The sequence below is a fragment of the Camellia sinensis genome, chromosome 4 (assembly GCF_055761805.1).
Source record: "Camellia sinensis isolate YWXY chromosome 4, ASM5576180v1, whole genome shotgun sequence".
Classification (NCBI taxonomy): Eukaryota; Viridiplantae; Streptophyta; class Magnoliopsida; order Ericales; family Theaceae; genus Camellia; species Camellia sinensis.
In genome coordinates, this window is record NC_138964.1 from 196,907,049 (window position 1) to 196,979,137 (window position 72,089).

The following is a 72,089-nucleotide window of genomic DNA, read 5'->3' on the forward strand; positions in this document are numbered from 1 at the left end:
CGGTTGGGAGGCACACACTCTTGGCAAGGTTGAAAGCCATCAGATGGTCTTTTTCAGCGAGAACTGAATCAGTGTCCTGAATATCACGGTTTTGGAAAGTCAGTTTGGGTGCCCATTTGGAAGAGCTGGCTCGGTCGGCGTGCTTCGGTTGCGAGCTCGGTGGAGGGCTTGGTGGCAACGTGGTTTTGTCTTCATCAACTAAGCGTTGTTTGGTCTGGGTAGTACGGGCGCGCTTAGTTCGGCGTGATGAGGAGGGTTGTTGTGATGGTAGGGCCACCACGGTTTCTTGTGTTTGGTTTGGTGGTGGTACCTCAGCCCTGTTTGTCTCGGTCAAGAGAGCCCTGACTCTGTTTCTCTTGGCCATCTCTTCTTCAGCAGTCAGTGGGATTAGGTTAATTTGTGGCAAGGTTGGGTCCGGTTCGGGGGCGTCCTCCAACAAAAAGTCAGTTACTCTGGTTTTTCGGCGGCCGCTGTATCTGTATGTCGGTTCGGAAGTTAGAAGTTTGGCCCAACTTCTTTCTGGAAAACGTAGTGCGGCGCGGATAGTGTTCAGGTTGGGATAACTGTACAAGGATTGAAGATGGGCTGAATCTGCATAAAGAAAATAAACTGGTAATTCGGTTCAGGAGCAGGTAACCGAAATAAAGCAAAGCATGCCAACAAATCGAAGTAATTATACCAGGTTCTCCTTTATTACAGTTTATACTTCGGCCAGGGATCTGGGCTTGCTGGTCTTCAAAATTGCCAAACACCCAGAAAAAGTCATCATCATTCAAGTCTTTGTCCGGTGTCTTTTATTATTTTTTCTTGGCGGCGGCGGCGTATTCTAAGATAGTAAACCCAGCCGTCTTCTTTCGACCCTATGGAGTATTGGTGGAAGATTTCGGCTAAACCGAGGTTAATGCCAGCTCGGCGGTTTAGCTCGGCTATGCCCATTATTATGCGGTATGAGTTGGTGAAAGTTGGGTTGGGCATATTCTCGTTTGCCTAAGGAATTCACAAATTAAAGGTTGGACTGGAAATCTTAGTCCGGTTTCTATTATTGATAAAAGGGTAAAGGGTACAAAGCCCTGGTTTCCCCAAGGTATAACATCTTTTTTGGCTAAGGTTCGGTGGACATCGTCAGGGATGTTATAATCCCTTCGAAATTCGGCCATGCCACTTGGTGTTTCTACTAAAAACCTATATTTACCCATTTACTCCTAAGTTATGTATAAATTATGCTTGGTGCTAGCTCGGTCGGAAAATGTTGCTGTGTAGCTCGGTTGAGCGATCAAAAGGAGTGCCTAGGCAACCTAAGTCTGCAAAGTGAAAAAACAGAAGTGTTAAGCACAAATCTTTAGACCGTGTTACAAAGTAAAAACAAATTAAGTCCTACTTCGGCTTTGTGAAATGTTGCAGGTCTTATCTCGGTTTCAGCAAGGTGCTTGGTAGCTCGGTTGTGGCAAGTGATTTGTTAGACCGGTTGAAATTCTAGGGGTAGCTTTTTTAGTTCGGTCTGAACTAAGAGTGCTGGCTTAGCCCCAAGATAGTTCGGTCGGAATTATGGCCTTCAAAACACCCTAAGTGTAGACTTAGTTCGGTTTGTTATCTCGGCTAAGATAAATCAAAAGATGGTTTTTTGACTTGTTAAAACTACTGGTACAAGTGTTGGTTCGGTTGAATGGTCTGGCTAGACTTACACATAGCATAAACAGTATCCTAGTTCGGTTGCATTATGATTTTGGATCGAAAACCAGTGTTCTACAGGGTATTACATGTATTCGAGTATTCTATTGCTAAGTTTTTCCAGAAACATACAAATCAAGTAGAAAGAAAGAGTGTGTTTTGCAAAAACACACAAAACAAAATACAGTGAATTGAACAAATATGAAAACAAGAAAAATAAAACAGATTTATAATGCTTACCTAATGAAGATCGAACAGCCTAGAGGATGGGAGCACACGGCAGCAGCAAAACACGAGCTTCACAGTTGCAAGGTTGAAGGACAGTGGAGGTTAGGAGAGAGAGAGAAGGAAATGAGTAGTGATTCAAAATAGTAAGGGTTTGTTTTGTGTAGATAAAAGGACGAAAATGCGGGAACTGTTCAAAAAACACGAGGTACGAGGGCGGCGTGACAGCTGCCTTCAGCCAATAAGAGCATGCCACGTGTCCATGAAATAAGAAGCGTTTCAGTTGCTATGATTGAAGAGACGTTTTGACCGGACAGGTACAACCCGGTGTGAATTTAGCTCGGCTGGAAAGGCTAAGATGGTTTTTTAGCCCGGCTGGAAAGGCTAAAAGGGTTTTTTACCCGGCTGGAAAGGCTAAATGATTTTAGCTCGGTTGGAATTCTGAAATTTTTTAGCTCGGCTGGTAACAGGAAATCCCTATCATGCTACGCAGATGGAATTAAGGGGCAATTGAGAGGGTAATTTATACTTATAAATTGGGCCGAGCTGGGTAATGGGCCGTTATGGGCCACGTTGCGAAGGACTGAGAAAAAAGGCCATGAAGTTACTCCGGCCCAAGAGAGGTGTAAAGTTACTCCGGTCCAAGAGAGGTATAAAGTTACTCCGGTCCGAAAGAATCTTGAGGTTACTCCGGTCTAAAGGAAGCTTTGAACATAGCCCGGTTGCCGTACATAAAGTTAGCCCGGTCTTGGCTTATCGAGGTTATCTCGGCCAGAATCTTGCTGTTTGATAGCTCGGTTTGATCACATCATGGTTGGCGCTAGGAGAAACCTGGGTAAGAGCAATGAATGGAAGAGCCGAACTAAAGTTAGCTCTGTCTAATCTGCGGCTTAGCATAAGCCATGCTTACCTCGGTCATAGTGGAATCCGACCATGGTAAAACCATCTCGCTTGGTTTAAGCAGTGAGGAGGGTGTTGAAGGATAAGCATTATCTTTCAGGAGTATGAATCCTAGGAGGACTCTACATGGAAGAGTAAGAGTCCTACTTGGATTGTGCCACACGGAACCTATAAAAGCTCACAAATATCACCTATGGAGAGGTAACACACAACTTTGATACACAGAGCTTTTTGTCTACTTGTCTATTTTGCTGACTTAGGCATCGGAGGGGTTTCCGGCACACACCTGCCGGCTAGCTCACATTTGTGTTTTCAGGGAGTAAAGCGACGACGTTTGGAGGAGCGCAGACTTGATCAACAGGATTATACGAAAAGGTTTATTTCTTCCCTGTACAGTAACGGAAGTAAAGAAAAATAAAACAGACACACATGAAAACAATAAAAAAAAGTAGAGATAATTTCAATTGATAGATAAAAACAACAGACTAATAGTAAAAATTACAAATTATGAGACGAATACACTACTTAGCATTTTTTAATCCAAATTACAAATTATGAGACGAATACACTTCTTATGCTGTGTTTGGTTGGGGGATTTGATGAGAGATTTGGAAATGAAAAAGGAAAAGTTAAGTGAAATATGAATAAAATATACTTACATTTCACCTAGTTTCACACACATTTTCCCTTTCTATTTCTAAATTCCTTCCCAAATCTCCCAACTAAACACAACATTAGTATTTTTTAATCCACTAACATTTATCTATCTAATTTCAAAATTCTACATAACTATCTGGCATCGTGAATCCTCAACTGCGAAAATACTTGGAACGCACATGTATCTGTAACTGTATCCGCACCTGTATCCCCAAAATCATCCACGGTCACACCATCTTCATCAATTGTCATGCTATCAGAAGGTAACCGATGAACACTAGGCACCGGCAACACCCACGATACGTCCGTTGTGCTATCCTCATGAGGTTCTCTGTGTGTTGCAGTCTGTTGAAGTTTCAGTGCATATTCCAAGTCCCACAAAACATCAGCCATGCTCGGCCTGTCAACTCCGTACTCTTTCAAACACTTGTCCACAATTTCCCCAAACGTTCTCAGAGAATTGGGACTAATATTCCCTGCGATCAATGGATCAACGATTTTCCAGAGCAGTCCTTTTTTTTGACAAGACAAGCCCCATGCCGCCAAGTTCACTTGCTCCCATGGAAGCTTCTTGTTAATGGCCGGCCTTGCACATAGCACTTCTAGCAGAACCACGCCAAATGAGTACACATCGGATTTTTGAGTTAATTGGAAGAATTTGAAGTACTCGGGATCAAGATACCCATAACTGCCCTTCACTTCTGTGCTGACATGGGTTTGATCGAGAGCTTCTAACCTCGATAAACCAAAATCAGCAACTTTAGCGACATAATCATCATCGAGCAAGATGTTTGTTGACTTGACATCGCGGTGAATTATGCCTCGGTCTCTGTGAAGATAGTGTAGACCCTTGGCAGTCCCAATGCATATCTCAAGTCTTCGATTCCATGATAATTTTGACTCCGAAGATGATTTATCCAAATCCTCATTTGAATTATACAGATGACTCCTCAGAGTACCCTTTTGCATGAACTCATAAACAAGGATCATCTCGGATTCTTCATCACAGTACCCAATTAAGGAAACAAGATGGCGGTGACGAATTTTTGACAAGACCTTGATCTCTGTCTGGAATTCTGGAAGGCCCTGGCCGTGCCCTGGCTGACTTCTTTTGACAGCAACTTTTTCACCGCTCCGAAGAGTTCCTCTATAAACTTTTCCAAACCCGCCCTCACCTATCATCAACTTGGAGTTGAAATTTTTAGTTGCGTACTGAATTTCAGAAAGAGATAACTTCAACCCGAGATTCAGATTGCAAACCGGAGAGGGAATGGTCTGCCAATCCGAATTCTCAACAGGTTTGGCTTTCCTGAATTTATATCTAACAACAAACACCGCAATAAATAAAAACACAGAAGCCACACCTCCAAGAACTGAACCAACTATGACAAAAACAAGATGTGTCTTCGACAGTTTTTTCAAACCAGGACTCAATCCCCCTATTATCTCCATGATCTCTAGCCCATTTAAAAAAGCAGTTTGGTTATTTGAATCCTGCCGTGGGCCAATGCTGACATTTATAAATCCAAAATCATCGGAATCAACCACAAAATCTTTGTAAAACGGAGCTGCCAATTGGGGAATAACCTCAGACGGATCAATTTTCTGACTGAACGTATCAAACACGTAGAGATTGAACCTGAAAATGTCATTGGACGAGCTTATTATGTCGCAAAAATGTACCCGAACGAGATGTGGAACATTCTTACTCACATTGAAATTCCATGTTATGTTGAAAAAAGTGGATCCCTTTTCAGGATCTATATTCATTTCTTTAGCAGTCTTATAAACAAGATCAGGAGCAATATAATCAGTAGCTCCTCCTTCCTGATAATTGGGCCTATTGCTATAGAAACTGCTGTTCTTCGCAGCGATGACTGAATATAGAAACCCATCATCTGGTACCCAATTCCTCCACAGTGTGTCATTTTCCGGTGAGAGTGCGCCACCTCCAACATTAATCCGATGAACCGGATGAAGAACGCGAGAGAGCAAGCCGTCGTAAGTACTGTTGCTTCCAGAAGAAGAAACACGAATCATGGAATTTACGATGAAATTGTCTGGGACGAGAAAAACTTCGAGTGCGTTTACAAAAGCAAACGATGAGTTTTTAGAAGGTTTGAAATCGATCGTGAATTTTCTTGTTTCGATGGTGAATAAGAATTCCTTGATTTCCGGTGAGTTTTTTAATGATGTGAAATTTGATAGCAGCGAAAACCCAGAAGCCGAAACGTTGAATTGAGCGTCGGAGAGATTGTTGAAAGCGTAGAAATGAAAGCGTACCGTGTAAGTGCCGATTTGGGAAATTTCGAGCTCGTATGAAGATGCGTTTTTGAAGATTCTAGCCGTCCGATATAATTCGATTGTTGTTGATGAATTGGTGGTTGAGACGGCGCTGGTTTGGCCTCCGGCTGCGGAGGAGAAGGTGGAGTTGACGTCGCCGACAAAGTTTCGGCGGTTGAGTGTGGAGTTGGAGTCAGAGCCACAGTTGATGAAGTACTTGTCTGGAAGAGTGTAAGATGATGAGAGAAGTGAAAGAGATGAGAATTGGAGAAGATGGAAGAGGAGGAGATAGAGAGAGGAGAGAGTCTTGCGGGATTGAAGATTTTCCATGGAAATTTGTTTGAGAATCGTTTGTGATTAGAGAGTACTTTCTTTATCGATTGAATGAGGGCTGCTTATCATGTAAGGATGAAGTAAAACGATGAAACCATGAACATTAAAGCCATTTGGGACGATGATTAAAAGTTATCTTTTAATTTTTAATTTATTTTAGATTATATTATTTATTATATTTTTTATAGATTTTTTTAAATATTAAAAAATTAAAAAATTAATTTTTAATCATCTTTTCAAAATAATTCTAAATTATCTCTTTGTTTAGTTTTTTAAAACTATTTTTTTGTTTTTCATATATTTTTTAGATTGTGAATTGCAAAATGCACCCAAAAAAAAAATGTATTGATTTATGAGAAAGACTACAGTACATCTCTCTCAAAGGAGGTGTATTATATATCTTCTGGATTTGGAGAATTTTTTTTTTGGTGGGTGGTTTGGGAAATTCATTACAAAAGAGACAGAAATGAAAAAAAAAATAAAAATTAACTTATAATTTATTTATATCTTCTTCCTTTTTGTTTTTAAATTTTTATTTAAATTCATAATTTAAACACAATTTATATGATCATACATAGCATAAAATAATTTTTAAAATTTTAAAATTGTGGTTAAAATATAAATTTAGGCCAAATTTGGGAAGACTAAATAAGTATATTTTTTGACTTTTTTTATATTATGTGTAAAAAAAATAAAAAGAAAATATTAATTAATATAACTTAAAAAAGATAAAAAAATGAAATAAATACACTTTTTAGATTAGCCAACCTGGACCTTATATAGATGATTCAAACGAACATAAATGTGAAATATGGAAACGGTTGGCACAGCTGGCTTCACGTGGACTTGACTTATAAGTCTCGAACTGGTCCTAGTGAGATAATAATAGATGTAGGTAGTGTGATATTTGATAAGGATAGATATGTCAATGGCAAAGTCTAGAGACTAGAAAATAGTTGGGCAAATTACCTAAATCTTCCCTCAGGTTTTACAAAATTATTGATTTTTTTTTGAGATTTTACAAATTATATCATGTCTTATCGCAATTAACACCATTATCAGATATTATAAATTGACAAAAATACCTTTTTGACAAATAAGGACAAATTATCTACACCCCTTGATGTTTAACTAAATTATAGATTCACTCTGAGATTTAGTTAAATTACAGATTCTCTCTTGAGCTGTAGCTAAATTATCATTTTTAAATAAGTTATGAAATGCAAAATTAAAATGGAAAATACTTATCACACTACAAAAAATTAAGATTTTAGAGATCAAAATTTAGAGACAAAATTATTTTTAGGGGGCCAAATATTTTTGTTGCTAAAAGTATCATTATTATATTTTTAGCAATGAAAATTGAACATTAGTGATTAATTATTATCTTTTTTGTATCAAATTATTTTCTCCCTAAAAATCTATTTATTATTGACATTTTCGAAATTTTATCGCTAAAAGTCTTATTTTTGACTTTTCAAGGCGACCTTTTAGCGACTATCCTTACGACGATAGAAATTAGTTCCTAAATGCCTTTTGCAACAAAAATTTCACTTTTAGAGATCAAAAAAATTGGTTTCTAAAACTTTTATATGTTGTAGTGCCAGATGGTGAAAATATCATAAAATTAAGGTTAAATTACACTTACACCCCCTGAGGTTTGGGTTTAATACATATCACCCCTTGACGTTTGGGAAATTACACTAACCCCTTGTCATTGTAATTATTTAGTCGGAATGAAGAGATTAAACTCATGCACTCTTTTTTTTTTTTTTTTTTGCTTTGCTTTACTTTCTCTTATTTTTCCCATTTTCTTAACTTTTTTTTTTAATGTAATTTTCTCTGTTTTTCTACTAAAAGTTGTTACTTTTTATATAAGCAGGGAGATTTGTGAAATGAGACTATTAACCACAAGAGTGAGAATGTAATTTCTAAAACGTCAGGGAGTGCGTAGTAATTGGACCAAATCTCAAGGGGTGTTAATGTAATTTACCCTAAAATTAATAAATAATTAAATAAGTTGAAAACACAAAAAATGGCTTGTCAAAAAATTCTTAGAATATGTTTGGTTTGATTTTAAAAATTTATTTTTAAATTTATTTTTAAAAAAATTAAAAATTAATTTGGCCAAGAAATAAAAAATAAAAAATTATTATTATTTTTTATATAATTTTATCTTTTGAGTTGTTAGAAATAATTTTTACAAAGTAAATAAATATTTATTTTTATTAAATTAGTTTTTATTTTTTTTAAATTTGAATTTTTTTTTCTAAACAACAAATCAAACATGGTTCCAAAAGCTCTTTTTTTTTTTTTTTTTCTACATCTAATGTAATTCTTTTGTAAATTTTATTGATTTATCAAAGGGATTTTGGCAGGGGTAATATCGTCAATCAATTTATATTTTGGTGATGTAAGCTAACCATTCTTAACGTTTAGATAACGGTAGGAGTTAAATTGTTATGTGAATACAAACCTCGGGGGCGGGATGTAATTTTTGAAATCTCATAAAAGAATCTGTAATTTAGTTAAATCTCAAGGGAGGTATAGATAATTTGTCCAAAATAGTTTTAGATTTGTATTATGAAAATAAATTTATAGTCTGTGTTTAAAGTTTTTGTTGTGAGATCAAATTTAAGTGAATTTTAATTTTAGCAAGTAAAAAAAATATAAAATTTATTAATTAATTGTTATGTAACATTACTCTTAATTTTATTCACTCACCAAGCAGTGAACAATACTACAAGCAACCAACCCATAAATAATAATAATAATAATAATATAATAATAATAAACATATTATGTTCACCAATACTATAAATGGGGAACAAAATCAAACTCCATTCGGGAGGCGTAGGAAGTTCAATTATTTTTTGAACAGTTTATTTTATTTTGTTTTTGTCTTTTTAAAATATTTGTAAAAAAAAATTCACTTTTAAATCCTATTAGACTAGATCAATCGAAAATTGCTCCATCCATGGTGCGCATTGTTTTTTCTCTTCATTCAAATCATTGTTGTGTACTAATAATAATAATGAGAAGAACCAATCATAAATTAAAAAAATATGGTATAATTTATGTAATTGATATATATAAGATTATTCACATTTACAGTTTATATTAATTTTATTATACTCAAAAAAGATAGTAGTATAATGTGTTTGACTTTTAACCTATTTTAAATCAGATCACCTCTTTACTATTTTATATGTTTTTTCAAAAAAGTTAAAAAAATTAAAAAGTCAACTTTTAACTAACTACTCAAATCAACCCTGTGTAGACAACAATGAGTAGAGTTTTGGATTGGATTGTCTAGTTGAGCCTGCTATAAGTCTTAGTTTGATAATCTAACTTGATCATAGATTGTACATGAAATAAGAAAAATAAAGAGATTTGTTTTTTTAATCATTTCGTTTTATCTTTCTTTTTGGTATTAATCCAAATGGATATAATGTTACAAATCAAATTTCACAGAGGCACTATTTTCATTTTAGCCTAATCATACGAAGATAATATGTAATTTACTTCTTATGATTTTATAATGTCTAGCTCGTTATGCTTGAGAGTACAGACATATCAATAATAATGATAGAATATGTAATGTCCTTTTTAATAAACCACCTAAAATGTTGAAGAAGTTAGACACTCAAGTGGACAAAGATTACGTGATCAATCGAACACGGTGTTTTCAAATTACATTACCTTCACACCATTATTTCTGAAACCCTCTAATTATTCTCAAGAAGACTGCTACTTTTAATATCGCACATGTCATCTGATTATTGTACAATTAGGCCATGTTTGTTTGGATGGATATGTGCTTGAGATTGGACTAATAGTAAAATAAAATTATTAATCCGATATTTGGTTAAAAAACTAAAGTACAGACTAACAATCCATCCGGATATGGTATCCCACATATGATGGACTATTCAATCCCACATAGAGGTGGGATATAAATTGAGGGACTAAGTCAAAGTCTGGACTAACTTATCAAATGACCATAATAGAGGTATTATGGTCAATATATTGTATGTCTCATGTCCTATCCATTCCAATCTCTTTAAACAAACATCGGATTGGATACTATTTTATTAATCACTCCTTATAATCCTAATTCAATCCAAACATAGGATATGATAAATAATCTAAAGGATTCATAGTCTTAAGACTATTAGTCATGAGAATACTAATCCAACCTAATCCAATCCACCCAAACAAACATAGCCTTAGAGTATTCAATGTACCTCGCAACACAATCTTATTGGTCAATGCATGGGCCATTCACAGAGAGACCCTCAAGCTTGGGATGGCCTTGCAAGCTTTTAACCCGAGAGATTTGAAGGTTGAGAAGTGGATGGACACACATTGTGGCTGTTTGGGATTGAAAGGAGGGCTTGCCTGGGGCTTGGAATGGCCCAACATGGTGGGTTGGGCTTGGCCTCATTGATTCCATGCTTGAGTGGGAGAGGATGAGTGAGAAGATAATTCATCTTAGAATTATCATAGAGAAGGAAAAAGACTAACCATGTTTAAACGTGAGCAATTAAATGTCATGGTAAAGCACGCGATATCATGAACAAGATTTTTTCTGAAGCTCCAAACGATGGCTGACCAATTTTGTGAAATATTTTTATAAGTTCTCAATTGATTTAGCACCTTAACTATATAGTACATTGTATAATAGATATATATTTGCTTCATCTATTTTTCTTCTGCTATGAATTTTGTGGTATTATTGTAGTCTTTATTATTTTATTTTATAATAGGTATTACAGAAATCTTAATATCTGTATGTATGAGATTTACTTTTGAAAGAAGCTAATAGTAAGAAATTAATAATGATGACCATCCTACACTTTCCTTTGCTACCTTTCATTGTCATACACAAGCATTTGGGTTCCAAAGCATCTTTTTACGACACAAACTAAGCATTTTGGAGTTAATACATATTTAGAGATTTGTTACATGAGAAGCAGTAGAAGAAAAAAAAGACTCAAATTATTAACCTCTTAATAAAATGTAGAAGTTCTAGTTAATTGGACAAGTTGATTGAGTTGATATCTCGTCAAACTAAAATTAATTTTTGTGTTCAAGCATGAGTATGAAGGAATCAACATGAAGGAGTTATTAGGTGCTACTTGACCAACACAAAACTGAAATTTTCAAAGTTTTTGCAAGTAATTATGAAATGTCACAATTACTCAAAGCACAAAAGTTGCAAAATTTTATAGTTCTAGAAAATTAAGAAATTTGCTTATGAAATTAAAAAATTTCACAATTTTTTAACTTGAGTTGATATCTAATATTGATGTCGTTTGATGGATTTTGATACCGGTGGGCCTACAAGAGGGTCCGGCCCACGACTCAGGACCCAGCCCACGAAGCCCAGTAACCTTGAGAAATCAATAATGGATCAAGACTAATAGCATTCAAACACCTATCGGGCAGGGAATCAGCCATATAGGCAGAAAAAGATCGTGCAAAGTTATTGCATCCACACATCAGCCATTAATGAGGCTCTCGTGGCATTAAATGTGACAACCCTTTCATGCAGGAGTCCGGATCCTCTGCCGTGGTCTCCTGCGGTGCCCCAAAACGACGTCGTTTTAGGGCAAATTTTCAAAAAAAAAAAACAAAAACAGAACACACCAACACAGAGAACCAAACCAAGAAAGAGAGATGGGGAAGAAGATACAAGCACAGAGGAAGAGAAAGAGGAAAGAAGAATGGCATCCCACCAAATTTAACTTCTGCCCACCCTCCCCAACATCTCATTCTCTCCATCTCCTTTCTCTCTCTGGGTTTTATGATTTACCCCATTTTCTCATCTGGGTTTTCCTCAAATCCCTCGTAAACCCATTCAATATATATATATATATATATAACAATTATTTAAACAAAAGTTGGAGATTCTTTAATTGATATATATATATATATATATATATATATAACAATTATTTAAACAAAAGTTGGAGATTCTTTAATTTGATATATATATATACACATACATATAAACACTTCGAACATCCAAATGATAAATCAAAATTGACTAAAAAATAGATCAATACAAACAAAAGCAAAGAACAACAGTCAGAAATAATTTCCTCTCCTCATTTTTGATTTTGGATCTCAAATCTTTCATAGAGATTTTGAAACTTTGATTTTCTTCATAAATCCATCTTTCTGCATTTCAGATCTAGGTTGAAACCGGGGGAAAAAAATAAAGAAAGATTAATAATAAATACAAAGAAACACAAAGTGGGTGTTTTGGTAACACCATTTCAAGAAACTTAGATCGTCAACAACTAGAAGAAAAAAAAGATGGAGATTTCGATCTGCTGGGCCAGTCTCTGAAAGAGAGAAAGTTTTAAGAGAGAGAAAAGAAGGGGATTTTCTTTTTTTAAGAGAGAAAAAGAGAGATCCTAGATAAGAAATCTTCACACCAAAAAAAAAACAAACAACCTTCTTTCCTCTTTCTCCTCCTCTGTGCTTGTATCTTCTTCTCCCATCTCTCTTCCTTGGTTTGGTTCTCTGTGTTGGTGTGTTCTGTTTTGTTTTTTTTTTTAGAAAATTTGCCCCAAAACGACGTTGTTTTGGGGCACTGCAGGGACCACCGCAGGAGACCACAGTAGAAGATCCGGACTCTTCACGCAGGAGGATACAAACTCACCATGAACGATGCAAGCTAGAATATAGACTTTCGACAAACAAGACCGTCTGGAATGGAAAAGGAAATGATAAGCAAAGGATTTAAGGAAGTTTCACGACCCAAACCTGCCTCTATAGGTTTAGCACCGTAACTGACCAGTAATCCAAGATTACCGAAGGCCTGCTTAACAGTAATACAGTAAAACAGAGTACAGGGGCATGGCGGAAGCCAAAACAGTAAATAAACAATGTCCAATGAGCTGTGATAGTCTGTATGCCAAAAAGACTTTTCATACATATATACATGAATAGTACAGAACAGTATGTACATATTAACAATCATTCAGTTCAGGGACCTAATCCCTATTAAACAGTACAATAACAGTCTATACAGTTTACAAAACAGTTACAGGGACAAACGGGGGAAATTAAAACACCCCTAAGCCATAGCTTGACAGGCTCGGAACCTCGCAGTGAGGCACAGTGGTTGGCTTGACAAAACTGGAGCTTACCCCGACGCTTCTAACCACGGTCTGGTGCCTGTACACCTACATATATATATAAGTAGTGAGCTAAAGCCCAGTGAATAAGGTAATGCGTAAAGAGGTTAAGAATGAATGTCCTTATAGTAATGAAAACAATTCGTTAATTCGGTATATCAGTCATTCAGTCATATGTGGTACATCCATTAGCATAATAGTACAGTGAACAGTAGGTCTTAAAAGACCGAACAGTAAATGATGGCTATCAATCAGTAAACAGTAGTGGTTCTAACAAGGGAACCGACAGAGATCTCTATAACAGTAACAGTAAGCAGTAGTTGCTAAGGATGCCACAATACAGTTCAGAATATAGGACATACATTCATTCAATTAACAGTATCAGTTCAGAAAGCAGTACAGTTCAATTGTTCAGAAGATAATCATTTTGAATATATCTTTACACAGTTGTTACTCACAGAGTTCTGGGCTACAGTAAAGCTAGAGCGCGTCCCCAGTCGCCAACCCTACACAGTTACAGATTGAACACATACTAAGCTACACAGTCGGGAAAGATAATAACTTAATCCCTAATTTGCCTCGGTGTGTTCTACATCTATATCCTCATTAAGATGTCTTAAACTAGGCCTAAGAATGCCTAGGATGGGATGAGGATGCAAAGATGCATTCAGAAAATATTTTCAGAATTTTCAGAAAACAGGGGTCACGCTCGAGCGTAGGTTACTCCGCTCGAGCGGACATGCAGACAAAGGTTTCCGCTCGAGTGTAGAATTACCCGCTCGAGCGTTCTGCAAAACAGTCAAAAGTGCTGGATAGGTGAAAATCATGCTCGATTGGGCGCTCGACACCCGCTCGAGCATGAGACACAATGTCCCGCTCGAGCGTCAATTATTCTGCTCGAGTGGACATCAAAACAGTGCAAAGTACTGGGAGCATGAATTGCACGCTCGAGCGCCAGTAACCCCGCTCGAGCGTGAGTCCAAATTCTGGAAATTCCAGATTTGAACCTCAAACTCAAAACCAAGTTTTAAAACATAAATTTCGATCCTCTTGGGCCAATTTTCCAGAAAACATCCCAAAACTCATAGTTTAACATGATTCCAAAGCTCAATTGTAAAATCAAAGCCCAAGGGTGTTTCAAACAACTCAATTTCAAACCAAATTTCAAGAATATGAAAAACATGCAAACATGCATGAATTTAAACCATTTCAAAGCTTCAATTTCATGCTCTAATGAGCCAATTCTTTCAAAGACAAGGTGAAAACATGGTTTATGATCAAAACATGGACATGCATGTGGCAAATTCACGAAGAACAAGCTCTAAAATGCAAGAGTATGCCATGCATGCAATAATTAAGCTTCCATTCAACACTATTGAACCAATTCTTGACTTAACTCTTTAAACTACCATGATCCATGCTAGAAGGAACTTAAATACACAATAAGGAGGATGAAATTCATACCTAGGTTCCTCAATTACAAGTCTAGAGGCTCAATATGCAAGAATCCTTCAATCTCTACAAGACTCTAAGCCAAATTGTGAAGAACTCAAGCTTTCTCTACCTCTCACTCTCTCAAGTCGGCAAGAACAAGAAATGGACTGATGAAATGTTTTGTTAAAGTGTTGTGAGGCTCAAATGTAGTCTAGGTAGTGGGCCACTCATGTGGCAAAATGGTAATTAAAGCCAATATATGTAATTTATTAATATTCAACCTAATTTAATCGTACCAAATCACATTTTAACTGAATATGCCATAAATCACATTAATTCTAACGATCATAGAACATCAATCGATTTCGGATTCGGCCGCCGATAAGGCCTTCAATTTGCAATTTAACCATAAAAGCATAAACAGATAATCAAACAGTCAAACAGATAGATAATGCATTTAAACAGATACAGTCAATCAATCAGTTTTAGATTTCAGTCAGTCAGTTCAGTACTTCAATCAATTCAGTTACCAATCATAATCAGTCTCAGTTTAGCAGTAATTAGTGGTTAATCGGTAAACAGTGACGAGGGTTGTTACAAGAAGCTTCCAAGATACGTAAAAGGTTAAATTCTTTGTCTCCTTTTTCTTTTTCTACATAATCAACCTACTCCATTCTAACTTGATCGTCGGAGTGTCCTCCGGGAGATTACCTCCCCCTTAGACCTTTTTACAGGCACGCTCTGTGGACTTCAAAGCCAGCAGACCTGTTAGAAGCGTAGATCAGTCCGACCCATCTTTCATTGGAATTGTAGCATTATCAGATTTCAATGAGTAAATTCTAAAAAATATTTTGTTATTAAAAAATAATAACACAAGGTATTTTGAAACTATTGATTACCTTAAAATTTCTACCCCATTTTTACTCTTTCTTCACCGACCACTTTCTCTTTTCGATTAATACTAATCATTGTTGGGTATATCTCTTTATTGGAGTGTAGGATCCAATTAGTTTATTAAAAGAGTTTAATTTGGTGTGATATTAGTTATAATATATTTTTGTATAATATATCTAATTTGTGGAGTCCTAATTTAATTTGGTAACAACTTAGATTTTGATAAAACAAATCCAAGATTTGTTTTATATATTGGGATTGTTTTCTGTTTTCTAAGAAAAAACAAGAACAAGTAGCCTTTTTCTTTGTGCAGCAGCCGTGATACATCTTCAATGGGTTTTGTGGTTGAATTACAAGCTTAGTGGCTGATTGATTCTTGATTGCATATTCAAGTGCACTATTTTTGTGTGTAATCAAGTTGGTGCTTATTTGGCTGCTTTGGTGAAGTTAATTTGGGTCTATTATTTTGGGTCTTCTATAACTCTGGTTTCGAAGATTTTGGTTCATCTATTTGGTGAGGTCTTTCCTCTTTTTTATTTGTGATTATTTGGAATTCACCTAAGGTGATTTGTGAGACCATTCGTGTCTCGTTTGTAATCGTTTGGAAACTTATTTGGTTGATAGTGGAATCGGATTTCGATCCCGTGGACGTATCTCACATTGAGAGAACCACGTAAAATTCTTTTGTTGCTTTTGATTTAATTTTTCCGCATTAGTTTTATTCCCATTGATTGATTTACTTGTGGGGAATCACATATTTTCCCTAACAACTGGTATCAAAGCTTACGGTTTATTTGGGTTTATTTATTTGTGTAAATCAATGGAGGGGAATGTTGGTCGTATGTCTAGCTTCAATGGAAGCAATTGGGTAACTTGAAAAACTAAAAAGGAGGACCTATTATTTTATAAAGATTTGTATGGACCCATTGAGGGTGATAGTGGCAAACTTGATGATATGAAAGATGATGAATGGAAGGGGCTTAATCGAAAAACCGTTGGTGTTATCCGTCAATGGATTGATGACAGTGTGTTTCATCATGTTGCTACTAAAACTTCAGCACATGATTTATGGAAAAAATTAGAAGGCCTTTATGATAGGAAATCAGCCACAAATAAAGCTTTTCATTTTCGTAAGTTGGTTAATTTAAAATATAAAGAGGGCAGCCCTATTCCAAAATATCTGAATGAAATAAAGAGTATTGTTAACCAACTTGCTTCTGTGAAAATTATTTTTGATGATGAGTTACAGGCTTTGATGCTACTTAGTTCTTTGCCCAAAAGTTGGGAGACTTTGGTTGTAACGGTTAGTAATTCGGCACCTGATGGAGTTGTCACAATGGGCCAAGTCACTAGTAGCTTGTTGAATGAAGAAATTAGAAGAAAATCAGCGGGTTCCTCTCATTCGGAAGCATTTGTTGTGAGAGGCCGAAACAAAACAAGAGGGAGGAGTAAGACTCCTCATGGTCGTGATCAAAGCCGTGACAAATCAAAAGATGGTTCTTTTTCAAAGAAAGACATTGAGTGCTATTATTGCCATGAGAAAGGGCACATGAAGCGAGAATGCCGAAAGCTTAAGAACAAGGAGAAAAGGCGTGACAAAAGTGTAGATAAGAAGCAAGAAGACACAACAGCAGTTACTACCAATGATCTCATGGTCGTTTGTGAAGATGATTGTATCAATTTTGTAGGCTAAGAGAGCAATTGGGTGATTGATTCTGGTGCTTCTTTTCATGTGACTTCTCGAGTTGATTTCTTCACTACCTACACCAAAGGAGATTATGGTTCTGTTCGAATGGGTAATGAAGGTTTGTCCAAGATTATTGGCATGCGTGATGTTTGCTTGGAAACAAATTTGGGCTGCAAGTTGTTGCTTAAAGACGTGAGGCGTGTTCCCGACATTCGCCTTAATTTGATCTCTACTGGGAAGCTAGATGATGAAGGCTTCAACAACAAATTTGGTGATGGAATATGGAAGCTCACAAAGGGTTCTTTGGTGGTGGCTAAGTGCAAGAAGACTCATACACTTTATTCGATGTAAGGAAAAATTTGTAAAGGTGTTGTCAATGCACTTGAAGATGATACTTCTACCGAATTGTGGCACAAGCGGCTTGGCCATATGAGAGAAAAGGGGCTACAAGTTTTGTTCAAGAAACAGCTTCTACCCAGTTTGAAAGGTACACATCTTAAAATTTGTGTTCATTGTTTGGCGGGTAAACAACATAGAGTTTCTTTTCATAAAAATGTTGCTTCTAGAAAAGAAAATGTTTTGGAGTTGATTCATTCGGACGTTTGTGGTCCTTTGAAAGTTAGAACACATAATGGTGCACTTAATTTGTTACTTTTATTGATGATTTTTCAAGGAAAGTTTGGGCTTTTCTACTAAAAACTAAAGATCAAGTTCTAAAAGTATTTAAGCATTTTCAGGCCATGGTTGAAAGAGAAATATGGCAGAAATTGAAGTGCATCCGATCAGACAATGGTGGTGAATACATTAGGCCATTTGATGAGTATTGTCGCAGTTAAGGTATTCGGCACCAAAAGACAGTTAAGAAGACTCCTCAACAAAATGGCGTTGCCAAGAGGATGAACCGCACCATTATGAAAAGAACAAGGTGTTTGGTTTCACAAGTTAAATTGCCAAGATCCTTTTGGGGGTGAGGCAATGAAGACAACGGTTGACGTAATCAATTTATCTCCTTCTTATCCTTTGAATGGTGATGTTCCAGAAAGAGTTTGGACCGGTAAAGATGTGTCTTATGCGCACTTGAGAGTATTTGGTTGCCGAACTTTTGTTCACATTCCAAAGGATGAGAGGTCTAAGCTTGATAGTAAGTCAAGACAATGTATTTTTCTTGGATTTAGGCGTGATGAATTTGGGTATAGATTGTAGGATCCGGTCGACAAGAAAGTTATTCGAAGTCGTGATGTTGTTTTTCTTGAAGACCAAACAATTGAAGACTTTGGCAAAGGTGATCAACCGGAGCCAAAAACTAGTGATCTCATTGACATGGATCCATCTCCTTCATCTTCAGTTGATGATGAAAATGGGGGAGATATGCAGCCACCTATTGAAGATGTAGAGGCTGATGCTAATCCTAATGAAGTTGAGCCAGAAATTGAGGAAAAGCATCCAACTCAAGAACCGCCACCATAACTTGAGTTGAGGAAATCTACAAGGGACCAACAACTTTCAAGAAAGTATCCTCCCAATGAATTTGTGTTGATTTCTGATGAAGGGGAGTCTGAGAGCTACCAAGAAACAATTGAGCATGCAAAGAAAGGTGATTGGAAAAAGGTCATGGAAGAGGAGATGAATTCTTTACTTGAAAATCACACATATGATTTTGTGAAGTTGCCTAAGGGGAGAAAAATTCTGAAAAATAAGTGGGTCTTCAAATTGAAGAATGATAGTAAGAATCTGAGATACAAAGGATGTCTTGTTGTGAAAGGCTTTGGGAAAAATAAAGGTATTGACTTTGATGAGATTTTCTCGCCGGTTGTGAAGATGTCTTCTATTCGGGTTGTACTTGGCATGGTTGCAAGTATGAACCTTGAAGTTGAACAACTTGATATGAAGACCGCATTTCTTCATGGTGATTTTGAAGAAGAAATTTACATGGAGCAACCAGAAGGTTTTGTGGAAAAAGGGAAAGAGAAATTTGTTTGCAAATCGAAGAAAAGTTTGTATGGCCTCAAACAAGCAACGCGACAATGGTACAAAAAATTTGACTCTTTCATGATGAATAATGATTTTTCTAAAACCACTTCGGATCATTGTGTGTTTGTGAAAAATTTTTCGGATGGCAAATTTATTATTCTTTTGCTTTATGTTGATGACATGTTAATTGTGGGTCAAGATTCTACCATGATAAACAGGTTGAAATTGGAGTTGAGCAAGTTTTTTGCTATGAAAGATTTGGGGCCGGCAAAGCAAATACTTGGTATGAAAATTGTTCGTGATCGCAAAAAGGGGCTAATTTGGTTGTCTTAAGAAAGCTACATTGAGAAAGCTCTTGAGAGGTTCAACATGGATAAAGCAAAGCTGGTTGGTTGTCCACTTGCGGATCACTTCAAACTTAGTTCGAATCAATGTCCTACAAGTGAGAAAGACAAGGAAGAGATGCAGAAAATTCCTTATGCTTCAGCAGTTAGTTCTTTGATGTACGCCATGGTTTGTACAAGGCCGGATATTGCTCACGCCATTGGTGTGGTGAGTTGTTTTCTCTCTAATCCTGGTAAAGAACATTGGGTAGCGGTAAAATGGATTCTAAGGTATTTTCGAGGGACTTCGAAGGTGTGTTTGTGTTTTGGGAATGGTAAGCCGATGCTTGATGGGTTCACGGATTCTGACATGGCTGGTGATGCTGATTCTTGAAAATCTACTTCGAGGTATTTGATGACTTTTGTAGGGGGAGCTGTGGCATGGCAATCTAAATTACAAAAATGTATTGTTCTCTCAACTACCGAAGCTGAACTTATTGCTATTACAGAAGCTTACAAAAAAGAGTTATGGTTGAAGAAATTTTTGCAAGAGTTGGGTTTGAAACAAGAAAAGTATGTGCTTTATTGTGATAGTCAAAGTGCTATTCATTTGAGTAAAAATTCTACTTTTCATTCGAAATCGAAATACATTGATGTGAGAAACCATTGGATTCGTGATGTGTTAGATTCGAAATTGTTACAACTTGAAAAAGTTCACACAGATGATAATATTTCAGATATGTTGACTAAGACTTTGTCGAGGGACAAACATTTGAAGTGTCGAATTTTGGCGGGTATGGTTGATCTCTCCACCTAAGTCGGTAAGGGGAGAATTGTTGGGTATACCTCCTTATTGGAGTGTGGGACCCAATTGGTTTATTAAAATAGTTTAATTTGGTGTGATATTAGTTATAATATATTTTTATATATTATATCTAATTTGTGGAGTCCTAATTTAATTTGGTAACAACTAGGATTTTGATAAAACAAATCCAAGATTTGTTTTATAGATTGGGATTGTTTTCTGTTTTTTAAAAAAAACAAGAACAAGTAGCCTTTTTCTTTGTGCAGCAGCCGTGATACATCTTCAATGGGTTTTGTGGTTAAATTACAAGCTTAGTGGCTGATTGATTCTTGATTGCATATTCAAGTGCTCTATTTTTGTGTGTAATCAAGTTGGTGCTTATTCGGCTGCTTTGGTGAAATTAATTTGGGTCTATTATTTTGGATTTTCTACAACTCTGGTTTCGAAGATTTTTGTTTATCTATTTGGTGAGATCTTTCCTCTTGTTTATTTGTGATTATTTGGAATTCACCTAAGGTGATTTGTGAGACCATTCGTGTCTCGTTTGTAATCGTTTGGAAACTTATTTGGTTGATAGTGGAATCGGATTTCGATCCCGTGGACGTATCTCACATTGAGAGAACCACGTAAAATTCTTTTGTTGCTTTTGATTTAATTTTTCCGCATTAGTTTTATTCCCATTGATTGATTTACTTGTGGGGAATCACATATTTTCCCTAACACTCGTAGCCCCCGTATTTGAGATTAGGTTTGATTTTGACAAAGAAAAGCTTCTCCCATTAATCCCTCACTAATCATTATGTTTTCTTCTCTGGGAAAGGGAGTACTAAACGTTAATATATTGCCATTTTCATGTCACCAACCAATCAACCACCGTTGATCCACTATCAGCAACCAATCTTCCACCCATTGGAACCGCGGTACTGGAGGCCACCTCCTCCCAATTAGGGCTCTACAAACACTTTGCGGTAGGTGGTAAAGGGGTTGCAAGTGGTAGTGTTGGACGATAATGGGTTATTGGTGGGTGATAGTCATGGGAGGCAGTGGTGTAATCAGTAATTCAGTGTAGAGAGGCATGAATTAATGATAATTTGATTTTATTTTGTTGGAAATGGTGGAAAAATTCTGGGTAAAACCAGAATTTTTCCTCAAGTTTGGTCTATTTTTTAGGTGGGCCCCGAGTGTCGATTTACTCGGGACAAAGTGGTAACGCGTTCTATGCCGCGTTGTGATTCACGTGGCATATTTGGTTGCTCAAAACCATTACCGAGTGAATGGGAAATTGAAGCCAAAGTGTGCTCCATGGAAATAGAGTTTTGGTGGAAATTCCTTAAGGTTGTAAATTGGCTTGTCTCACATTGATTTGGTGGGAAGTTTTGAAAGGGTTTATAAGGCTTAGGGTGAGATACTTGGGGTGTGCCCCAAGGGGTACCCAAGTGTTTTAGAGGGAGAGGTTATGGACAAAATGGGCTAGACCCATTGGACCCAAAAATCACCACACACGCGCGCGCCGCCGTCCGTCCGGTCGGGCTGGGCCTGTGGTTGGGCTTCTAATCTTTTTGGGCCAAAAACATTTGAATTTAATTTTATTTTTATTAAAAATAAAATCCAGAATTCAAATTAAACTGGTTTGGATTTTTTGTTCATCCAAACAGGGCCCTTCCCGTTTTCAAACAGAATTAAACTGGTTTCATCCAAACAGAGCCCTTCCCGTTTTCAAACAGAATTAAACTGGTTTCATCCAAACAGAGCCCTTCCCGTTTTTATCTGTTTGAATAATTAACCCAACAGATTCAAATCTGTTTAAATTTGAAACTAACAGGTTTTATACCTGTTCAATTCAAAACCAAGAGCCACCTTTACATCTATAAATAGACTAGCCTCCCATTTGGATTTTACTCCAATTTTCGTACTCCATCCTCTGCAAATTATATTCTTTATCTTGCTGCATTTTATTTCCGAAAGAAAGAGTGTAAACACTTAGTGTGTTCGTAAGGCAAACAATTTGTAGTGCTGCTATTGTTTGTGGTAAGATCATTTCATCCTGGGAGATAGACGTCCAAATTCTGAAAGCACCGTGGAGAGGACGAATCTGTCTTAAGGACACAGTGTTAAACACTGGACTTGATCAGAAAAGTTATTCAAATAAATTAACCAAGTAAGTTGTTTAATTTTATTCTGTTTTTATTTGTTTATTTAATCAGATTTTAATTTTGTTTTTGTAACAAAATAAAATCTGTGGTTTTATTTATTTATTTTTATTTCGAGTTTGATTTTTGTAATCAAACAAATTCTCTCATTTTCTCTATTTCTTTTATTCTTGTTGTTGTTTTGTACACAACAGAATTGAATCTTTTTAAATACAGTGAAGATTGTCCTACAATCTTAAGACAGATTCCTTTTTGGGTATCTTCATTGTATTTAATTTTCTGTGTTTTCAAATTAATATTCTGGTTGGAAAAACAAATAGTGATTTATGCTATTTGACAGATAGTAGTAATATACTGTCTCTTTTCTTTGACAACAACTAGTAGTACAATACTGGTGTCATTAACAATTCAGAATATTATTTGGTATTACAGAAAATTCTTGTGATATTTTATTTTTCTAGTTTTAGTAACAAGGAAAATAAAATTATTTTGTTGTTATAATTTATTTTCTGGTTTTAGTAACTAGAAAATTAATTTGTGTTTTAATTTTTTCTGATTTTTGTAATCAGAGATTATGGCTACTACAACTGAAACTGCATCTGGCAGTGGTACTCCTATTGTTACACCTACATCGGTCCCTATCCAGAACCATGTTCATGTACCAATCAATCATGGAGAAAAATCGGAAAAATTTAACGGTACCGAGTTTAAGAGGTAGCAGAAGATGCTGTTCTATCTTACAACTCTTAATTTGGCCCGGTTTCTCCATGAAGAGGCTCCAGCACTTAAAGAGGGTGAAAGTGATCGGCAAGTTGTTGCCGCTGTAGATGCTTGGAAACATTCAGATTTCCTGTGCAGAAACTACATCCTAAATGGCCTTGACAATATGCTGTATAATGTATACAGTCCTCTGAAAACAGCAAAAGAATTGTGGGATTCTTTGGAGAAGAAATACAAGACAGATGATGCCGGCACGAAGAAATTTGTCATCGGTAAATTTCTGGACTTTGTTATGGTAGACTCCCAAACGGTAATATCTCAAGTTCAAAGTTTTCAAATAATTTTGCATGATATTCATTCAGAAGGTATGTCTCTTAGCGAGTCATTCCAAGTCGCTGCTTTAGTGGAAAAGTTACCACCGGCTTGGAAAGATTTCAAAAATTATTTAAAACATAAACGCAAAGAGATGACTATGGATGAATTGATTGTAAGATTAAGAATTAAAGAAGATAACCGAAAGGCTGAAAAGAGGAATGGGAAAAATCCCATTGAGTCCAAGGCTAATGTGGTTGAACAAGTTCATAAACCACATAACAAAAAGATGAAGTTTACTGGAGATGGTCCTAAACAAGGCGATAGTAGCAAGAAGTTCAAAGGAAAATGCTATAACTGTGGCAAAACTGGACATCGAACTTCTGACTGCCGCCGTCCTAAAAAGAATCATGGAAGTACAAGTAAGAAGACCACCAATCAGGCCAATGTAACAGAATTAGATTACATCTCTGACGGAGTGAATGACATCAACCTTTCTGCTGTAGTGTCTGAGGCTAACTTGGTTGGAAATCCCAAAGAGTGGTGGGTTGACACTGGAGCAACTCGTCACACATGTGCGGACAAGTAGATGTTCACTACCTACAATGAGGCTGCAAATGGTGAACAACTTTTCATGGAAAATTCTTCTACTTCTACTGTGGCTGGACAAGGAAAAGTTATCTTGAAGATGACATCAGGGAAAGAACTGACCCTCAACAACGTACTACATGTACCTGACATTCGGAAGAATTTAGTTTCTGGGTCTTTGTTAAGTAAAAATGGTTTTAGGCTTGTATTTGAGTCTGATAAATTTGTATTAACAAAGAGTGGTATGTATGTTGGTAAGGGATACATGAGTGATGGTCTCTTTAAAGTTGAATGTAATGACAGTTGTACCGAAAGTTGCTATGAATAAGAATAACACATCTTTTGTTTATATTCTTGAGTCAAATTTATGGCATGGTAGATTAGGACATGTGAATTTTGATGCTTTGCGTAGATTAATTGGTTTAGATTATATACCAAAGTTTGAAATTAATCCTAATCATAAATGTGAAATTTGTGTAGAAGCAAAACTAACTAAGGCTCCATTTAAATCGGTTGAAAGGAAAACCAAACCTCTAGAATTAATTCATACTGATGTATGTGATCTAAAATTTATTCAAACTAGAGGAGGCAAAAAGTATTTCATAACTTTTATCGATGATTGCACAAGATATTGTTATGTTTATTTACTTAGAAGTAAAGATGAAGCCTTAGAAATGTTTAAACTCTACAAAACAGAAGTTGAAAATCAACTTGGTAAAACTATTAAAATGGTTAGAAGTGATAGGGGTGGTGAATATGATGCACCATTAAATGAATTTTGTACACAACATGGCATTATTCACCAAACTACAGCCCCTTATTCTCCACAGCAAAATGGAATTGCTGAAAGGAAGAATAGAACCCTAAAAGAAATGATGAATGTCATGTTACTTAGTTCAGGCTTACCACAGAACTTGTGAGGCGAAGCAATATTGTCTGCTAATTATGTTCTTAATAGAATACCCCACAAGAAAACCAAAAGCATTCCTTATGAATTGTGGAAAGGTCGACCACCTTCCTACAAATACTTAAAAGTGTGAGGGTGTTTGGCAAAAGTTGAAGTACCTGTTCCTAAAAAGACTAAGATTGGACCAAAAACAGTAGATTGTGTGTTTATTGGTTATGCTCAGAATAGTAGTGCATATCGGTTTCTGACTTATAAATCAAAAATACCTGATATAAATGTGAACACAATTATAGAGTCAAGGAATGCTGTGTTTTTTGAACATGTCTTACCTTACAAGAAAGGACAGGAATTAAGTTCACAGAAAAGAACTTATGATTGTACACAAAGTCAAGAGACTAATGACAATCAAACACAAGAGACTAGTAATAGTCTCGACCAACAGGATTTAACTAATGATGAACCAAGACGAAGTAAAAGAGCGAGAACATCAAAATCCTTTGGTCCAGATTTTCTGACATACTTGTTAGAAAATGAACCTCAAAGCTTTAAGGCAGCAATGACAGGTCCTGAAGCACCTTTGTGGAAAGAGGCTGTTAATAATGAAATTGAATCCATTATGCAAAATCATACTTGGGAATTGGTGGATCTTCCACCAGGTTCTAAACCTCTTGGATATAAATGGATATTCAAGAGAAAAATGAAAGCAGATGGTTCAATTGACAAGTATAAAGCAAGACTTGTTGTTAAAGGTTACAAACAAAAGGAAGGTCTGGACTATTTTGACACATATTCCCCTGTGACAAGAATAACATCCATTCGCATGCTTATTGCTATAGCAGCGTTGTTTACTTTAGAAATACATCAAATGGATGTTAAGACAACTTTCTTAAACGGTGATCTAAATGAAGAGATCTATATGGAACAACCCGAAGGGTTTGTAGTATCAGGACAAGAAAAGAAAGTATGTCGACTTGTAAAATCCCTTTATGGATTAAAACAAGTACCTAAGCAATGGCATGAAAAATTTGATCATGCAATGCTTACTAATGGGTTTAAGATAAACGAATGTGACAAATGCGTCTATGTTAAAAACACTGACCAAGGATATGTCATAGTTTGTCTTTATGTGGATGACATGCTTATCATTGGAAGCAGTCAAAACATGATCAAATCAACAAAGCAAATGCTTAACAAAAGATTTGATATGAAAGATATGGGGGTCGCAGATGTTATATTAGGAATGAAAATTACTAAAACATCTGACGGATATGCATTATCTCAATCTCATTATATTGAGAAAATTCTTGATAAATTTATCAAAGATGATTTGAATTTAGCTAGAACACCTGTAGACATCAGTCTTTATTTATCGAAAAATAAAGGTGATGCAGTGTCTCAGTTAAAATACTCCCAAATCATTGGAAGCCTAATGTACCTAATGAATTGTACTCGTCCTGATATAGCTTATGCTATTAGTAAATTGAGTAGGTACACTAGTAACCCTGGAGAAGACCATTGGAAAGCGATCGTTCGAGTTCTTAGATATCTAAGATTTACTCGTGATCATGGTTTGAACTTTACTCGACATCCAGCAGTACTCGAAGGTTATTGTGATGCCAATTGGATATCGGATACTAAAGATTCAAAATCCACTAGTGGATATGTCTTTACTCTAGGAGGCGCTGCTGTTTCTTGGAAGTCCACGAAACAAACTTGCATCGCACGATCCACAATGGAATCCGAGTTCATTGCTTTAGACAAAGCATATGAAGAAGCAGAATGGCTTCGTCATTTCTTAGAAGACATTCCAATGTGGCCAAAACCTGTGCCAGCTATTTGCATTCATTGTGATAGTCAATCTGCAATAGGCAGGGCACAGAATCATATGTATAATGGTAAGTCACGACATATTCGTCGTCGACATAATACCGTAAGGCAATTATTGTCAAACGGAATAATCTCAATAGATTATATAAAATCTAAAGAGAATATTGCGGATCTGTTAACAAAAGGTTTGACAAAAGAGCTAGTATATAGTTCATCGAAGGGGATGGGATTAAAGCCTATTACATAAGAGTCGTTATAATGGTAACCCTACTTATATGACTGGAGATCCCAAGAACTAAGTTCAAAGGGACAACTAAGTTATGTATGGCTCACCAGAAATCACCAAAGGATTCAAATTCCTACCCATTCCTATGGTGAGAGTGATATCTGCAACATATGTTGTCTGCAGGGGTATAAGGATAAGATTTGCTTTTAATGATTACTTATATCTTGATTAAGGCATAAAATCAAGATGAGTATAAGGAGATACTCACAATAAGAATCATCTATATGAGTGTTGAACTGGGGTCGGTTCTATGAGAATGAAGAGGCTAAATTCTCTAGAAACACTTATGAAAACCAGGCACGTTCAAGGCCAAAATGAACACAACAGTGAGAACTACGATGTGTTAGAAGATATTTTGTGTGAAATCTATTGTCTTGGCTTACACAAACGGCTGAACAATTCAAGGCATCGCGTCCATTGGTTAGCCAGTAAGTCCGATAGGTTATCACTAGGGAAGGTTCAAGGCCGAAAACTACCTATCCTGATGCAAGATATTTTCGACTTATACTCTTTCGTTAAGTCTGCATATTGTTGCATTTCCGTTGTCATCAAATTCCATTCATGTGGGGGATTGTTGGAAATGGTGGAAAAAATTCTGGGTAAAACCAGAATTTTTCCTCAAGTTTGGTCTATTTTTTAGGTGGGCCCCGAGTGTCGATTTACTCGGGTTAAAGTGGTAACGCGTTCTATGCCGCGTTGTGATTCACGTGGCATATTTGGTTGCTCAAAACCATTACTGAGTGAATGGGAAATTGAAGCCAAAGTGTGCTCCATGGAAATGGAGTTTTGGTGGAAATTCCTTAAGGTTGTAAATTGGCTTGTCCCACATTGATTTGGTGGGAAGTTTTGAAAGGATTTATAAGGCTTAGGGTGAGATACTTGGGGTGTGCCCCAAGGGGTACCCAAGTGTTTTAGAGGGAGAGGTTATGGACAAAATGGGCTAGACCCATTGGACCCAAAAATCACCACACACGCGCACCGCCGTCCGTCCGTCCGGTCGGGCGGGTTGGGCTTCTAATCTTTTTGGGCAAAAAACATTTGAATTTTATTTTATTTTTATTAAAAATAAAATCCAGAATTCAAATTAAACTGGTTTGGATTTTTTGTTCATCCAAACAGGGCCCTTCCCGTTTTCAAACAGAATTAAACTGGTTTGGATTTATTGCTCATCCAAACAAAGCCCTTCCCATTTTTATCTGTTTGAATAATTAGCCCAACAAATTCAAATCTGTTTAAATTTGAAACTAACAGGTTTCATACCTGTTCAATTCAAAACCAAGAGCCACCTTTACATCTATAAATAGACTAATCTCCCATTTGGATTTTACTCCAATTTTCGTACTCCATCCTCTGCAAATTATATTCTTCATCTTGCTGCATTTTATTTCCGAAAGAAAGAGTGTAAACACTTAGTGTGTTCGTAAGGCAAACAATTTGTAGTGCTGCTATTGTTTGTGGTAAGATCATTTTATCCTGGGAGATAGACGTCCAAATTCTGAAAGCACCGTGGAGATGACGAATCTGTCTTAAGGACACAGTGTTAAACATTAGACTTGATCATAAAAGTTATTCAAATAAATTAACCAAGTAAGTTGTTTAATTTTATTCTGTTTTTATTTGTTTATTTAATCAGATTTTAATTTTGTTTTTGTAACAAAATAAAATCTGTGGTTTTATTTATTTATTTTTATTTCGAGTTTGATTTTTGTAATCAAACAAATTCTCTCATTTTCTCTATTTCTTTTATTCTTGTTGTTGTTTTGTACACAACAGAATTTAATCTTTTTAAATACAGTGAAGATTGTCCTACATATTTTTCTAAAAGCACTTTTCAAAAAAATTTATTGTTTTGTTTTCCGTATTTTTTTGTTTTTACTGATTTTTTTTTAATATTTTAAGTAATTTTTTTTTTTTTACTTTTTAGACATATCTACATAAATATACGTAAAAAGTAAAAAAATTGTGAAAAAACTTTTTAAAAATTTACTAAATATCAAAAATATAAAAAAAATACAAGAATTCAATACATTTTTTTTGTATTTTTTTGTATTTATTAATTTTTTAAAATATTTTTTCACAAATTTTTTACTTTTTAGATACATCTAAGCAAAGTGCATATAAAAAAGTAAAAAAAAATTTTAAAATTTTAAAAATATTCACTAAAAACAAAAAAATACGAAAATTAAAAACTCAATTTTCAAAAAATTTAATTCAAAAAACTCAAATAAAAAACACTGATTAATTTTTTTTTTCCATAATAAACAACAATGATATATTACTAAACTTAAATGTTAAGAGTTCATTTGGATAAATGTGAATTTTAAATTAAAGGGTTTGAGATTAAATTTTATACAAATTTTGGGGAGTAACTATTTTATAGGTGGATTGGAAAATTAAAAAAGAAGATACGTTGAGACAGAAATGATATATTTTGGTAGATAAATTCTATAAAACATACTGCAAAAAAAGTGTCTATCATATCTCGCAATTATGATATTCATGGTCTTTAGTTATAACACATTATAGTGTTAGATATAATTTAGTTATAACTTCTTGTGGTTGTTATTTTAGTTATAACTATATATTAAGTAACAGTTAGTTATGACTCATTCTGATATTAGTTATGACCTATTGTAATTTTTTTTTTTTTTTTTATAATTGAAGATGTGTTGCTTAATTATAATTTATATAGTGATCATTTTAGTTATGAATGGAAAGAAACACATGAAGGATAAACTCCATATGTCAAATGTAACTAACAATCCAATAAATTCTATATCTTCATTGAAATTTATTATGTTTGTATGCCAATAATGATAGACATCACCATTATATTGAAATTTTTATAGATAATAATATGACTTATTATAGTCTCTTTATTTTTAATCAAAATAACCATTATTGTTCTTATAATTTTAAAAATGTCATTGACATTTTATTTTAAATAATTTTTTTATAATTTTTTTATTTAATATATTTTCTTTATGTTTTAAAAAAAAAAAAAAAATTCTCAAAACGCAAAGGGGCATGTGACCCCCTAGCCTAACACGGCTCCGCCCCTGATGGTAGGTAAAGATAGATCTAGAAGTGTTGATGAGTTGACCGCACTCTTAAAAAATTAAAAAATATTATATATTATATTAAATTTTTTAAAATAATTTAAAATTATAAAAATTTGCACCTTCAAATATATTTTGGCATAATGCTGAATCATCTGTAGTGGTAGGGTTGGGTAAGAAAATGAGAAACGGAGGGAGAGTGTGGAAAGTGGAAATGGCCGTGGGTATTGTGTTTGGTTGGTGGTGCGTATAATTTTGCAAGACCAAATATGGAATGAATGGTTTTTTATTTTAAAGTTAATTTCGATATCTATAATATATATAAAATATAAAGATGAAAAACTAATATTATTCATTCAGTTAATTAGATTTTAAAAAATTTACCTATAAATCTCATCTTGAAGAATGACGATTTGATTAGTCTTAAGAGTTTTTATAGACCAATTAGTTCCATCCGGTTACTGAAGTCAGTAAACAAACATAAACCCAAAAATATCAACCGCATATCCTCCATACATTTTTGTATAAATTTTCTATAAGAATAGACCTTCCCTTGTGTCGTATTTGAATGTTTTTTAGAAGGCTTTTTAAAAATAATTTTTGCATCATTTTTTCTGCTTTAAATTTTAAAATTCAAAAACATCCTTTAAAAAAAGAAAAAGACAAAAAAAGGTTAGAAGTAAATTCTGACCACACCTTTAAGGGATATTTTGTAAGACTGGTGGCGAAATTTCTAGTGTGCTCATAAAGAGTTAAAGAGAGATGGCCCGCTCGGAAATTTCCACTCTGCTTATAGAGGTTTAAAGGTGGGATAAGGGGTACCGTTGTGTCTTAAGGCACAATAGTTACTATTACTTCTTTTGGGAGACTTTTTTGAATATTTTTCGGTAATCTGAACCGTATATAATGTAAGGTTCGTTAAGAATATTATTTCCGTAAAAAATCAAATTAATCGGATATTCATAACTCCATGATTAAATCTCAATTGTTTTGAAAAATTTATGAAAGTTATGTTAACCGTTAATTTTTATAGAAACAAATGTGCTTTGGTTATAGGGTTACAGATATCTAATCAGCTTGATTTTTTGTATGAATGATCTACTTGACGAATCCTACAATCTGATCAGTTCAGATTATCGAAAAATACTCAAAAAAATCTCTCTTAAAGGGCACACAGTAACTGTTGCGTTTTAAGCCCAGCAGCACCCCCTTTCCGTTAAAGTGATGATCCTCCCCCAAAAGGAAGCTTCTTACCAAATATTTTCTTCTGAACCAACTATCTTCCTCCCTGCAGTCCATTCTGTCTAAAAAAAAAAAAAATGGGAACTCATGTTCTTTTGTTTGTCATCATATTCATTCTGGTTCATTTTCAGAATTTACTTTTTAAAGGTTTTTATTTTTTTATTTTTACTGATTTTTTTTAATATTTTAAGTAATTTTTTTTAATTTTTAGAAACACCTAATATAAATATACTTAAAAGTTGTGAAAAATCCTTTAAAAAATTTACTAAATACCAAAAATATGAAAATTCAGTATATTTTTCTTATTTTTATGTATTTATTAATTTTTAAAATATTTTTTTATAAATATTTTATTATTTAGATACATCTAAATAAGGTGTATCTAAAAAAGTAAAAAAATTACTTAAAATTTAAAAATTATTCATTAAAAATAAAAAAATAAAAAAAAATCAATTTCAAAAAAATTGAAACCAGACATACTGTTTGAAATTTTGCTTTTGGGGAATCCCACTGAGATGCACTATTAACTGCATTCAAGCAACTTGGAAGTCACTTGGAAAGACCGCGGCCTTGGTTTGTTTGTTTATTTGATTGTTTTTTTTTTTTTGCCAAAGAAAGAAGGGTTATATTCACAGAGATAATTACAATGGGTCTAGTGGCTCAATATCAGATTGATGGGAGTGTAAATACCAGGATGGAAAACAAACGTCCTACACTCGAGCCTCATCAATTGACAGAGCATGGTGCATAATATCATGCGTGACACCATTACAAATACGCGGAACAAAACGAAAACATACTGAATTGAAAGAAAGACTTAATGTTCGACAGTCTTACACAATTACAGCAATGTCTTGAGGAGGTTGCGTAGCACCATTGAGGCTCTGATATACTGCCTTTGCATCACCTTCAACAATGATATTACTATGTTGGCCAAACAATACCTGCTGTAAGGCCTCTCGAACTGCTAGCGCTTCAAGCACTCTAGGGGAAGGACAAGTGAATAAAGGGATATATTTGATAAACAAAATGGCACCCATGGAAGTCCGGCCCACAATACCTATACTAGCACGAAAATCCCTCTCTCTTGTACTAGCATCCAAATTCAGCTTGATGCAACCAGAAGGAGGACACACCCAACGGTTAATAGGAGGAATAACCTGAGAAAGTGCTGTGGTAGCAACACTTGGCAAGGATGATGTCTGTTCGGGAGAATTCAAATCCAAGGCATCAGAAAATTCGATCCATTCTGCCACAGCCAAGCTGGAAATGGACGGTGGCATTTGTCGAATTTGGGAGAAGACCCAAGCATTCCGAGACTTCCAAAGAGCCCAACAAATATAACAAACCAAATGTAAACTCTTATCCCCGTGCTCCAAGCTAGCAAGAAGATGTTCAAGATATTGCCACCACTCAGAGAAACAATCCAGCGTAATATGTGAAGGCCATTCCAATCGAAGCGGAGAGCATTTCCAAACAAGTTGTGAATCAGGACAGCGAAGTAGAAGATGATCCAACGTTTCCAATTCAACACCACAGCGAGGACACCACGGATCAGTCAATACTTTACGCCGATAAGGAGCAAGATTAGTAGGGAGAATAAAAAAGGAAAATTCAGAATTATTTTTGAAAATACAAATTAATTTTGAAAATAGAAATTAATTTGATAAAAATAAATATTAGAAAAATATTTTAAGATTTTTAAAAATTATTTATAGCCTCCAAAAAATAAAATTATATAAAAATAATAAGGGTGTGTTTGGTAACGTTTACGTTTTCAGTTTATATTTACAAAAATTTTATAAACTGGTTTTTGTTTATTTTTTGTTTATTTTTAGGAAAACATAAACTACAAACGCGTTTGGTAATTGACAAAATGTTTAAAAAAATTTAAAAATATAAAAAAGAGTGAGAAATGACAAGTGGCGGCAAGTGACGGCGGAAGACGATGGTGGAAAGTGGTGACGGTGGGTGGTGGGTAGCTGGTGGTGGTGGCGGGTGGGTGATGGTGGTTGGTGGGTGGGTGACGGTGGCGGGTGGTGGGTGGTAGTGAGTGGGAGGTGGTGGTGGCGGGTGGTGTGTGACGGATAGCGGGTGGTGGGTGGTAAGTGGCCGATGGTGGGTGGCGGGTGGTGGTGGTGGGTGGGTGGGTGACGGTGGCGGGTGGTGGGTGGTAGCGAGTGGGTGGTGGTGGTGGGACGGGTGGGTGGCAGATGGCGGGTGGTAGTGGGTGGTGGCGGGTGGGTGGGTGGGTGGGTGGTGGTGGTGGTGGTGGCGGCGAGTGGTGGGTGGCGGGTAGGTGGTAGGTGGTGAGTGACCGATGGCAGGTGGTAGTGGATAGCGGGTAGGTGGCAGGTGGTGGTGGTGGGTGGGTGGGTGACGGTGGCGGGTGGTGGGTGGTAGCGAGTGGATGGCGGTAGTAGGTGGGTGGCGGATGGCGGGTGATGGTGGGTGATGGTGGGTGGGTAGGTGGGTGGGTGACGGTGGCGAGTGATGGGTGGTGGCGGCGGGTGGTGGTAGCAAGTGGGTGGCGGATGGCGGGTAGGTGACGGGTGGTGGTGGTGGTTGGTGGGTGGGTGGGTGGGTGACGGTGGCGGGTGATAGGTGGTAGCGAGTGGGTGGTAGTGGTGGTGGTGGGTGGTGGTGGCAGGTGGGTGGTGGGTGGTGGTCGCAAGTGGGTAGCGGGTGGTAAGTGGTAGCAAGTGGGTGGTGGGTGGTGGTGGCAGGTGGGCAGTGGGTGATGGTGGTGGTGGTGGTGGTGGTGGTGGTGGTGGCGGCAGGTGGCTGGTGGTGGTGGGGGGTGGCTGGTGGTGGCAGGTGGTGAATGGTGGTGGCAGGTGGGTAGTGAGTGGTGGTGGCGGCAAGTAAGTGGCGGATGGTGGCGGGTGGATGACAGGTGGGTGGTGGTGGTGGTGGTGGTAGCGAGGGGTGGTTGGTGGTGGCGAGTGGGTGGCGGTGGCGGGTGGTGGCTGGTGGTAGCAGGTGGGTGGTGAGTGGTGGTGGCAGGTGGTGGTGGAGGGTAGGTGGTGGGTGGTGGTGGCGGAAGACGGTGGTGGAAAATGGTGGCGGGTGGGGGCTAATGTTGGGTGATAAAAAAAAAAAAAAACTGAAAACTCAAAATGGAAACACATTTTTTGTGTTTTCGTTTTTTGGCCTAATTTATAAACTGAGACCACTGATTTATAAATCAAAAATTTTACCAAACAGGTTTTTATTTGAGTTTTTTAAATTTTTGTAAATATAAACAGAAAACTGAAAACGTAAGTGTTACCAAACGGCACCTAAGTGTTTTTTATTTTTTATTTCTTTTAGCAAATTATTTTTTAATTATTTTAAAAATAAATTAAAATAAATTTTTGAAAACCAAATCAAATATGACCATCGTTATCATGTTTATGATCTCAGTTAACCCTTTCTGATATCAATAATTTTACATGCACAAAACAAATCAAAAACAAAAAAAAAAAAAAAATCACAGAAGATCACTCCTAGAATAGGGTTATTCGGTGCAGTTTATATGGGTTGCTTTGAAAGTTTGTCTCAAACAACTTCACAACTTTATTAGGCAAAATTGGGCCAAGTTTGGCTACTCAAAATAAGTATGTACTTTTTAGCTTTTTTTCATCACATCACATCACCTCTTACTTTTTTGCACATCTTTTAAAAAAAAAACAAAAAATACACTTATTTAGGTCATCCCAAACAACCCCTTAATATGAATTGAAAAACATCTATTATCCACTTTTAGCTTACCGAAAATGACTGGTAGCTCAAAATTCGTGGCTCGATTTTGGCTTGACAGCCCAAAACGACGTCGTTTTGGGCTTCTTTTTTTTTTTTTTTTTTTTCGTCATGCTGGTCTGAAACAAAGGAGAGGGAGAGGGGGAGAGAGAGAAACAGAGAGAAAGAGAGAGAAGGCAAGTCGTCCGTCGCAGCCCTCCGTCGTCGCCTCTGCTCGATCGTCGCAGCCTCGTATCCGCCGATCGTCGTCACAGCCTCTTCCTCGCAGCCCCTACCCCCCTCCCCCGCCTCTCCGCCCCTGCCTCCGCCTCCACCCCGATATGTTGGCCCCCTCCAGTCCCTCCTCCTCCTCCAGCCTCTCCCTCCTCCTCCTCCTCCTCCTTCTCCTTCTCTCTCACTTTTTCGAGCCAATTTCGAGCCAAAAATCTCGAGCTACCAATCACGATCATTAACTTACAATAAAACACACCAAACAAGACCGTACATTTATTTTTCGGGGCTAATTACCGTTGTGATACCCTCATAATGGAAAAATGTGTGCTCAAAAGCGACCTGCACATTGCTGATAATTATTATTTGGCCAAAATCCAACTAAAGATGCAACTGAGTTTTAAAGGTTGTTTGGGTGTTTTAAATAAGTGTTTTTTTTAAAATTTTTTTAGACTAAAAAGTTAAGAAAAAAAGATAGATGTTTGGGTTAATTTTTTATTTTTTTACGAAAAAATGTGTAATAAAAAATTGTATAAATAAGTGTATAGGAGAAGTAAGTGTAATAGGCTGTACGTCACCTTTTTCTAGGCAAAGTGTAGGAGATAAAGACATGATTGCCTCCTTCGCGGGCAACCATTTGGACTGTGTTGTTCAGCCCGTGGGTCCCACCACGAGTCTCATTTTGATAATTTGAACCGCTCAATATGTAAAACTCGTCGAGTACTATATGTCTGTAAAAAATCACATTGATCGGATTAGTTTTTGTTTACCAGTTAACTATAACACCATCCTTTTTTTTTATATATAAAATTGATTTGATCATATAGTTGGCGATATCCGATCAATGTGATTTTTTACAGGCATGTAGTACTCAACGAGTTCTACATATTGACGGTTCAGATTATCAAAATGTGACCTGTGGTGGCCTCCACGGGTCGAACAACACGGTCTAAATGGTTGCCCGCAAAGAAGGCAATCATTTCTAGACCAGTACAGTAAACCAATCACACGGATAGCCCATCACTTCAGCAAAAAGTTGAGTTGTATTTTTTTATGTGTAAATTTATTTTTTTGTATTTTTTTTTATGAATAATAATAACTTTTTAACTTTTTAAGTAACGTTTTGACTTTTTGTCTTTTTAAAGACATGCCAAACCAGGCCTTACCCAAACAAGATCATCCACCACTCGGGTAATTCATTGGGAATAAACCCACCTGAGTAATGGAAGTAAAGAAAAATAAAACAGACACACATGACATAATTTAAATTGATAGATAAAAACAATTGACTGACAGTAAAAATTACAAATTATGAGACTAATACACTCCTTAGTATTTTTTAATCTACTAACATTTATCTATCTAATTTCAAAATTTTACTTTAAAACTTCAAAATTAACTATCTGGAATCGTCGATCCTCAACTGCGAAAACACTTGGGACACACATGTATCTGTACCTATATCCGCACCTGTATTCCAAAAATCATCCACGGTCACATCATCTTCATCGATTGTCATGCTATCAGAAGGTAACCGATGAGCAATAGGTACCGACAACACCCACGATACGTCCGTTGTGCTATCCTCACGAGGTTCTTTGTGCGTTGCAGTCTGTTGAAGTTTCAGTGCATATTCCAAATCCCACAAAACATCAGCCATGTTCGGCCTCTCAACTCCGTACTCTTTCAAACACTTGTCCACAATTTCCCCAAACGTTCTCAGCGAATTGGGACTAATATTCCCTGCGATCAATGGATCAACAATTTTCCAGAGCTGTCCTTTTTTTTGACAAGACAAGCCCCATGCCGCCAAGTTCACTTGCTCCCATGGAAGCTTGTTGTTAATGGCCGGCCTTGCACATAGCACTTCTAGTAGAACCACGCCAAATGAGTACACATCGGATTTTTGAGTTAATTGGAAGAATTTGAAGTACTCCGGATCAAGATACCCAAAACTGCCCTTCACTTCTGTGCTGATATGGGTTTGATCGAGAGCTTCTAATCTTGATAAACCAAAATCAGCAACTTTAGCGACATAATCATCATCAAGCAAGATGTTTGTTGACTTAACATCGCGGTGAATTATGCCTCGGTCTCTGTGAAGATATTGTAGACTCTTGGCAGCCCCAATGCATATCTCAAGTCTTCGATTCCATGATAATTTTGACTCTGAAAATGCTTTATCCAAATCTGCATTTGAATTGTACAGATGACTCCTCAGAGTACCCTTTTCCATGAACTCATAAACAAGGATCATCTCGGATTCTTCGTCACAGTACCCAATTAAGGAAACAAGATGGCGGTGGCGAATCTTTGACAAGACCATGATCTCTGTCTGGAATTCTGGAAGGCCCTGGCCGTGCCCTGGCTGACTTCTTTTGACAGCAACTTTTTCACCACTCCGAAGAGTTCCTCTGTAAACTTTTCCAAACCCGCCCTCACCTATCATCAACTTGGAGTTGAAATTTTTAGTTGCATACTGAATTTCAGAAAGAGATAACTTTAACCCGAGATTCAGATTGCAAACCGGAGAGGGAATGGTCTGCCAATCCGAATTCTCAACAGGTTTGGCTATTCTGAATTTATATGTCATGACAAACACTGCAATAAATAAAAACACGAAAGCCACACCTCCAAGAACTGAACCAACTATAACAAGAAGAAGATGTGTCTTTGATAGTTTTTTCAAATCAGGACTCAATCCCCCTATTATCTCCATGATCTCTAGCCCATTTAAAAAAGCAGTTTGGTTATTTGAATCTTGCCGTGGGCCAATGCTGACATTTATAAATCCAAAATCATCGGAATCAACCACAAAATCATAGTAAAACGGAGCTGCCAATTGGGGAATAACCTCATACAGATCAATTTTCTGACTGAACGTACTAAACACGTAGAGATTGAACTTGAAATTGCCAGGGGACTTGCTTATTATGTCGCAAAAATGTACCCGAACGAGATTTGGAACATTCTTACTCACAGTGAAATTCGATGTTATGTTGAAAAAAGTGGATCCCTTTCCAGGATCTATATTCATTTCTTTAGCAGTCTTATAAACAAGATCAGGAGCAATATAATCAGTAGCTCCTCCATCCTGATAATTAGGCCTATTGCTATAGAAATTGCTGTTCTTCGCAGCAGCGATGACTGATTATAGAAACCCATCATCTGGTACCCAATTCCTCCAGAGTGTGTCATTTTCCGGTGAGAGTGCGCCACCTCCAACATTAATCCGATGAACCGGATGAAGAACGCGAGAGAGCAAGCCGTCGTAAGTACTGTTACTTCCAGAAGAAGAAACGCGATTCCTGGAATTTACAATGAAGTTGTCTGGGACGAGAAAAACTTCGAGTGCGTTTACAAAAGCAAACGATGAGTTTTTAGAAGGTTTGAAATCGATCGTGAATTTTCTTGTTTTGATGGTGAGTGTAAGAATAAATTGATGTATATTATTGATTTGTGTATATTACAAGATTGATGTCTATCTGTATATTGATTACAACTCCTATATATAGAAGAGAAGGTAGCAGATTGTGGTGGTGCTGGTAGGGGTGAAGTGGAGGTGGTAGGTAGAGTTGAGTGTGTTAGGTGAAGTGGAGGTGGTAGGTGGAGTACAATTTACATTTACAATTTACATTAACAGCCCCCCTCAAACTCAAGGAGGATAGGCACTAGCCAACTTGAGTTTGGAGAGAGTCACAAAACAGAAAAATAAACTGATAAATAAAACAGGATAGGAGACACGGTATGGTCGTGTCAGACCGATGTCGCAGACAGTTTATGGGGTCATGTCGGACCGTTGTGACAGACAGTTTACGGGGTCATGTCGGACCGTTGTAGCAGACACTGTGTGGTCGTGTCAGACCAATGTAGAAGACAGTTTATGGGGTCATGTCGGACCGATGTAGCAGGACAGTTTACGGGGTCATGTCGGACCGTTGTAGCAGACACTGTGTGGTCGTGTCAGACCAATGTAGAAGACAGTTTATGGGGTCATGTCGGACCGATGTAGCAGGACAGTTTACGGGGTCATGTCGGACCGGTGTAGAAGACAGTTTACGGGGTCATGTCGGACCGTTGTAGCAGACAGTTTACGGGGTCATGTCGGACCAATGTAGCAGGACAGTTTACGGGGTCATGTCGGACCGTTGTAGAAGACAGTTTACGGGGTCATGTCGGACCGATGGAGCAGCTGTGGTGGTGCACCGAGGAGGCGACGTAGGGAGTGCGCCATGAGCGACTTATACATGATACTGGTATAACCCCCCCTCAAACTCAAATAGGTGTGAAGATAGAAACCTATTTGAGGTTGAAACAAAGGGATTGAGAAAGCTGACCGGTGTAGAAGACACTGTATGAGTGGGTATATAGGCTGCCCAAAAAATATACATGGATGTAGATATCGAGCCCTCAAAAGTCGTGCCCTCAAAAGGTGTGCCCGCACCCTCAAAAGGCGTGCCATCAAAAGACGTGCCCGAGTCATGAAAAGGCGTGCCATCAAAAGGCGTGCCAGGTTGTCGGTGTCAAAAGGCGCGCGATGCGCGTGGCTGTCTCTATGTCATGGTCGTTATAAACCGAAGCGGAGGAGGCAGAAACTGAGACAGAAAACTGAGAGAAACCTCTGAAAAATTCTTCATTTTGCTGAGAAAGAGAGGTCGTTTTGCTGAGAGAGATAGTCTGTAACACTCTGTTGCTGTTGCCCAGAAAATGGCTTCGTCGTCCCGCGGGCTGCTCACCCTCTTTCCCGACCTCAACGAGTCCACAGGAGAGAGAACTGGGGCGGTGGCCAGTGAACCTCAACCAAACACCGCTGGGTTTGCTCCGCTGAACTTTCCGATGCACTCGGTGGAGCAAAAAATGGCAGTGCAAACGGATGTGGAGGCGAATCAGTATACTTTGAAGGCATGTGTGGAGTCCATGACGGCGGTCACAAATCTGTCGCACCGGCTACAGAGTAGGACAAATGAGGTGCAGCAGTTAAACTCCCAGCTGGCTCTGCTCCAACGCATGTATAAGGATGCGCGAGCAGAGATGAGCGTGCTAAGGGCAGAAAACAAGGAGCTGAAGCGGAAGGCCACTGTGATGTTCCGATTTGGAGGTCCTCCATATGCTGCAGTGGAGGAGTATGGGGGAGTGAACGTGCTCAGTGGACAAGGAAACACGGAGACCGGACTGGCACGGGACACCCAAGATAAAAGTAAGAAGAAGAGACCTGCAGTAGAATAGAGAAGGGAAAAGAAAAATCCCACTGTGGTTGTTTTGTTTGTATTTTTTTTTTTTTTTTTTTTTTTTTTTTTTGTTTTTTTTTTTTTTTTTGTGTAAAATGATGATCGGGGTGAGGCCCGATATGAATAAAATTTTGCAGTTCGTCTTCTTCCTCCGTGTTTTTTTTTTTTTTTTTTTTTTTTTTTTTTTTTTTTAATAAAATAAATAAATAAATAAAAAAAAAATAAAAGAAAAGAGAAAAAGTGGAGCAACGGGGATGATAAGGTTTGGTGAGTGGAGAATAAAGAAAAGAAAAGAAAGGGGTTCTGTTGTGTGATGGCCATGTGAAGCTGGTCATGTGATGGCCATGTGAGAATAATAAAAAATAAGAAGAAAGAGAATGAGAAAGTGTGCAGTGTTCAGCAAAGTGGATGGTAAAATATTAAAATAGGTTGGTGTAGTGCAAAGTGTGTGTGTAAGATTGGGTTAAAAAAAATAAAAAGGATGATGGGTGTGTGGGCAAAAAGGTAGATGGGTTTAAAAAATAAAAAAGAGGATGGATGTGTGTGCAAGATTGGTTTGAAAAAATAAAAAGGAGGATGGGTGTGCAGTTCATCGGCGGCCTTGTTTTGTTTTTTTTTTTTTTTTTTTTTTGTTGTTTTGTTTTTTTTTTTTTTTTTTTTGTTTTTAAGGAGGAGTAAAAGAAATAAAAAAAAAATTAAAAATATACATATATATATATATATGAGTGGGGAACAAGAGTGCGTGTAGACAATGGGGGAATAAAAAAATAAGAAGAATAAAAAAAATGTATGAATGAAGGAAGAAAGGAAGGCAAAAGAGGGAGATGATTAAAGTGGTTCTGGGGAGAGAAAAAGAAACCAGAGAGAGAGGGAGTGGGGTGAGTAAAAAAAATAAAAAAAAAGTTGCATCAGAAAGTGGCAAACCCGTGGGTGTGGGTGGGAGTGTGGGTTGGGAGTGCAAAGCCAGCAGCACAGAGAGCAGACATTGCGCGATCTGAATCGTCAGCGTTGAATGCTTCTCAGGTCCAGATTGTATCGGATCCACAGGACAGGAGAAGGAGGAGAGACTCAAGCAAAGAGTGAGAGCAGCGCGTGAGAGCTACAGATCATGGTCGGCGGTGGTGGTGGATGTGCATCTGCCGCAGTTATGGGCGATGTCGCCGTTGGTGACGCTGGTGTTGGAAGGGTCAGCGAGGTCGATCTCGTCGTTTGTGTCGGCGCCGCAGCCGGTGGGTGGTGGGGTGGAAAGTAGGACCCTGTCGCCGGCGGTGTCGGGAGCGACGTTTGGGACGAAGAAGTCGAGTATGGAGGGACGTGATTGGAGTTACCAATGAGGACTCGCACGTGTCTGGGAAGCGTGTGGCCTTGCACGCTTGGTTGGAAGGGCCTCGGCCGTAGATTGGAGGCGGTACTGGGAATAATGAAGAACCTCCAAACAGTTCTTGGTTGTGGTGGTGCAGTCGGTGGCCGGTGGTGGGAGGGCTGGTCCGGTTCTTGGGAGGACCGGTGGTGATGCTGAGGGAAGAGTATCCGAAGCAGGGGAGTGTGTTCATCTTGAAGTTGTTGAACAAGAACGTCACTTTCTTCATAGGACTTGCGTGTTACAGCGATTAGGCCCTTCCGTAGACGATCGACGCCAGGGAGGGTAACAGTGAGAGGAAGGGCTTAGGTTGAGGTCCGGCGGGCGGTCAAGGCATCGGTCCGACATGACCCCGTAAACTGTCTTCTACAACGGTCCGTATCATGTGGTGGTGCAGTCGGTGGCCGGTGGTGGGAGGGCTGGTCCGGTTCTTGGGAGGACCGGTGGTGATGCTGAGGGAAGAGTATCCGAAGCAGGGGAGTGTGTTCATCTTGAAGTTGTTGAACAAGAACGTCACTTTCTTCATAGGACTTGCGTGTTACAGCGATTAGGCCCTTCCGTAGACGATCGACGCCAGGGAGGGTAACAGTGAGAGGAAGGGCTTAGGTTGAGGTCCGGCGGGCGGTCAAGGCAAGGTTACCGCCCGCCGGAAGGCGAAGAACACCAAGATCTTTAACCTATAGCTCTGATACCATGTAAGAATAAATTGATGTATATTATTGATTTGTGTATATTACAAGATTGATGTCTATCTGTATATTGATTACAACTCCTATATATAGAAGAGAAGGTAGCAGATTGTGGTGGTGCTGGTAGGGGTGAAGTGGAGGTGGTAGGTAGAGTTGAGTGTGTTAGGTGAAGTGGAGGTGGTAGGTGGAGTACAATTTACATTTACAATTTACATTAACAGTGAGTAAGAACTCCTTGATTTCCGGTGAGTTTTTTAATGATGTGAAATTTGATAGCAGCGAAAACCCAGAAGCCGAAACGTTGAATTGAGCGTCGGAGAGATTGTTGAAAGCGTAGAAATGAAAGCGTACCGTGTAAGTGCCGATTTGGGAAATTTCGAGCTCGTATGAAGATGGGTTTTTGAAGATTCTAGCCGTCCGATATAATTCGATTGTTGTTGATGAATTGGTGGCTGAGACGGTGGCGGAGGAGAAGGTGGAGTTGACGTCGCCGACGAAGTTTCGGCGGTTGAGTGTGGAGTTGGAGTCAGAACCACAGTTGATGAAGTACTTGTCTGGAAGAGTGTAAGATGACGAGAGAAGTGAAAGAGATGAGAATTGGAGAAGATGGAAATGGAACAGGAGGAGATAGAGAGAGGAGAGAGTCTTGCGGGATTGAAGATTTTCCATGGAAATTTGTTTGAGAATTGTTTGTGATTAGAGAGTAGTTTCTTTATCGATTGAATGAGGGCGGCTTATCAAGGATGAAGTAAAACGATGAAACCATGAACATTAACGCTATTTTAAAAAGGTGATTAAAAGTTATTTTATAATTTTTAATTTATTTTAGATTATATTATTTTTTATATTTTTAATATATATTTTTTTAAAAATTAAAAAATTAAAAAATTTAATTTTTAATCATTTTTTTCAAAACAATCTTAAATTATCTTTTTTTTTAGTTTTTTAAAATTATTTTTTTGTTTTTCATATATTTTTTAGGTTTAGTGAAGTGCAAAATGTAAAATGCAAAAAAAAAAAAAAGTATTGATTTATGGGAAAGATTACAGTACATCTCTCTCAGAGGATGTGTATCATATGTACTTTATAATCAAATAAAACAATGACATGATTTTATATTTTCTAAGTCATAACTAAAATAATATATATATATATAAAAAAGTTATAACCTTGAGGCATAAACAAAGATCTCACGAGTCCTAACCAAAATAATAGCATAACTAAAAAATAAAAAAATTCATAAGTAAAGAAAAAAAAAATCATATAACTAAAGGTGCATATGATACATCCTTTAAAACGAGGCGTATAGTAGAATTTCCCTTTATTTGTATATATATATATATATATACAAATAAAGAGAAATTTGTGTATTTAGTGAAAATTTTAAGGATAAATTACATTGATACCCCTTGAGGTTTGCATTTAATATAATTTCTCCCATCACATTTTAAAAATTACAGACACCCCCTGTCAGAGTTTGTCTTTTAATAAAATTAATGGAAAATATAAAATTACCATGTTATCCTTACACAATAACATGAAAAGACATTAATAACCCTACCATATCTATCTTCCATATTCTTCATCTGAACCTAAAATGTCTCATTCATCATCACCAAACTCCACTAACTGCCATTAGCAGTTTCTCAGACCTTCTATGTCGCCAAAAAATTTCAGCAACACTAGATGGGAATGATTTTGTGTGATTTGGATCTTATTTTGTACGACTTGGATATAATTTTGTCTGATTTGGGTATTATTTTTGTGTGATTTGGATCTTATTTCGTATGATTTATGGGTTGGTAAGACACGGAAGTCGGAAGTGAGGGTGATGGAGGATAGGGGATGGTGAAAGGGCTGGCAGCTGTGGGATGAAGGCAGAGTGGTTCGAGATAATAGCAATAGGGATTGAAGCAGAGGTGGGTGGGTGATGATGACAGAGGTGGGGTTTTGGTGAATGGGTTGCTCTGTTCAATAATGGTGGAGGTCGTTGGTTGGTTTTCATGCCACTAACCTGCTAGTTTGCCAGTGCTCATAGTGCCATGAAAACGATACTGAAGAACCATAGTTTTCAAGACTATTTGGTGGGTATCAATCAAATTGATGTTTGAACCATCTATTTTATTTATTCATACATGCATATAATAATAATAATAATAGTTAGATATACATGTATGCAAGTGTTCGGTTAATGGATTACCAGAACAATTGTATATTGTGTCTTTTTGTAGTTTTGATGCAATTAACTAGTTATATCTTAGTTGAATTAGGAGTTTGTTTTGCAACTTGAGCTGTTTCTTTCTTTGCTTTTTGTTTACATGATAATTAAACACCATAAAAAAATTGACATCGCATATACTTTGTATTTTCAATGATGTCATGGTTGTGTTAATGGATGAAGCGTTCAGTGTTTCCATGGTGGGACAATGATAGTAGAGGGTGAAGGAGGGAAAATGGAGTAGTGAACTGTATATGGATTGAACCCATTTACAAAGAGATGTGAGAAAGATGGAAAATTTTAGTCTGATAATTTCAAGGGCAAAGTTGGCATTTTATTAAAAAATATTGCTGACATCATCACAAGTTGTTAAGTAGACTAACAGTAGACTAACAGAGGGGGTAATATGTAACTGGATTATTAACCTTGGAGAGGAGATTGTAATTTTCAAAATGTGAGAGGAGAAGTTGTATTAAATGCAAACCTCAAGGGGTGTCAGTGCAATTTACCCAAATTTTAAAAATTACAAATAATTATTTTTTAACAGTACATTTAAAAAGTACAAAACAAATATGAAAACAAACTCATTAAAAAATATGAAAACAAAAACCCAAAAAATTGGTGTGTTTGGTTTGTATTTGTAGAGTAGTTTTTGAGATAAAAAGTACGAAAACATGTTTGGTTTGTTTTTTTTCAGAAATGGTTTGAGAAAATTGTTTTGGGGAGAGAGTTTTAAAAAAAGTGATTGATTTGATGTGTATGAGAGAGAGTGATTTTAGAAAGTAGGTAACCAAACAAAATTTTGAAATTTTTTTTGAAAAAATTTGTTTGGTTTGATTACTCTTAAAAATTTATTTGTAGATAATTTTTCCCAAAATTTTTTCTGAAAAACAAATCAAATTTGAGTTTAGTTTGAAAAATTGTTTAGTTTGAGTTTGAAAATTTGATTTTTTGAGTTTGAATTTTTTTTTTTTTTTTTCTGAAAAACAAACCAAATTTTAGTTTGAGTTTGAAAATTGTTTAGTAGTTTGAAAATTTGATTTTTTCCCAAAACTTTTTCTGAAAAATTTAGTTTGAGTTTCAAAACTAAATTTTATTTTTAAAAAATATATATAGATAGTCTTATGGTCAACACGACTAGCCACGTCACAAATTAATGATAAACACTTTTCCAGTTATTTCTTCAATTATCAACACAAAAATGTGAATTTACTTTTTCATATTAATTACATGGGAAATTCTAGGATATACCCCCTTACAATATATCATAGTTACGACTTTTACAATAGTTGGTTCTAGTTAATTATAATTTATTGGTGTTGATTATAACATATTTTAATAATGATTCAAAAAATATTTAATTATAGCTTATACAGCGTTTGGTCATGATTTTATTTTTATTTTTAGTTATGATTGAAAATGCCATAACTTGGTAACATAATCCTAGGTACTAATTTGAGGCATTAAGACTATATTTGCATTATGGATTTAAAAGATTTTTTTTTTTTTTTGGGTGGGTGGTTTGGGGAATTCATTACAAAAGAGACAGAAATGAAAAAAAAAAAAATTAACTTATATTTTATTTATATTTTCTTTCTTTTTGTTTTTAAATTTTTATTTAAATTCATAATTTAAACACAATTTATATGATCATACCTAGCATAAAATAATTTTTAAAATTTTAAAATTGTGTTTAAAATATAAATTTAGATAGATGATTCAAGAGAGATTGGCCAATAATTCTCATATTTTAGACTTGTAATTCATATAGCCTCATATTTTTTTTTGTGATCCATTTAGTCGTTTTAGATGTGTAATGACTCATTTGTCCACCACATTAGAGTGTCACATTCGGAAAAAATACACTAAAGAGATTTTAGTGTTATATCATACCTGCCAAGTTGGAGTGTCACATGTCATATTTGAAAAAAGTACACTAAAGAGTTTTTATTTTTTTTGGAGTGTCACATCATACCCGCCATGTCACATTTAAAACAAGTGCATTAAGGAGTTTTTATTTTTTTTAAAGTATCACATCATACCCATCACGTTGTCACATTTGAAAAAAGTACATTACGGGATTTTTGTGACATACTCGTTACGTTGTCACATTTTAAAAAAACAAAGTTTATTAAGGAATTTTTAGTTTTTTGGAGTGTCACCTCATATCCGTCACGTTGTCACATTTTAAAATAAATAAATTAAGAAATTTTTAGTTTTTTTGGAGTGTCACCTCATACTCACCATATTGTCACATTTAGAAAAAATGCACTAAGGAGTTTTTAGTTTTTTGAAATAAAAGTTTTGGAGTGTCACATCATACTCACCACATTGTCACATTTGATAAAAGTACAGTAAGTAGTTTTTAATTTTTTTTGGAGTGTCATATCGTTGGAGTGTCACATTAATACCTGTCATATTAGAATATCACATCATACCTGTCATGTTAATAAAAAGATATAATTGTCCACCAAAATATTATTAAAATAAAAAAAAGAACTATATGAAAAGAAATTCTCCACTAATAATAAATAGATTAATAAAAAAAATTTAAATTAAAGTACTTATTTATGAGATGAAAAATGTTTGAGGGCCCAAAATCAGTTGCTCGAATTCAGCTCGAAACCCAAAACAACGTCGTTTTGGGTTTCAAATTTTTTTTTCTTCCTTTTTTTTTTTTTTTTTTTTTTTTTTTTTTTTTTTTTTTTTTTTTTTCGTTTTGAACACAGGAGAAGAGAAACAAAGGCGAGAGAGAGAAACAGAGGCGAGAGGCGAGAGAGAGTCGTCGCAGCTCGTCATCGTCGCAGCTCGTCGCTCGTCGGCCGATCGTCGTATCGCAGCCCCGCCTCTGCGCCTCTGCCTCCGTCCCGTCTCCAGCCCGATTTTGATGGCCCCTCCAGTTCTGCTTCTGCTTCTACTTCTCCTTCTCCTTCTCCTTCCTCCTTCCTCCTTCTCTTCTTCTTCTTCTTCTTCCTCCTTCTTCCTTTTCAAATTTGAGCCAAATTCGAACCGAGACTTTCGGGCTCTGTAACAAGACTGTTAGGAGATATGATTTATTAGTAAATAACACAAAGGAACATAAATGTGAAATACAGAAACGGTTGGGACAGCTGGCTTCGCGTGGACTTGACTTATAAGTCTTGAACTGGTCCTAGTGAGATAATAATAGATGTAGGTAGTGATATTTGATAAGGATGGATATGTCAATGGTAATGTGACATTTGATGTACCAAAAAAAAGGTAATGTGATATTTGATGAGGATGGAAATGTCAATGCCAAAGTCTGGAGACTAGAAAATAGTTGGACAAATTTCCCATACCTCCTTAAAGTTTTAAGGAATTATAGGCCTGGTTTGGTTTGTTTTTTAAAAAAAAATTTTGAAAAAAATTCTTTACAAATAAATTTTTAAGAATAATTAAATCAAACAAAATTTTTAAAAAAAGTCTCAAAATTTTGTTTGATTACTTACTTTTCAAAATCACTCTCTCTCATACACATCAAATCAATTAATTTTTTTAAAACTCTCTCCCCAAAACAATTTTTCAAAACTATTTATGATAAAAGCAAACCAAACAAGTTTTCGTACTTTTTATCTCAAAAACTAGTCTACAAACACAAACCAAACACTAGTTTTTGAGATAAAAAGTACGAAAACTTGTTTGGTTTGCCTTTTTTCATAAATAGTTTTGGAAAATTATTTTGGGAAGAGAGTTTTAAAAAAAGTGATTGATTTGATGTGTATGTGAGAGTGATTTTAGAAAGTAGGTAACCAAACAAAATTTGAGATTTTTTTGGAAAAAATTGTTTGGTTTGATTACTCTTGGAAATTTGTTTGTAGATAATTTTTTCTAAATTTTTTTCTAAAAAACAAACCAAACAAGGCCATAAATTTTTTTTTTTTTGAGATTTCAAAAATTACCTCTTGCCTTATCGGAATTAAGGTCATTAACGGATATCATAAATTAATTAAAATGTCATTTTGACAAATAAGGGCAACTTATCTACCCCTTGAGATTTAACTAAATTACAGATTCTCCCTAAGATTTAGCTAAATAACAGATTCTCTCCTGAGGTTTAGCTAAATTATTATTTTTAAATAAGTTATGAAATACAAAATTAAAATGGAAAAACACTTATCACACTATCAAAAATTAAGGTTTTAGAGACCAAAATTTAGGGACAAAATTATTTTTAGAGGACCAAATTTTTTTTGTTGCTAAAAGTGTTATTTTATTTTTAGCAACGAAAATTGAACATTAGTGATTAATTATTATCTTTTTTGTATCAAATTTTGTCTAAAAAAATAAAAAATTTTGAAACCAAATTATTTTCTCCCTAAAAGTCTATTTATTATTGACATTTTCAAAATTTTATCACTAAAAGCTTTATTTTTGACTTTTCAAATCCACATTTTAGCGATTATTCTCACGATGATAGAAATTAGTCCCTGAATGACTTTTGCAACAAAATTTTTACTTTTAGAGATAAAAAACATTGATCTCTAAAACACTTATATGTTGTAGTGTCAGATAGTGAAAATATCATAAAATTAACAAATAAGAAATGACTTGTCAAAAAATTCTTAGAATATGTTTGGTTTGATTTTTAGAAATTTATTTTTAATTTATTTTTAAAAAAATTAAAAATTAATTTGGTTAAGAAATAAAAAATAAAAAATAAAAAATTATTATTATTTTTATATAATTTTATCTTTTGAGTGGTTAGAAATAATTTTTACAAATTAAATATATTTTTTCATATTTATTTTTATTAAATTAGTTTTTATTTTTTTTAAAATTCTGAATTTTTTTTAAACAACAAATCAAAATGGTTTCAAAATTATTATTTTTTCCCCATCTAATGTAATTCTTTTGTAAATTTTGCTGATTTATCAAAGGGATTTCAGTAGGGATAATATCGTCCATCAATTTATATTTTGGTGATGTCAACTAACCATTCTTAACGTTTAATTAACGGTAGGGGTTAAATTGTTATGCGAATATAAACGTCGAGGGGCGAGATGTAATTTTTGAAATCTCAAAGAAGAATATGTAATTTAGCTAAACCTTAAGAGAGGCGTAGGTTATTTGCCCAAAATAGTTTGAGATTTGTATTATGAAAATAAATTTATAGAGTGTGTTTTAAATTTTTGTTGTGAGATCAAATTTTAAGTGAATTTTAATTTTAGCAAGTAAAAAAATATAAAATTTATTAATTAAGGGTTATATAACATTACTCTTAATTTTATTCACTCACCAAGCAGTGAACAATACTAAAAGCAACCAAGCCATAAATAATAATAATAATTAACGTATTATGTTCACCAATAGTATAAATGGGGAACAAAACCAAACTCTATTCGGGAGGTGTAGGAAGTTCAATTAATTTTTGAACAGTTTATTTTATTTTGTTTTTGGCTTTTAAAAATATTTGTAAAAAAAAATTCGTTTTTAAATCCTTTTAGACTAGACCAATCGAAAATTGCACCACTTTTGATGCGCATTATTCTCTCTTCATTCAAATCATTATTGCATACTAATAATAATAGTGAGAAGAATCAATCATAAATTAAAAAAATACGATATAATTTATGTAATTGATATATATAAGATTATTTACATTTACAGTTTATATTAATTTTATTATACTAAAGAAGATAGTAGTATAATGTGACTACTGTTTGACATTTAACATATTTTGAATCAGATCACCTCTTTACTTTTTTATATGTTTTTTTAAAAAAATAAAAAAAAAGGTTAAAAAGTCAATTTTTAACCAATTTTTCAAAACAACCATGTTTAGACAACAATGACTAGAGTTTTGGATTGGACTGTCTAGTTGAGCCTACTATAAGTCTTACTTTGATAAATCTAATGGATAAGCTGTCAATAGATCCTAATAGTTAGATTTAATTCCCATTAATTCCTATTGAAAATAAGTCTTGATAAAATGGTGGCTAAAAATAATTTTTTTGTAATAATTTTTTATATATGTCGCTAAAAATTTACAATTAGTGACTTTTTTTGTCATGATTTTATAAATTGTCGCTAAAATTTACAATTAGAGACTTTTTTATGATAAATTTTTTTCCATAGGTCCTATTAGATAATAAATTCACTTATTAGGACCTACATGTAAGTGCCTCTAATCTAATTTGATCATAGATTGTACATGAAACGAGAAAAATAAATAGGTTTGTTTTTTTAACTATTTCGTTTCATCTTTCTTTTTGGTATTAATCCAAATGGATATAATGTTACAAATTAAATTTCACTAGGCACCATTTTCATTTTAGCTTAATCATACGAAGATAAAATGTAATTTACTTCTTATGATTTTATAATGTCTAGGTCGTTGTATTTTAGAGCATAGACACATCAATAGGGATGATAAAATGTGTAATGTCGCTTTTAATAAACCACCTAAAAATGTTGAGCAACGTTAAAACTGAGTTAGACACTTAAGTAAGCAAAAATTACCTGATCAATCTCCACGATCTTTTCAAATTACATTACCTTCACACTATTATTTCTGAAACCCTCTAATTATTCCCAACAAGACTACTTTTAATATCGCACATGTCATCCAATTATTGTACAATTAGAGGATTCAATGTGCCTCCCAACACAATCTTATTGGTCAATGCATAGGCCATTCACAGAGAGACCCTCAAGCTTGGGATGGCCTTGCAAGCTTTTAAGTCCGAGAGATTTCAAGGTTGAGAAGTGGGTGGACACACATTGTGGCTGTTTGGGATTGAAAGGATGGCTTGCCTGGAGATTGGACTGGCCCAACATGGTGGTTTGGGCTTGGCCTCATTGATTCAATGCTTGAGTGGGAGAGGATGAGTGAGATGATAATTCATCTTAGAATTATCATAGAGAAGGAAAAGGACTAATCATGTTTAAACTTGAGCAATAAAAAGTAATGTGTAAAGTACGCAATATCATGAACAAGATTTTTTCTGAAGCTCTAAACGATGGCTGACCAATTTTGTGAAATATTTTTGTAAGTTCTCAATTAATTTAGCACCTTAACTATATAGTCCATCGTATAATAGATATATATTTGCTTCATCTATTTTTCTTCTGCTATGAATTTTGTGGTATTATTGTAGTCTTTATTATTTTATTTTATAATAGGTATTACAGAAATCTTAATATATGTATGTATGAGATTTACTTTTGAAATAAGCTAATAGTAAGAAATTAATAATGATGACCATCCCACACTTTCCTTTGCTACCTTTCATTGTCATACACAAGCATTTGGGTTCCAAAGCATGTTTTTACGACACAAACTAAGCATTTTGGAGTTAATACATATATAGTGATTTGTTACATGAGAAGCAGTAGAGAAAAAAAGACTCAAATTATTAAACTCTTAATAAAATGTAGAAGTTCTAGTCAATTGGACAAGTTGATTGATTTGATATCTCGTCAAACTAAAATTAATTTTTGTGTTCAAGCATGAGTAAGAAGGAATCAACATGAAGGAGTCATTAGGTGCCACTTGACCAATACCAAACTGAAATTTTCAGAGTTTTTGCAAGTAATTATGAAATGTCACAATTACTCAAAGCACAAAAGTTGCAAAATTTTATAGTTCTAGAAAATTAAGAAATTTGCCAACGAAATTAAAAAATTTCACAATTTTTTAACATGAGTTGATATCTAATATTGATGTTGTTTGATGGATTTCAATGAGTAAATTCTAAAAAATATTTTGTTATTAAAAAATAATAACACAAGGTATTTTTACTCTTTCTTCACCGACCCCTTTCTCTTTCCGATTAATACTACTCATAGCCAACATATTTGAGGTTAGGTTTCATTTTGACAAAGAGAAGCTTCTCCCATTATTCTCTCACTAATCATTATGTTTTCTTCTCTGGGAAAGAGAGTCCTAAACGTTAATATATTGCCATTTTCATGTCACCAACCAATCAACCACCATTGATCCACTATCAGCAACCAATCTTCCACCCATTGGAACCGCAGTACTGGAGGCCACCTCCTCCCAATTAGGGCTCTGCAAACACTTTGCGGTAGGTGGTAAAGGGGTCGCAAGTGGTAGTGTTGGACGATAATGGGTTATTGGTAGGTGACAGTCATGGTAGGTACAGATGGATTTAGGAGTGTGAATGGGTTGACCGCACTTTTAAAAAATTAAAAAATATTATATATTATATTACAAAATTTAAAATAATTTAAAATTATAAAAATTTGCACCTCCAAATATATTTTGGCACATTCATAATAATAATGCTGAATCATCTGTAGTGGTAGGGTTGGGTAAGAAAATGAGAAACAGAGGGAGAGTGTGGAAAGTGGAAATGGCCGTGGGTAGTGTATGTGGTTGGTGGTTAGTATAATTTTGTAAGACCAAATATGAAATGAAGGGTTTTTTATTTTGAAGTTAATTTTGATATCTATAATATATATAAAATATAAAGATGAAAAACTAATATTATTCATTCTGTTAATTCAATTTAAAAAAATTTACCTATAAATCTTATCTTGAAGAATGGTGATTGGATTAGTCTTAAGAGTTTTTTATAGACCAATTAGTCTCACTAATTTTGGAAAAGTAAATTTAATATATTGTTTGAAAATTGAATTTATGGTTATATCCTTATTTCTATTTTTTTTTTGTTTTTTTGTTTTTGTAAGATACACAACTTATAAGAATTAAATTTGGGATGAATTTTTTTATTTTTTATTTGGAATGAATTGAAATATAAGATTTTCAAATATTTCAAAATAAGTACAAAAATGACTTGAAATATGAGATTCTTCAAATATTTCAAAATAATGTGAGATTTTTCAAATATTTCAAAAGGAGTACAAAAATTCCTTAATAAGTTTTGAACAAATGTATAATTTTAATCTGTAGCACTCAAACGTAACATTTCAATGTGACACTAAAAAAAAAAACTCCTTAGTATACTTTTTCTAAACATAACACTCTAATGTAACACTCTAAAGCCACGTTTGTTTGGCAGATTAGGTTGGATGAAATTGTTAGTGAGATGATGGTTCGTGAAGAAATTATTATTGTGAGAATTATTAGTGAGAGAATTAAGTAAAAGTGTGTTTGTTTTGAAGATAGTGTTGGAGATGGTTAGTGATGAGATTGTTAAATTATTTTTATATAAAATAAATAAAAAAATTATTTCTATATTAAAAAAACTAAATTAATATTAAAATAAACATGTACATTTGGTAAAAAAAAATAAAAATAAAAAAATAATATTTTTATATAAAATAGACTCAATCCACTCATTATTGGCTAATACCACCCAAAATCTAGCCAAGCTTATTCCCTTATAGAAGGGGATTAGTAATTGTTAGGTTATTATTATTGGCAATCCCGCTTGACAAAATTCCTTTTTCAGTTGTAATTTTATTCGTTCTTTTATTTCAGTGTGCTTATGAGTTTCAGATGCGAATCCAATTAGAATTGTGCCTTGCAGAGAAGTTTGTGATGTCTGTTCTTTCATGTGTTGCCACATCACTGACTATGTCGGGGATTGAGTTGCCGGTCAGCTCGTGAAGGTCCAGGGGGTAGCGCCCCTTGGGGGGTTCGGGGCAGCTTCTCTAAAGCAAAAAGCAAAATTGCAATTGAAGTTGGTTTTTCCGCTCGAACGGCTATTCCTGTGCTCGAGCGGAGATGCAATCCGTTTAGAAGTTTCACTCGTCTGCAAAAATACTGGGAGTTGTTTTTTCCCACTCGAGCAGCCATACCTTCGCTCGAGCGTAGATTTGCTCGAGTGGCCATTTTTGCGCTCCAGCGGAGATCGCGGATCTGTTTTCTATAAATATGTGTTTCAGTCCGATTTTAGGGTACGACTTCTAGATCTTCTTCTTGGGTATTAGGGTTTTCATCTGGAGATTCTTTGCTAGTTTTTTTGATGTTTGTTTGAGTTTAACTCGTGGTTTGAGAAGTATATATCAAAGGATTGTTTATTTTATTCAATACAAAAGAGAGAGTTGTTCTTCAGTGAGTTCCGAGGAATTTGGGCCTGAAACTGAAGTGGATTCTGGAGTGGCTCATTGACGTTGTGGATTCAACATTGGGCAAGATAATTCCGAGGTAAAGACCGTGGTGGAAGACGTATATAGAAGTCGGTTCAATTCAGGCGTGGATTCGCTAGGTAATTGAAAGTACACTCGTGTAATTCCTTTTGTCTTCTTAATGGATTGTTTTGGGGCTTTGGCCCGTGGTTTTTTTTTAAATTTTTTTTTTATCACAATTGGAGGTACTCCAATTGTGGTTTTTTATTTGTGTCAATTTGTCTTGATTGTTTAATTGGATTTGTTATTTACTGCTTAAAATTGATACATAATCACAAATCAATATCTAAGGGATTTCTAGATTTTTTAGTAATCCACCTAGAGTCTCAATCCTCCAGTGTATTCCCAAACCAAACATGCCATTGGTGGACCCCACCTCATGCACAATCCATTTCCATCCTTCATGTGGCCAAACAAACGAGCCCTAAAAAAAATTCCTTAGTGTAACAGTCCAATGTAACACATAAAAAAATTTCTTAGTATACTTTTCCAAACATAATACTCCAATGTAATACTCCCAAAAAAGGATATCAGATTTTTCAAACCATTTCAATAGGGTGTGGGGGGGGGGGGGGGGTTTCAAATCATTTCAAAAGAAGTACAAAAATTCTTTAGTAAGTTCTGAGTAAATGTATAATTTTAAACTGCGAGTGTTACGTTTGGAAAAAAATACACTAAGTAATTTTTAGTATTTTTATGTGTATTACATTGAAGTGTTACGTTTGAGATTATATTGATTGGAGTGTTACATTTCGAAAAAGTACACTAAAAAATTTCTTTGTGTTACATTAAAGTGTTACGTTTGGTAAAAGTTTAAAGTGTGACATTGTTACGTTTTGGGAAAAAATATACTAAGAAATATTTTTGTGTGTTATATTGGAGTTGTACGGGAAAGAAATAAACCTTCTCGTATAATCCTATTGATCAAGATTGTGCTCCTCCGTACGTCGTCGCTTTATTCCCTGAAAACACAAACGTGAGCTAGCCGACGGGTGTGTGTCGGATACCTCTCCGATGCCTAAGTCAGCAAATAGACAAATAGACAAAAAGCTCTGTGCATTCGAGAATCAAAGTTGTGTTACCTCTCCATAAGTGATGTTATGAGCTTTTATAGGTTTCGCGTGGCACAATCTTAGTAGGATTCTTCCTCCTCCATGTAGAGTCCTCCTAGGAGTTATATTCCTAAAAGATAATGCTTATCCTTCAACACCCCCCTCACTACTTAAACCAAATAAGATGGTTTTACCATGGTCAGATTCCAATATGACCGAGATAAGCATGGCTATGCTGAGCCGTAGAGTAGACCGAACTATAGCTAGTCTGGTTCTTCCTTTTACTGCTCTTACCTCGGTTCCTTCTATACAGGCCATGGCGTGATTAGACCGGGTTGACAATTAGCATGGTTCTGACCGAGCTAGCTGTAGTATTCCATGACCGGGCTAACTCTGAATATGGCAACCTGGCGACCGAGCTATCCGCAGTGCTCTCCTGGACCGAGATAACAATATGCTCTTTGGGACCGGACTAATTAAGGCCTTCTAGGACCGGACTAATTTTAAGGCCTTTTTATTCAACCCTTCGTACTGTGGCCCATAACGGCCCATTACCCAGCTCGGCCTAATTTTCATATAAATTACCCTCTTAATTGCCCCTTAATTCCATCTGTGCAGCATGATAAGGATTACCTGCCTATAAGTCGGGTTAAAAACTTTAGCCTTACGACCGAGCTAAACTCTTAAGCCTTTCCAGCCGAGCTAAATTTACACCGGGCCGTACCTGTCCGATCAAAACGTCTCTTCAGTCACAGCAACTGAATCGCTTCTTATTTTAAGGATACGTGGCATGCTTTCATTGGCTGAAGGCAGCTGTCACGCCGTCTTCGTACCTCATGTTTTTTGAACAGTTCCCATCTTTTTCCCTTCTCTTTTCACAAAACAAACCCTAATGCTGTGAATCATTCACTTTATTATTTACCTTCTCTCTCTTGCCAGCCTCTAAAACTCCTCAACCCTGAGCTTGTTGAGTTCGTGTTCTTCACTGTCTTTGCTTCCATCTTCATTTTCCTCCTCTTGACTTGGTAAGCTACTCAAATCTGTCTTGTTTTTGTTTTTGCATTTGTTTTTACAATCCATGGCATATTGTTTCATGTTTTTGCAAAAAACATTTTCCGCTTGGTCATGCATTTTTCTGGAAAAAAACTTAGTAATAGAACCACTTGTATTTCACTAAGCAATCTGTAGAACACTGTATTTGATCCAAAATCACAATATAACCGAACTAAAAAGTTGTTTGTAGTTGCTGTCAATCTAGCCAGACTATCCAACCGAACTATTATTTCATATACCCGTAGTTTCAACAAATCAAACCATCTTTTGTTTTAACTTAGCCGGGCTAACAAACCGTACTAAGTTTGCACAAGTGTGTTTGAAAGTTTCAACCACGACCGAGCTACAACTTGGGCTAAACCAGTTTTCTTAGTTCAGACCAAACTAAGAATGCTGCCCCTAGAGGCTCAACCGGGCTAACAAATCCCTTGTTCACACCGAGCTAACAGACCCCTTCCTCAAACCGAGCTAAGACACGAAGCAATTCTCATAGCCGAGCTAGGACTTCATTTAACTTGCCTGTGTTTCTTTTAGCACGGTCCAATGATCTATGCTTAACACCTTTATTCTTCACTTTACAGACTTAGGTTGCCCAGGCACTCCTTTGAGCGCTCAACCGAGCTACTCGGCATCATCCTTCGACCGAGCTAACACTCGAGTAGAATTTATTCATAACTTAGACCATAAATGGGAAAGTATAGGTTTTTAGTTAACTCACCTGGTGCAATAGCTGAATTTCGCAAGGACTACCAAATCCCAGATGATGTCCACCTTTCTTTAGCCGAGCTAGACACTGTCCCCTGAGGAAAACAAGGTTTTGTCCCCTTTAACGTTATTTCCATTGTGGAGTGTGGTTTACGCTTCCCTGTACAGCCCTTACTTTGTGAATTCCTTAGACAAACCAACCTTTGTCCTACCCAACTTTCCACAAATTCATACCGTATAATAAATGGCATAGCCGAGCTAAACCGTCAAGCTGGCCTTAACCTCGGCTTAGCCGAGCTCTTCCATCAATACTCCATAGGCTCAAAAGAAGACGACTGGGTTTATTATTTAAGAATACGACGCCGCCGAGAAAAAATAATCAAAGATACCCTAGATAAAGATTTAAACGATAATGATTTCTTCTGGATTTCTGGGAACTTCGAAGACCAAGGAGCCTAGATTCCTGGTGACCGAATAAATTGGAATAAAGGACCCACCGGTATAATTGCCTCGGCTCTATTGCATGTTTTATTTTACCTCGGTTCCACTCCCTGAACCGGACTAACTATTTGCCTTCTTTATGCAGATTCAACCCATCTCAAATCACTGTATAGCTACCCCAACTTAGGCGTACTTTGTGCCGCACTACGATATCTTGAAAGAAGTTGGGCTAAGCTACTGAATTTTGAACCGACGTATAGATACCGCAGCCGACGAAAAGCCAGAGTAACAGACTTCTTGCTGGAAGCCTCTCCTGAACCAGATCCATCCTTGCCTCAAATTAACTTGGTCCGAACTACCGCTGAACAAGAGATGGCAAAGAGGAACAGAGTAAGGGCCCTGCTAACCGAAACACACCAAGCCGGGGTACCGCAAACCGGTCAATCCACTGAGGCCGTGGTAGCTCTTCCATCTCAACAACCCTCCTTTTCTCGTCCAAGCAAGCGTGCCCGGAGTACCCCAACCGAGCAACGCCTTGTCGATGAAGACAAAACCATTCTACCACCAAGCCCTCCGCCGAGCCCGCAACCGGAGCGTTCCGACCGGGCTAGCTCCTCCAAGTGGGCTCCCAAAATCACTTTCCAGAACCGAGCTATTCAGGACACTGACTTAGTGGTTGCTGAAAAAGATCATTTAATGGCATTCAATCTTGCCAAGAGTGTTTGCCTTCCAGCGGATATGGAGCACCATAACCATTTGACCGAGCTAAAGGCCATCCGTTCGGCAACAAAATCCATGGTGCTTGTAAGTAGCTTCCTTTGCTGATTTTTCTAATCTGCACGACTTTCTGCTCGATTTTTATTACAAGTCTCTTCCCATTCTTTTTCAGGCTATGCAAAAGAACCACATTGCACACAAGCGTGTGTTGGAGCTTCGTAAAACAACAAGGCAAGCTATGGCCGAAGTAACTGAGAAAACCGTCGAGCTAGAAGAGGCCAGGAAGCAGATAGCCGAGCTAAAAACCGAGAATGGTCGTCTGACTGCTCTTGTTAGCTCGGCTGAAGCAGACAAACAAAAGGCTGTAGCCGTGATAAAAGACAAATATCTGCGGGAGCTGGCCAAGCTTGAAGGGAAAAAGAACGCCGAGATTGAGAAGCTGAAGAAGAGTGCGGATGATGCCGAGCTCCGGCGTTACAAGGAGGGGGAGGCTACTTACATTAAACAATGTGAAGCTGCCAAGGATCTTTTCTTCAAATGTGGGTGGAGAGCGGTTGTGGCGCAGCTCGGTCACGGTCTAGAGACCGAGGTCTTCAACCCTCCTGCATACTTCATACCAAGCTCCATGGCGGAATATGCTGTTGCCCTTCAGCAACAATTTCTTGAAGATTCAAATGATGAAGAAGAAATCGTGCCCAATGATGTCCCGGTCGTCAATGAGCCTGTCAGTCAGTCAGCTCAGTTGGAGCCAGTAGTGGAAGACCTGACTAATGAGTTGCCTACTGAAACCGTGCTCCCAACCGAGACCGTGCTCCTGAATGAAACCGGGCTCCGAGTTGATCTTGATGCGGATCTAGATGATCTATTTACCTGATTTTGTATTTTCTTCTTTCTATTGGACAAAAAAGTTTGTAACCGGGCTGAAGCCCCACCCTTTGTACTTGCTTGGAATTTTTAATGAAGTCTGCGTTTTTGTTCCAACTCTTATTTTGGTTGATCTCTATGTTTGTACTTTACTTTCTAACTGATGTCTTGGATGAGGTGCAGCATTCTCTTGCCGAGATACTTTATTCCGGTCTTAACATTGCAACTATAAGTATACCTGCCAATCACTCTTTAGCCGAGATCCCTACCTCGGCTGAAGAGTACTAAAAGTTGGTTTAGTCCAGCTAACCACTCTTCAGCCGATATCCTTACTTCGGCTGAAGTGTACCAAGTGTTGGTTTAGTCCAGCCAACCACTCTTCAGCCGAGATCCTTACCTCGGCTGAAGAGTACTAAGAGTTTGGTTTAATCCAGCCAATCACTCTTTAGCCGAGATTCTTACCTCGGCTGAAGAGTACTAAGAGTTGGTTTAATCCAGCCAACCTCTAGATTGGTTTTTCCAGCCAACCCAGAGTAAAGTGTTTGGTTATTCCAACCAAATGTCCTGCAGTCTGGATCCTTATCCTAGGCTTAGGAGGGTGTTGGTTTTTCCAGCCAACCTTTAGATTGGTTTTTCCAGCCAACCTAAAGTAAAGTGTTTGGTTATTCCGACCAAACGTCCTGCAGCCTGGATCCTTATCCTGGGCTTAGGAGGGTGTTGGTTTTTCCAGCCAACCTTTAGATTGGTTTTTCCAGCCAACCTAAAGTAAAGTGTTTGGTTTATTCCGACCAAACGTCCTGCAACCTAGATCCTTATCCTGGGCTTAGGAGGGTGCATAGTTGGTTATTCCGGCCAACTTTGCTTTCAATGCCCCTAACTTACTAAAATAATCTCTTACAGAAGAAAACAACTATACTGAAAAAGAAGCTACTTATTTTATTGAGAAAGGAAAAAATTACATATACTTAAAAGAAAAAGTTAAAAATAAAATAACTTGAGATTGACAGTATTCCATGGCCTGGGAATTGCTTTGCCGTCCTCGTCTTCTAAGTGGTATACCCCTTTGCCTGTTAATCCAACCACTTTGTAAAGTCCTTCTCAATTGGGTTCTAACTTGCCATCTCCCGGTATCATGGTGTTTCCCATTACTTTGCGCAGTACCCAATCTCCGATTTTGAATTGCCGTGGATGTACTGTCTTGTTATATTTCCTGGATAACTCTTGTTGGTATAAGGCAATGTGAACCAGTGCTTTTTCTCTTCTTTCTTCGGCGAGGTCGAGCTACAATGCTATGGCTTCTCCATTTAAGTCTGGATCAAAATTTTCGCTTCTAATTGTGGGGAGGCTAACTTCTAGCGGTATTACTGCTTCCATACCGTAGGCTAAGGAGAATGGTGTTTCTCCTGTTGATTGTCGAGGTGTGGTACGGTAGGCCCATAAAACATGAGGAAGTTCCTCAGCCCATTTGCCTTTTGCTCTTTCTAACCTTTTCTTCAGTCCATCCAAGATGACCTTGTTTGATGCTTCCGCCTGGCCGTTGGCTTGGGGATATGCCGGTGTAGAATTGTAGAACTCTATTTTATATTCTTCACAAAAGCCTCTAAAGATTCTGCCATCAAACTGAGTGCCATTGTCTGATATTAGGGCTTTAGGTACGCCGAATCGAGTAATGATATTCTGCCAGACGAACTTCTTCACATCTTTTTCCTTGATTGATGCCAATGCTTCTGCTTCCACCCACTTTGTGAAGTAGTCTATTGCTGCGAGAAAGAACTTCCTATTACCGGGTGCTGTTGGAAGTGGTCCTACTATGTCCAAGCCCCACATTGCGAAGGGCCATGGGCTGGTCAATGGTAGGAGCTCTCTGGCTGGCTAGTGTATTTGGTGTGTGAATTTCTGACATTTCTCACACTTTTTCACATACTTCTCTGAGTCCGCTTGCATGTATGGCCACCAATATCCTTGCGAAATGGCTCTGTAGGCCAACGATCTTCCTCCTTGGTGGCTTCCGCACACGCCTTCGTGTATCTCGAACAAGAACGCTTCCACTTTGTTGGGGTGGACACACTTTAGGTAAGGTCCTGAGAATGACTTTTTGTATAATGCCATAGATGGGGAGAGCCAAAATCGCTGCGACTTTGCTCTAATTTTGTTGGCTTCTTTCTTTTCTTCCGGTAAGATGCCGTCTTTAAGAATAGTATGATGGGATCCATCCATGAGGGGCCTAATTCGGCGCAACATAGCTCTTCTGCTTCGGGGTCTTCAATGCTTGGTCTTGGTAGGTAGTCAATTAGCAGTGGATGAAGGATGGATGTATCTGCCATTGAAGCAAAGCCTGCTAGTTCGTCTACTCTGCTGTTTTCCTCCCTACCAATCTGTTCTATCCTTACTACTTCAAATTTCTTGATCTCTGTTCTGACCAATTCTTGGTACTTGGCCATCCTGTCATCCTTTGCTTTGTAATTGCCAGAAATTTGGTTTACCACCAGTTGTGAGTCGCTGTAGACCATTAGCTCGGTAGCCTTCATGTAGAATGCTAATTTGAGACCTGCAAGAAGCGTTTCGTACTCTGCTTCATTGTTTGATGCTGGGAATCCAAGGTTGACTGCTTGCTCCATAACCAGGCCATCTGGTGAGATGAGGACTATGCCAAGTCTTGCAACATGCCGGTTGGATGCTCCGTCCACAAAGAGCTTCCACATCTCTCCGACGAACAATTTCCAGCAAATTGAGGGATCAGATGATGCCGTGGGGTCAAGAATGTTGCTGGTGTTTTCTTCAAGGTCCATATTTGCTGTCTGCCCCTCGCTATCTGATTGAACCAAGTCTTTATTTGTTGGTGAGTCTTGGCTTGGTGTAGCATGGTTCGCTTCTGCCTTGCTCTCTTTACTCTGGTCTGCCTTGGGGTTCGACTGAGTATCCTGCACCAGGGGTTGTGCTATTCCGGCGTCAACTTCCATCCCTAGTTCGGTTGTATTAGTCAGGTCGACTGGGCAGATATGATGACTTCCAGGAGTAAATTCTGCGACAAAGTCTGCCAAAGCTTGGGCCTTTATCACGGTTCTGGGTTAGAACTTGATGTCGAATTGTCCTAACTCTACTGCCCACTTCAAGATTCACCCAGAAAAGTTTGCCCTCTCAAACAAAGCTTTTAATGGGAAAGCTGTGAGGACGATTATGGTGTGGGCGTGGAAGTAGTGCGACAACTTCCTTGAGGCCATCATTAAGGCCAAGGCCAGTTTTTCCAGTGACAAGTACCTCGTTTCGGTGCCCAGCAATGTCTTGCTGACATAATAAATGGGCAGATATTGGATTCCTTCCGCACGGACCAATACTGCGCTGACTGCGTGCTGAGAGACCGCTAGGTACAGGAAGAGTTCTTCTCCAGGTATTGGGGTAACAAGCAGTGGTGGAGAAGACATGTATTCCTTCAAGTTTTCCAGAGCGCGGTCGCATTCTTCGTCCCACTCGAACTTGGCTTTTAATGCTAGAAAAAATGGTCGTAGTCTGTCTGACGACCGGCTAATGAATCGATTGAGTGCAGCTGCCATGCCGGTGAGATATTGCACTTCTTTTACTGAGTTAGGCCTCTCCAGATCCTGAATAGCTTTGATCTGGGAGGGGTCTGCCTCAATACCCCGGTTGGTTATAAGGAAGCCCAAGAATTTGCCAGATCCTACACCGAACGCGCACTTAGATGCATTAAGGCGCAACTTGTGCCTCTTCAGAATCTGAAACATCTCACCTAGGTCCCTTAGATGGTCGTTCTCATCCTTGCTTTTGACCACCATGTCGTTGATGTAAGCCTCCATTGTTCTGCCTAACAACGGCTCGAACATCTTGGTGACCATTCTTTGGAATGTTGCCCCTGCGTTCTTTAGGCCAAAGGGCATGACCTTGTAGTAATACAGCCCTTTTGGAGTTGTAAAGGACGTGACCTCCTAGTCTGGTTCGTACATGGCGATCTAATGGTAGCCTCTGTATGCATCAAGAAAGCTAAGTAGGTTGTGCCCTGCCGTTAGGTCTACCAGTTGATCTATCCGTGGTAGGGGAAAGTTGTCATTTAGGCATGCTTTGTTGACTGCCTTATAATTGACGCAGACACGCCACTTGCCATTCTTTTTTGGTACCACGACTGTGTTGGAAATCCATTTGGGGTAGTGCACCTCTCTGATAGCTTCTGCCTCTTAGCAGATTTCCTACTTCTTCCGCAACTATTTCGGCGTGGTGGAGTGCCGATCTGCGAGTGCGCTGAATGATTGGTCTGGTGAATGGGTGGACATTGAGTTGGTGACAGATGAAGTTTGGATCAATGCCTGGCATGTCGTAGGGTGTCCAGGCGAACACTTCGATGTTAGAGGTCGAGAATTCCAAAACCTCTAATCTCTCAGTGCTGGGCAACGACGATCCGAGCAAAAATAATTTATCCAAGTTCTTTTCATCTATTTTTACTTCTACCAAGTCTTCCACCGCTTTTTGATCAGCTGTTTTGCCGACATTTGCCAACAGTTTATTGCTCTCAGGTTATTCCACCGAATGAACATATCCCTTGGCAGCGCGGTTGCCATTAACCGTGACAAAGCATTGCTTGGACATAATTTGGTCTCCAAAGACCTCTTCAATTACCCCGATTTCGTTGGGGAATCGCATTACTTGATGGTAGGACAAAGCTACCGCTCGTATGGCATGCAGCCATGTTCTTCCCAAGATTATGTTGTAAGTGGAAGGGACCTTCAACACCCAAAATTCCACTTGTTTTGTCACGCTTCATTTTGCTGACTGGCCATTCTGGCATTGAGTTGAATCCGATCAGGGGGGATACAGCTGGGGCCAGGTCTTTGTCCTCCAATTTTAGTTGTTTGAAGGTGTCGTAGTACATTATCTCACACGAGTTACCTTGGTCTATCAAAATTCGCTTGACGTCGTAGTCCTTGATGTGGAGGGAAACCAATGCATCGTTGTGCGGGCAATATATTCTTTCCAAGTCCTTGTCTGAAAAAGACATGACGTTCGTGGCCTCTGTTCTCCCATTTTTGATGGTAGGTTGGGCGCTTAGTACCTTTCTTAAGTGCTCAGCCTTCTTTATCATGCCCCTGAGCTCGCATACGCGCTCAGGTTCGAATACTCCATGAATCACGTTGATCACGCCTTGAGGTAGGGGGTCGATTGGCATACCGTTCGGGTGATCGTCATTCTGGGGGGCTGGCTGCGCCCCTCCTTCAATGTATTTGTCCAGGTGACCGGCTGCCACCAACTCCTTTAAATGCTGTCTCAATGGTGTACAATTTTCAGTGCGGTGCCCTTTTTCTTTATGGAAGGTGCACCGCGATCTTTCGTCGTAGTCCTTCTGAGCTTCTCCTAGCTTGGTAGGCCATCTGACGAAAGGTTCATCGCGTATCTCGCTTAGGATCCGATAGATTGATTTTTTGAATACCGTGGTAATGGCAGTGCGGATTCTCAACCATCTTTTATCTTGGTCTTCTCCGTTGTCCCGCCTGCCTCGTCCGTTTTTGTTCGGACGTTCTACCGCGTTAACCTTTGCCGTGGTCTTTTTATCTGGTACTGTGGTCGTGCTAGACTTTGATTTAGCACGAGCGCCATCTTCTTCTACCCGAATGTGTTGGTGTACTCTCTGCATTAAGGCCTCCATTGTGAGAGGTGGTGTCTTAGTGATTGAGTCCCTTAGTCTGTTCTCGACTGGAAGGCCTCTTTTGTACTGTGCGATGGCGAGATTGGTGGGGCAGTCCCCAATCTGGTTGAAGGTCTCCCAGTAGCGGCTATTGTAGGATTTTAATGACTCTTTTTCGCCCATATCGATGGAGAGCAGTTGATCAATTTCCACCGGGGTTTTGGTGTTCGTTCTGAACCTAGTAATGAATGCCTCTGCCAATTGCGCCCAGGAGGCTATGCTGCCTTCTGGAAGTTTTTCGAACCAAGTCAAGCCTAGATCACCAAGGCTTGATGGGAAGAGGATGCACATTAAAGCTTCGTTCCGTCGGTATACTGCCATAACCTGACAAAAGTGGCTTAGGTGCATGTAAGGGTCTGTCTTCCCTTTGTACGTGGTAAATTTAGGCTGGATGAAGCCTGAGGGTAATGGTGCGTTTTCAATTGCCGAAACGAACGGCGAGCAATGGAGTCTTGCCAACGCTTTATCTGTTGGTTCGTAGGCAAGGTGCGGTATTGGCATCCCAACCTCGACACTTCCATGCGTCCGAGGGGCCAACCGCTGAAGGGCTGAAACTCTGTGTGGATCGCATGTCCTAGCATCCTCATTCTGTCGCGCCCTTTCTTCAAGCACAGTCCGTAAGTCGGACGATCTAGGAAACTTTGTTTGCCTGGATGATGTATGGTGCGTGTGTGAGGGCCGATAGGTACTTCCCTCTGTGTAAGACCTTAGTGATCTCGTTCTCTCAGACCTGGAGTAACGAGTTCTGGAAGTCCTTGATTGAGTGTCGCTCGTTCTGAGGCTTCTACGATCTTCTGAGTGGCGAGGAGGCGCATTGCCTTTGCGCCCCTCTCCTGTCGCCACCCCTTTTTCCTTGATCTGGCGCTTCATGGCCTCCATGTCCGCCGCCATCTTCCTTATCAATTCATCTTGCTCCTTCACGCGGTCCTCCAGAACTTGAGGATCAATCCTCCGCCTTTGTCTGTCAGGACTTTGTGAACGAGAGTGACGGGGGCTGTTAGTCCGCCTCCTCCCCCGTGCATCCCTCCTGGGATTCTGTCGCTGTGGCTCCAAGTCCGCCATAGGAGGGATAAAAGGTAGGCCTTTGCTCCTCGCACCCCCCTCTGGTGTTTGTCCGTCGATGGCGGACTGCGAAAAATCTTCATTGTGCACCATTGCTTATAAAGAGGAAAAGCTTGATCAAGAGGTTTTGTTCTAGTATGATGTTTCCCACAGACGGCGCCAATTGTACGGGAAAGAAATAAACCTTCTCGTATAATCTTGTTGATCAAGATTGCGCTCCTCCGTATGTCGTTGCTTTATTCCTTGAAAACACAAACGTGAGCTAGCCGGCGGGTGTGTGCCGGATACCTCTCCAATGCCTAAGTCAGCAAATAGACAAATAGACAAAAAGCTCTGTGCATTCGAGAGTCAAAGTTGTGTTACCTCTCCATAGGTGATGTTATGAGCTTTTATAGGTTTCGCGTGGCACAATCCTAGTAGGACTCTTACTCCTCCATGTAGAGTCCTCCTAGGAGTTATATTCCTAAAAGATAATTCTTATCCTTCAACACCCCCCTCACTACTTAAACCAAGTGAGATGGTTTTACCATGGTCGGATTCCAATATGACCGAGATAAGCATGGCTATGCTGAGCCGTAGAGTAGACCGAACTATAGCTAGTCTGGTTCTTCCTTTTATTGCTCTTACCTCGGTTCCTCCCATACAGACCATGGCGTGATTAGACCGGGTTGACAAGTAGCATGGTTCTGACCGAGCTAGCTGCAGTATTCCATGACCGGGCTAACTCTGAATGTGGCAACCTAGCGACCGAGCTATCCGCAGTGCTCTCCTGGACCGAGATAACAATATGCTCTCTGGGACCGGACTAATTAAGGCCTTCTAGGACTGGACTAATTTTAAGGCCTTTTTATTCAGCCCTTCGTACTATGGCTCATAACGGCCCATTACCTAGCTCGGCCCAATTTTCATATAAATTACCCTCTTAGGAGTATTACGTTTGGAAAAAGTACAGTAAGGAGTTTTTTTTAGTATATTACATTGGAGTGTTACGTTATTGGAGTATTATATTGGAGTGTTACGTTCTTGTTCGTAATGTGAGATTTGTTTCAGAATGAGGAAAAATCCAAAACTTCTATAGTGCAAATTGTTCAAATGTATAATTTTACATTTGGAGAAGTCCACTTTTATTCTTCAAAAATTAAATCCAAACATGTAAATGATTATCCTTTTGTGTAACTTCTATTTTAACGGGACATTTGAGTTCATAAAAATAAAAAAATGAAGGACTAAACAATTCATAAGATCACATTTTAAGATTTATTAATACTTTACCTATTTGGTTTTACAATAAATAAAAGAAAAATTAATTTAATTATATTAAAATTGTAAGATTATGAGAGGTATGTTTAATATTCATTTAAGAATTGGCATCGGGATGGTGTATTTGACTATAATAATATTTAGTGTTTGGTTTCAGTTTTTTGAATTCAGTTTTCTAAAAATTATTATTTTTTTTTTTGTTTTTAGTGAATATTTTTAAAATTTTAAGTATTTTTTTTATTTTTTTAGATGCACCTTACTTATATGTATTTAAATAGTAAAATATTTGTAAAAAAATATTTTAAAAAATTAATATTAATAAATACACAAAAATACGAAAAATGAACTGAATTTTCATATTTTTTTAAATATATTTTTTTGGTATTTAGTGTATTTTTTAAAGATTTTTTTCACAAATATTATACTTTTTAAGTGTATTTATGTTAGGTGTGTTTAAAAAAAAAATGCTTAAACTATTAAAAATATTCATTGAAAACACGAAAATACGGAAAATAAAACAGTAGAATTTTCTGAAAACTATAACCAAACAAGCTGCTTATTGTCCCAAATTGTAACGCCATCAAAATATAGTATAAATCAACCCAAGAGATTTACAAGCATAATATAAAATGTATTTCTTTCATTCATCAAAATTTATATTACAAAGGAGATTACACGCATTGCACTTTCATAAATATTCATTTTGAAACTATAACATGTAACACTAATTAATAACAACAAAATAAATGCCCTACGTGCTTACATCTTTCTAAGAGATAACTTGGTTACAACAAAAGTGAGAGTCATAAGCTATTTACAATTAAAGCCCTCGACTTAAGAAGAAAACATATAAACATATAGGTAACAAAAATAGAGTCTTCAGCCCGTCCTCTCAAACTATGCCTTTGGAGGTGGCATGTCACCTGTACCTGAAAATAGTTTCCCAGGTAGAGTGAGCCAAAGCCTAGTAGAGATATTATAAAACAATATATGAGAATTAACTAAGATATTAGCATCAGATAAATGTTTAATATTTATAAACCAGCTTACACCCTTTCCATGACTAATTAATATCGACATCTATATTTCATTCCATTTCTATTTATTTAACCAAATCAATTCATTGATATAGTTCATTGTAATCTAAACAATTCAAAACGAGACTACAACTCATTTATTAACACTTCAATAACAACCATTATTCAAACACTTTCATTTTTCTGTCATTTTACGAAATCACATCCGAGGGAATCGGCACTCATACATATATAAGATTTCGGGACTTTCATCCTGGACACTCCGGCGAACTTAATTTTCAATGGAGTTCATCCCTTATCTCCTCCCAAATAATGGAGTATATCCTTTATCTCCTCCCAAATAATGACACATATATAATATATTTAAAAACGTTGTCATATACAATGACTGGCGAAATCACATATTCAATGGTCTAATCAAACCGTCATATTCAATGACATAATTCAAATGATTAGTTTCAATTCATTTAATCATCATGCAGTTTCTATAACAATCATAGCTATTCTCCACGGATAGCCCAAAATAGATATTTCTAAACAGATAAACAAATCTATCAAACAGATAATTTGCCAAATTTTCCATAGGTGAGTGATTTATCAAATTCAACTACACCATTCATTTATACACCCCTCCAATTTCATGTTTCCCACATCAATCCCATTATTTATACAAAATAATTTATTTAATCCAAGTTAGGGCAAGTTTTCCCCCTTTTCCAAACATTAACCCCTAGACTCAATTTCACTAATTATACTCAAGTAACATCATGTTCAAGACCTTACATACATATATGGAGCCAAATATAAAAACCCCTCTTTCAAAATTCAAACCCAAACCTTAGTTTCATCCAAATCCTCCCAAATCTCACCATTTATACAAAATGACAAACACCTAGGTTAAAACTCATATAAAAGAGTAGGATATCCCTACCTCAAATGTAGAGCTCAAAAAAGAAGAAGGAGAAACTCGAAAATGCCCAAAATCAAGCTTTACTCGGATGGATTGGAAGCCCACGAGATGCTACACCTTTTTCTCAAAGGAAGTAGAGTAAAAACTCTTAGATTCTAAGGGATTTGTAGAGAGAAGATGAATTTTTAGAGAGAGAGAGACAGCCGATCTAGGGTTTTTAGCAAAAAGAGATTCAAAAAGAGATGTGAAACTCCTCTGCTGCGAACTGATATACGTGGTCTTCACTTGAGCGAATGAGTTGTTGCTTGAGCGACCAGGCACAACAAGTGACCTCGCTCGAGTGCATAATGCAAAGCTTCAGGTCTGTCACAGACGCATACGCACGCTCGAGTGCAAGAAGTCTCGCTCGAGCGAAAAAGCAATTTCACCAGACTCACTCGAGCGCAAGAAGCTTCGCTCAAGCGAAGAACTTCCCTTTCCCAGAAAAACTGCTTCTGGGAGAGAAACCTAAAGACCCTTAAACCTCGCTCGAGAGCATGAAACCTCACTGGAGCGAAGAAGCAAAATACCCAATGCTCACTCGAGCGCAAGAAGCCTCGCTCGAGCGAAGAGGTCAAAATCTGAGCAACAACAATCTAAATCAACTAACAACCAACCTGTTCCAAACTCGCCCAACAAGTTCCAAAACTCAAATACAAAGAGTCAAAGGGGAAAAGGACATGGATACAATATTCAACTACGGAACCTGAGTCCGGAACACAATGAAGGTTGGGGCAAAATCGGGATCGCTATAACTTTTCCCCCTTAAAGAATTTCGTCCCCGAAATTTTAGTAAAATTTCAAAATCATGATTACCAAATTTTTAAAATACTCAATTCAATTTTTAACATCATGACCCACCCATCGGTCATTCAATCTCTTCACAAGAGAACACTTCCACCACATATCGCCCAACATGTATTACCAATATGCATTCTTCCGAAATTTAACTAATTTCAATACATATATCTCAGTTTTTCAAAACATATTCAATGTTTATGATAAGTTTGCATTTCCAAAACTAGATATACAAGGTTCAAGTTAAACTTGCATTTCTGAAACATTTTTAACACTTACAATGTCTTCATAATCCAAAACATATACAATGTTTTATAGTTCATAAACAAAACTAAAATCTCAACATATACTCAAACATTAACAAATAGGTCCAGATATTTCTCTCGGACTTCCAATTCACGCTCCCAAGTTGCTTCATCAACCCTGTGATGTTTCCACAATACTTTGACCAAGGGAATTGCCTTGCCTCACAAGACTTGGTCCCGTCTATCCAAGACTCCCACCGGTCTCTCCTCATATGAGGCATCCTCGTCTACCTCTAAGTCGGTCCAATCCAGCACATGTGATGGATCCGGCTCATACTTCAGAAGCATACTAATAAGAAACACGTCATGCACTTCGGAAAGTTGTGCCGGTAATGCCAAACGATAGGCAACCTCCCCAATCCACTCTATGGTCTCAAAAGGAGGAATAAACCGAGGGGATAACTTCTCACTCTTCCCAAATCTCATCAAACCCTGTCTAGGTGATATTTTCAAAAAGACATAATCACGCACCTCGAATGACAAAGGTCTCCTTCTATGATTGACATAACTCTTTTGGCGACTCTGGGCTGTAACCAACCTCTTACAAATAAGTGTCACTTTTTTCGTCGTTTCCCGCACCAACTCTGGGCCTAACAAAGGTGCATCACCCATCTTGGCCCAACACATTGGAGATCTACACGGTTGGCCATACAAGGCCTCGAATGGTGCCATGCCAATACTCGATTGGAAACTGTTATTGTAGGCAAACTCCACTAAGGATAAGTATCTATCCCACGACCCCTTAAAGTCAACGACACAACCTCGAAGCATATCCTCAAGGATTTGAATGGTACGTTTGGATTGCCCGTCAGTCTGAGGATGGTAAGCAGTACTAAAGGTCAATTTAGTGCTCAAGGCACTCTGCAAACTCTGCCACAACCGAGTAGTGAAATGCGAATCTCTATCCGAAACAATCGTCACAGGGACCCCGTGCAACCTTACTATGTTCCGAATATACAAGTCAGCAAGGTAATCTACCGAATCTCTTACGTGCATAGGAATAAAATGCGCCGACTTAGTCAACCGGTCAATTACCACCCAAATGGCCTTGCTACCCCGTTGAGTCTTCGGAAGGCCCACAACAAAATCCATTGTAACATGCTCCCACTTCCACTTAGCTATAGGCAAGGATTGCAATAAACCCGCTGCCCTCTGATGTCCGGCCTTCACTTGCTGACAAGTAAGGCACTTCGATAAAAACACTGCCACATC

At 37.2% G+C, this 72,089-nt stretch overlaps 2 protein-coding genes and 1 pseudogene across 3 annotated transcripts; all 3 read right to left on the bottom strand.

Annotated features, from left to right (window-relative positions):
- Positions 1 to 3,229: 3,229 nt before the first annotated feature.
- LOC114276533 (putative receptor-like protein kinase At5g24010) lies at positions 3,230 to 6,180 on the bottom strand. Its single transcript, XM_028218311.2, has one exon. The coding sequence runs from the start codon at positions 6,061 to 6,063 to the stop codon at positions 3,583 to 3,585; it is 2,481 nt and encodes an 826-aa protein (XP_028074112.2). The 5' UTR covers positions 6,064 to 6,180; the 3' UTR covers positions 3,230 to 3,582.
- Positions 6,181 to 36,627: 30,447 nt separating this feature from the next.
- Positions 36,628 to 43,381, bottom strand: LOC114266007 (putative receptor-like protein kinase At2g23200 pseudogene; annotated as a pseudogene). Its single transcript, XR_014328196.1, has 2 exons — positions 43,002 to 43,381; positions 36,628 to 38,651 (listed from the first exon to the last, which is right to left on the bottom strand). The product of XR_014328196.1 is annotated as a putative receptor-like protein kinase At2g23200 pseudogene (transcript).
- Positions 38,525 to 43,319, bottom strand: LOC145824353 (putative receptor-like protein kinase At2g23200). The gene is made up of 2 exons (XM_082923994.1): positions 42,857 to 43,319; positions 38,525 to 38,703 (listed from the first exon to the last, which is right to left on the bottom strand). Exons 1-2 carry the CDS (start codon positions 43,317 to 43,319, stop codon positions 38,525 to 38,527), a joined length of 642 nt encoding a protein of 213 aa, XP_082780120.1.
- Positions 43,382 to 72,089: the final 28,708 nt, after the last annotated feature.

Bases quoted from the DNA above. Each gene is read 5' to 3' on its own strand.
- LOC114276533 (XM_028218311.2), bottom strand. From the start codon at position 6,063: ATGGAAAATCTTCAATCCCGCAAGACTCTCTCCTCTCTCTATCTCCTC.
- LOC145824353 (XM_082923994.1), bottom strand. From the start codon at position 43,319: ATGGAAAATCTTCAATCCCGCAAGACTCTCTCCTCTCTCTATCTCCTC. The intron at 38,704-42,856 runs GTAAATGTAAAT...TTCTCGTCCCAG, and splicing joins ACTCACTGTTAATGTAAATT to ACAACTTCATTGTAAATTCC.